Source organism: Salmo salar, chromosome ssa16 (assembly GCF_905237065.1).
Source record: "Salmo salar chromosome ssa16, Ssal_v3.1, whole genome shotgun sequence".
Lineage (NCBI taxonomy): Eukaryota > Metazoa > Chordata > Actinopteri > Salmoniformes > Salmonidae > Salmo > Salmo salar.
This window is the reverse complement of record NC_059457.1, coordinates 25,994,969-26,046,955: the sequence shown is the minus strand read 5'-3', so window position 1 is coordinate 26,046,955 and position 51,987 is coordinate 25,994,969. Positions and strand designations below refer to the sequence as shown.

Below are 51,987 nucleotides of genomic sequence, written 5' to 3'. Positions count from 1 at the left end.
GAAAAACGTACCCAATTTTAGAATATGCATATTATTAGTAGATATGGATAGAAAACACTCTGAAGTTTCTACAACTGTTTGAATGGTGGCTGTGAGTAGAACAGAACTGATATGGCAGGCAAAAACCTGAGAAAATTCCAAGCAGGAAGTGGAAAGTCAGAGAATCAAAAGAACTACAATTCTCAAATCGAAACTACAGTGTCTGTGGGGTGACGTTGCACTTCCTAAGGCTTCCATTGGCTGTCTAAAGCCTTCAGAAAGTGGTTTGAGCATTTTCCTGTCACTGGGCAGATAATAGGAGCTCCGTTACTGTGTGGTCTGCCTGGCAACAAAGGAATTGGATATGCTCGGTCCCGCGAGCGCGCCCCTCCTTCCTTTTCTTCTTGAATGAATATGCTATTGTCCGGTTGGAATATTATCGCAATTTTACGTTAAAAATACCATAAAGATTGATTTTAAACAGCGTTTGACATGCTTCCAAGTACGGTAATGGAACATTTTGACTTTGTCTCTCGTTCTGCGCTCGCGCGTTATGCCTTTGGATAAGTGATCTGTACGCACAAACAAAACGGAGGTATTTGTACATAAATGTGGATTATTTGGAACAAAAACAACATTTGTGGAAGTAGCAGTCCTGGGAGTGCATTCTGATGAAGATCAGCAAAGGTAAGAGAATATTTCTAATACTAATTCTGAGTTTAGGTTGCCCCGAACTTGGCGGGTGTCTGAATAGCTCGCCGTGATGGCTGAGCTATGTACTCAGAATATTGAAAAATGTGCTTTCTCCGTAAAGCTATTTTAAAATCTGACACAGCGGTTGCATCCAGGGGTAGTCCATCTATAATTCTTTAAATAATTGTTATATATTTTGTCACCGTTTATGATGAGTATTTTTGTAAATTGATGTGCACATTCACCGCCTGTTTTGGTGGGAATACATTTTCTGAAAATCACACGCCAATGTAAAATGCTGTTTTTGGATATAAATATGAACTTTATCGAACAAAACATACATGTATTGTGTAACATAATGTCCTAGGAGTGTCATCTGATGAAGATTGTCAAAGGCTAGTGCTTCATTTAGCTGTGTTTTGGGTTTTATTGACATGTCCTTGCTTGGAAAATGGCTGTGATTATTTTTGTCTATGTACTCTCCTAACATAATCTACTGTTTTGCTTTTGCTGTAAAGCCTTTTTGAAATCGGACAATGTGGTTACATCAAGGAGAAGTGTATTTTTAAAATGGTGTAAAATAGTTGTATGTTTGAGAAAGTTAAATTATGACATTTTGTTGTTTTTGAATTTGCCGCCCTGATATTTCACTGGCTGTGTCCCGCAGCGTCCCACCTAGCCCATAGAAGATAACCCTTTCCCTCTCCCTTTAACATCAGTATTATACGCACCTGGCATGGTACATCAGGTAAGCAGGAGCTCTAATTAAGGTTATACGACATACAGCTAGGTTGATAACAATGGGAAAGGGTAACCTAGGGTAAATACAATTAGTACAGTTTTCCACCATCTTCACTGGTCTGACAAAATGCAGGTGGACAAAAAAAATGATTAGGAAGAGATTGGGTTTTTAACTTTAATCTTGTCTTAGACTCTTTCCTCTGTACACCTTTGCAGATCTAATTGAGATACTAAGAAACAAATGAAATGAAAAACATTACAGGAGAAAGTACAGGAAAGAACATGACTGGTATGTGCGTTATTGAAAGGGGTGTGTGTGCGCGTGCACGTATGTACGTGTAAAAATAAAACAAATTGTGAAGATAAACACACAAATCACCTGTAATCTATAAGAGAACAACACGAGCATGTATTTTTTGCACAACTAAAAAGGGAATGTGTAGCCACAATACAGGTAAACACAAATTTCACCTTTAGTCCTGTAAAAGAACAAGCACATCTGAATTCTCCAGTGTGTGAGTTTCAATTCAGTATATTTTCATGCAATCTATGTACAACTAATAATGAATGCTATCCCAAGTATTGAGTAACGATTTAACAAGGACATGGTAAGCGGAATAAGGACAGTTGGAAAATCTCAGTTGCATTTCCTTTGATTCCTCGCGTCCTCTGTCCTCACCTCCCGCTGAAAACCCATTGGAGGAGAAGGTCAGCGTGAAGGAACCTGACATTCCCCCTCTCTGACCTTCTCCTCCAATGGGCTTTGAGAAGGTGGCGAGGAGAGAGGACGTGAGCAGTCAAGGAATTATGGTTTAGATTCTCCCATGGAGAGAGAGTAATACAGACAGTCAACCCACCCCCTCACCAGTCTGCCTGCCTTCTCCCCTTTATCTGCCTTGGCTCCATCCCTCTGGTTAGCCACCACCATTCATCACGACAGCCTCCTCAGGCAGAGGGAGATAAAAGGGCGGGGCATTGGACACATGAGGTGCCTCGAGGAGAAGAGCAGTGTGTGTTTGTCTCTGTAAATAAGAAAAGAATGTGTAGCCATAACACACAGTTCCAATACCCTGGTTTTCAGGTGGTTTTAAATGAAAGAAATCTATTCACCTTTAGACCAACAAGAGAATCTGTGAATTCTCTGGTGTGTGAGTTTCAATTCAGAAATCTATGTAACACTAATAATGAATTTGAACACAATTGACACGTGTGAAAGGAAAGGTACAATGAGGGAGGTCAAAACAACAACAACCAGACAACTCCTCTTCTTCCTGTCGTTCCTGTGAGCTGGTCGGCTAACTTGACTCCATCTCTGCTAGGGAAGAGAAAAACAACACATACACGCATTACATAATACCATAGAAGGTGAGATTTATGTTTACTAAATACTGCTTGTGTAGTTAGTGGCATAAATATTGTAACAGTGTGGTACAGTTGGTAATTCTTGCTGTGCACTCATGGGATTTGAGATCAAAAGATTAATATGACAGGCACATATTTTAGACAGCAAACTGTTGTTTCAGGGTATTTTTAAACACAACTATACATTTGACTCATATTAATCCTTTGATCTGAAATACCAATTAGCGTACATGAGTATACAAAAATGACCCCACTTTACTTCACTGTCACAATACTTGACACTACCTGTGTTGTGGATAAAAAAAAAAACTAAAAAAAACGTACCATTGAACTTGAATCTTAAGCTTGACTGCTGCTTTTCTTTGCCGAGGCAGCCTCTTCAGGGTTAGAACCAGCCCAAAAGGGTCTCTTCCTCCTCCTTCCTGTGAGCATCAGGTTGGGCTGCTTTCCTCTGAGTGGATCTGGGGGCTGGTACCTCCAATGACGCCTGGTGTGATGTTGTTCCTCTTCGTTTCTCTCCTCGTTTATCTCCACGGCTTTATCTCACCTGGTCCAGAGGTGCTTCCTCCATTCCAGTATCTTCCATGGCTGCACCGGCGATGGTCATACTTGTAGATGACGTAGACGTCGTAGAGGGTCTAGCTGCACCGGTGGTGGACATACTTATAGATGACATAGAGTGTCTAGCTGCACCGGTGGAGGACATACTTGTAGATGACGTAGAGTGTCTAGCTGCACCGGTGGAGGACATACTTGTAGATGACGTAGAGTGTTTAGCGGCACCGGTGGAGAACATACTTATAGATGACGTAGAGGGTCTAGCTGCACCGGTGGTGGTCGCACTTACGGATGACGTTGAGGGTCTGTCTGTAAAATGTCCACTTGTTGCCCTAGGCACGATAAACAGATCCGGAAAATAAAGAATGTAGCAGAAGTGCCTGAAGCTGCTGACCCACACCTCTTCTTCTCCGCCCCTCGCTCTGATACCTGTCCCTGAGTCCTCTCCATTCCCTCCTACAGTATTCTTCTACATAGACATGAGTACATAAGCCAAACCATCACCTAGCATAACTATAGTTATTAGATAGCGAACATGGACATGTCATCTACTGTATACACAGACACACTTATATGACCAAATGATCAGGGGAATTATCTACCATCATTTCTATTACTATTTCTCTCACACACACGGTTATTTGGCCAAATTACCAGGGGTAGTAACTAGCATAATTTATATGACTTTCTTTCTCACAAACACAGATTTCATTGGCTAGGTTAGCAAACTAGTTAACTTCTAGATGTGGCTAGTTAGCTTACTGCTAAACTTACCTGGAAATCCTACAGTCGTGGCCAAAGGTTTTGAGATTGACAAATATTAATTTCCACAAAGTTTGCTGCTTCAGTGTCTTTAGATATTTTTGTCAGATGTTACTATGGAATACTGAATTATAATTACAAGCATTTCATAAGTGTCAAAGGCTTTTATTGACAACTACATGAAGTTGATGCAAAGAGTCAATATTTGCAGTGTTGACCCTTCTTTTTCAGGACTTCTGCAATCCGCCCTGGCATGCTGTCAATTAACTTCTGGGCCACATCCTGACTGATGGCAGCCCATTCTTGCATAATCAATGCTTGGAGTTTGTCAGAATTTGTGGGTTGTTTGTTTGTCCACCCGCCTCTTGAGGATTGACCACAAGTTCTCAATGGGATTAAGGTCTGGGGAGTTTCCTGGCCATGGACCCAAAATAGATGTTTTGTTCCCCGAGCCACTTAGTTATCACCTTTGCCTTATGGCAAGGTGCTCCATCATGCTGGAAAAGGCATTGTTCGTCGCCAAACTCTTCCTGGATGGTTGGGAGAAGTTGCTCTCGGAGGATGTGTTGCTAGCATTCTTTATTCATGGCTGTGTTCTTAGGCAAAATTGTGAGTGAGCCCACTCCCTTGGCTGAGAAGCAACCCCACACATGAATGGTCTCAGGATGCTTTACTGTTGGCATGACACAGGACTGATGGTAGCGCTCACCTTGTCTTCTCCGGACAAGCTTTTTTCCGGATTCCCCAAACAATCGGAAAGGGGATTCATCAGAGAAAATGACTTTACCCTAGTCCTCAGCAGTCCAATCCCTGTCCCTTTCACAGAATATCAGTCTGTCCCGGATGTTTTTCCTGGAGAGAAGTGGCTTCTTTGCTGCCCTTCTTGACACCAGGCCATCCTCCAAAACTCTTTGCCTCACTGTGCGTGCAGATGCACTCACACCTGCCTGCTGCCATTCCTGAGCAAGCTCTGTACTGGTGTAGCCCCGATCCCGCAGATGAATTAACTTTAGGAGATGGTCCTGGCGCTTGCTGGACTTTCTTGGGCGCCCTGAAGCCTTCTTCACAACAATTGAACCGCTTTCCTTGAAGTTCTTGATGATCCGATAAATGGTTGATTTAGGTGCAATCTTACTGGCAGCAGTGTCCTTGCCCGTGAAGCCCTTTGTTTGCAAAGCAATGATGACGGCACATGTTTCCTTGCAGGTAACCATGGTTGAGAGAGGAAGAACAACTTTTCCAAGCACCACCATCCTTTTGAATCTTCCAGTCTGTTATTTGAACTCAGTCAGCATGACAGAGTGATCTCCACCCTTGTCCTCATCAACACTCACACCTGTGTTAACGAGAGAATCACTGACATGATGTCAGCTGGTCCTTTTGTGGCAGGGCTGAAATGCAGTGGAAAAGTTTTTTTTTGTGATTCAGTTCATTTGCATGGCAACGAGGGACTTTGCAATTAATTGCAATTCATCTGATCACTCGTCATAACATTCTGGAGTATATGCAAATTGCCATCATACAAACTGAGGCAGCAGACTTTGTGAAAATTAATATTTGTGTCACTCTCAAAACCTTTGGCCACGACTGCACTATCGTGGACACATCTCCAAGCAGCATATTTTGCATTTATGTCCCTGTAGCTGTCAGTAGTTGTGTAAAAAAAAAACATGGTTTTGATGATACTGTGAAAATTATTCTCTCCTCCATGTTTTCAACAACCGCATGCGACCGTCTGCAACACGTGTAGATACCGGGATTCAGTATAGTTGCGTAGCTGCTCAAAATGTTATGCAGCACTGACGCAATGACGCTGTCGGCGTGATCAAGGCTTTAGAGGGAACATTGCAGAGGAGTATGAAAATGTTAAATGATATTTAAAATTAGACGTTGGGTCTGCAGAAGAACAGAGGATTGTGTTAGGTCTTACCCAGATTTTCCATGTCAATTGTTTCTGACCAGATTTTCAGAGAAGCACATGAACCCAGCAAAGAACTCGTGCGCACGTACTTTCTAGTATCGTCGATAACAAACTCTGTCGACCTCACATCCAAAGTAAGACTGATTTAATGTCACTTTTATTCATACAAAAAAAAAACTATTATAGAAATCATTATAATTATAGAAAGAAAAGTCTCACACTTGGAAGGGGTTCTAGTATTGCTTCAAATAGCATTAGCTGGGGAAGTGGTATGTTGGAGATAAAAAAATAAAAAAGTAACCTGGGTGTTTTTTCACACAAACACTCATCCTGTCCTGCTCAGGTTCCACACATTGAGCTGTAAAAATAAACAGATGTCTCTCACACTCCCTACATGGGGCTAAAATACTACAAACAAACATAAATAACAACAGCACATAATTTGGCATTTTTACAAAACACAGCTTTAAGAGTCCATCCAGTGTCCGCTTTTCTATTCTGGGTTCTGAAAATGAAAACGACGACAACAATAACAGAAGGAGAACTTTCTGTGGCCGGAGAGAGGGGAGCAGACAGGAGAGAGGGAATGGAAACTGTGTGGGTTCTGTTTGTCCCTGCATCAGGCTTCCCAAGAAGACTGGCTGACTGTCCATGTGTAGCATGTTCCATGTTTTGTGTCCATGTTAAGTCTCCTCGCTGTCTGTGTGTTGAGTGGAGATGCTGATGTGAGTACTATAGCAGGCAGACAAAGCAGTCTGTAGTCTCTATAGGGGATTCTCTTTTCTGCAAAGTCTGTCAGTCTGTTGGTGAGAGAAGATGAGGTGGTTAAGTTTCCTTGGTCACTGCCTGTGGTGAGAGCTGTAGCAGACAGACAAAGATGTCTGTAGTACTGTTGGTATTTAGTAGGCAGACAAAAGGGTCTGTAGTCTTTCTCAACAGGGTCAGATAAATCAGAATCAGGAAGTGAAGTCCACCTCAGATGACATGTGCCATACACTCTGCACACTCTGCACAAACACACCTCTATGTACACAGTTGCCCTCTCCTTCTCTCTCAAACACACCACCCCCCACCCACCCCACCCCATGGGTCCCTAAGTGGTACGTTCCTCCCCATTAGCCTCCTGCTTGGTCCTCCTAAGATTGCTCTTCATCTTCACAAATTCAGGGGTGTTCTCCTGCTCCTCCTCATCCTTCTGCTGGTCCAACTCCAGCTAAACACAGACAGAGGTATGTTAGGTTAAATGTTAGTACAAGTACATTTTAGCTTGTAAACTCAACAAAAACAAGAAACTTCCCTTTTTCAGGACCCTGTCTTTCAAAGATCTTCATTGTAAAGGGTTTAAACACAGTTTCCCATGCTTGTTCAATGAACAATAAACAATTAATGAACATGCACCTGTGGAACAGTCGTTAAGACACTAACAGCTTACAGACGGTAGGAAAATAAGGTCATAGTTATGAAAACTTAGGACACTAAAGAGGCCTTTCTACTGACTCTGAAAAACACCAAAAAGAAGATGCCCAGGGTCCCTGCTCATCTGTGTGAATGTGCCTTAGGCATGCTGCAAGAAGGCATAAGGACTGCAGATGTGGCCAGGTCAATAAATTGTCCATACTGTTAGACGCCTAAGACAGAGCTACAGGGAGACAGGACGGACAGCTGATTGTCCTCGCAGTGGCAGACCACGTGTAACAACACCTACCACAGGATTGGTACAGCCGAACATCACACCTGCGGCACAGGTACAAGATGGCAACAACAACTGCCCGAGTTACACCAGGAATGCACAATCCCTCTATCAGTGCTCAGACTGTCCGCAATAGGCTGAGAGAGGCTGGACTGAGGGCTTGTAGGCCTGTTGTAAGGCAGGTCCTCACCAGACATCACCGGCAACAATGTCGCCTATGGGCACAAACCCACCATCGCTGGACCAGACAGGACTGGCAAAAAGTACTCTTCACTGTCGAGTCGCAGTTTTGTCTCACCAGGGGTGATGGTCGGATTCGCGTTTATCGTCGAAGGAATGAGAGTTAGAGGCCTGTACTCTGGAGCGGGATCGATTTGTAGGGTGCGTCATGGTCTGGGGCGGTGTGTCACAGCATCATCGGACTGATCCTGTTGTCATTGCAGGCAATCTCAACGCTGTGCGTTACAGGTAATACATCCTCCTCCCTCATGTGTTACCCTTCCTGCAGGCTCATCCTGACCACCAGCCATACTGCTCGTTCTGTAAATGATTTCCTGCAAGACAGGAATGTCGGTGTTCTACCATGGCCATCGAAGAGCCCGGATCTCAATCCCATTCTGGTGCAGTCCATGAGGAGATGCACTGCAGTACTTAATGCAGCTGGTGGGACCTGTTGGATCGGAGGGTGAGGGCTTGGGCCATTCCCTCCAGAAATGTCCGGGAACTTGCAGTTGCCTTGGTGGAAGAGTGGGGTAACATCTCACAGCAAGAACGGGCAATTCTGGTGCAGTCCATGAGGAGGAGATGCACTGCAGTACTTAATGCAGCTGGTGGCCACACCAGATACTGACTGTTACTTTTGACCCCCCCCCCCGGGACACATTATTCCATTTCTGTTACTCACATGTCTGTGGAACTTGTTAAGTTTACATCTCAGTTGTTGAATCTTATGTTCATACAAATATTTACACATGTTAAGTTTACTGAAACTTAACAGTTGACAGTGCGAGGACGTTTCTTTTTTTGCTGAGTTTAGGTGCGTGTGTGTGAGCTGCCAGTATTGTATCAGGGTGATCGGTGTGTGAGACTTGGGCTATGGTCATACCATTTTGTCAGCCGGTGTTTGTCAAGCAAATAACTGCCAATCTCACGGTAATTAACAAATACATTTATCATCGCCTGGCATCCATGCATAGCCTACAAGCCACTGATGCAGACCTTTGGAACAGGTACATTTAAAAAAGTCAAATAAATCCATGTAATATAGCATACAGAATAAATCTATTTATTTTAGATTGGTCTAAAGAAACATGATATGAAGAAAATGTAGTCTATTTCAGAAGAAAATAATAGCATACTCTGAGCTGTCCTTATGTTAGGCCCTGATCTGGTTATGCCATATGGCTATGTGCTACACTAGTTCATTTAGCAGACAAGATTTGCTTAGAATTCTGTGGCATTATTTTATGTAATTTTATAGTATTGATGGGTTCTGACTCCTAAACTTGAAACATTTTTAATTATCAGGTATCCTATGGAAATGAGGAGTGCTATAGTCTGGTTTCTACACCAGAAGTTAATGGTTATCTGTAGGAGGAATGTGTTTGGTGGAGGCAATTAAGCTTGGAATGTACTGAGTAAAGGAAAGGCAATCACATGGTTGCAGTCACTGATAAGGGTGGAGAGATGTTTATTGTCCACATCACTTAAATTCCTGCCTAGCAATAAAGATGTAATGTTTAGAGGGAAGGAGGATACATCACCCAAATTGGAGTATATATATACACTTGTGCTGGTGGAAACATGTCTTAGTCTTTCAGCTGTTTGACCCATTGGGTAAATAAACTTGGTTTGAGCTTTACTAGTCGTTGGTGAGTTTTTACTCTATTTAGAAACAAACAGTACCAAGAACACAATTGAACATAGCTGGAAAAAATAGAAAAGATATCTTCTCCATACGATTGAGGGAGTGCATACATTCGGCTACTCTGTGTTGAGCGGTTAACAAAGAAACATGTCCTCATATATGCTTAATTTAGAGTTATTAATGTAACTTTAGTTGTGATACAAATGTTGGGCTATATGTTTTGATTTGTACAAGGCTGCATGATGCAACTAATGCAACTTTTTTTTGCGCAGGCTGCACACACTTCATCAGTCTCTCATTCACAATTTGACAAGTACTTGGTAATGCCTCAAATTTCCCGGCAGCATCCCCTTGGTGTGGCCGTAATGCCTCCTAAAAAAGTCCATGCCTTCTGTGGCCAGTGGCCGTTGTGCTCTTGGGCTGAATATAATAATTATAAATCCTTTGTCCCGTCTGCGTGCTCCGAAGCACCTCTCACTCACATGGCTCACCCAGCAAAAACAGGGATTTAGACATTTTTGCAATAAATATGATTTCATTTTTTTATTATAAGTATTCAGGCCCTTTACTCAGTACTTTGTTAAAGCACCTTTGGCAGCGATTACAGCCTCGAGTCTTCTTGGGAATGACTCTACAAGCTTGGCACACCTATAATCTGAGGAGTTTCTCCCATTCTTCTGTGCAGATCCTCTTGAGCTCTGTCAGGTTGGATGGGGAGCGTCGCTGCACCCCTATTTTCAGGTCTCTCTAGAGATGTTCGATCGGGTTCAAGTCTGGGCTCTGGCTGGGCCACTCAAGAACACTTGTCCCGAAGCCAGTCCTACATTGTCTTGGCTGTGTGCTTAGGGTCGTTGTCTTGTTGGAAGGTGAACCGTCGTCCCAGTCTGAGGTCCTGAGCGCTTTGGAGCAGGTTTTCATCAAGGATATCTCTGTACTTTGCTCCGTTCATCTTTCCCTCGATCCTGACTAGTCTCCCAGTCCCTGCCGCTGAAAAACATCCCTACAGCATGATGCTGCCACCACCATGCTTCACTGTAGGGATGGTGGCAATTTTCCTGAAGCCTTGACGCTTGGCATTCAGGCCAAAGAGTTCAATCTTGGTTTCTTCAGACCAGAGAATCTTGTTTCTCATGGTCAGAGTCCTTTAGGTGCCTTTTGGTAAACTCCAAGGGGGCTGTCATGTGCCTTTTACTGAGGAGTGGCTCCCATCAGGCCACTACCATAAAGGCTTGATTGGTGGAGTGCTGCAGAGATCGTTGTCCTTCTGGAAGATTCCACAGAGGAACTCTGGAGCTCTCTCAGAGTGACCATCGGGTTCTTAGTTACCTCCCTGACCAAGGCCCTTCTCCCCTGATTGCTCAGTTTGGCTGGGCAGCCAGTTCTAGGAAGAGTCTTGGGGGTTCCAAACTTCTTCAATTTAAGAATGATTGAGGCCACTGTGTTCTTGGGGACCTTTAATGCTGCATACATTTTTTGGTACCCTTCCCCAGATCTGTGCCTCGACACAATCCTTTATCAGAGCTCTATGGATAATTCCTTCGACCCCATGGCTTGGTTTTTGCTATGACATGCACTGTCAACTGTGGGATCTTATATAGACAGTTGTGTGCCTTTCCAAATTATGTCCAATCAATTTAATTGACCATGTGGACTCCAAGTTGTAGAAACATCTTAAGGCTAATCAATGGAAACAGGATGTACCGGAGCTAAATTGCGAGTCTCATAGCAAAGGGTCTGTTTTTTATTAGTAATACATTTGCTTTGTCATTATGGTGTGTTATGTGTAGATTTATGAGGATTTGTTTTTATTTAATTTTAGATTAAGGCTGTAACATAACAAAATGTGGAAAAAGTCAGTCTGAATACACTGTATTCTCAATGTAGCTCATCCTAATATACCTACTACTGTACATACCATTTTATTTTCCAAACTATATACCGTCTATACGTACCACATATTTATGTTCTCTATTCTTACATGTTCACAAATATATCTACTTGGATTGTTATTTCTTGTTTAGATTTTTGTATTATTTGTATTGTATTTACGAGACATTCTACTGCACTGTTGGAGCTGTAACATACCCATTTTGCTTCACCTGCCATAACACCTGCAAATCTGTGTACGAGACCAATAAACTTTGATTTGATTTCTCACACTCCGTCATAAATTGTCTTCATAAGGCATTGGGCCACCATGAGTCAGAACAGCTTCAATACACCTTGGCATTAGGGTTAGGTGATAAAAAAAATCTGGATACCGTCTCTGTACCATACCGGCGTATAGGGTATTACTGAATGTGCACAAGGGTGCGCTCTTTCATTTTGGTTTTAGATTACACTTTTTTGATGGACAAAACTAGTTAGGCAACAGGGATCTTGATCGAGGAGGGGATTGAATGCATCTTCTGTAACCACTTAGCTAGTAAGTTAGCAAACCAAATGCATAGCTGGAGCCCTGACCTGGATATCATTTATTTGACATCTTAGATTTCTTATAGTTATACTTAATTTATAGTTTTAAGCAGTGGCGTATCATGCACCCCCAACCTCCCCAAAAATAAAATAATATATATTTGAACGGTATTGAAAATCATACCCTCGGTATTTCAAAATACCCCGGTATACAGTATATTGCCCAAGCCTAATAGGAATAGATTCTACAAGTGTCTGGAACTCTATTGGAGGGATTCAACACCATTCTTCCACAAGGAATTCTATAATTTTGTGTTTTATTGATGGTGGTGGAAAACGCTGTATCAGGCGCGGCTCCAGAAATCTCCAATAAGTGTACAATTAGGTTGAGATCTGGAGACTGAGACGACCCAGGTACATGGTTTACATGCTCAACAAACCATTTAGTGACCACTCGTGCCCTGTGGATGGGGGCATTGTCATACTATGGGGGCATAGCCATGACAGCCAAAATAATGGCCTGCCCAGTATTTTTATACATTACCCTAAGCCTGATGGGATTTTAATTGCACAGTGCAGGCAAATGTGATTTTACTGTTTTATATATATTTCCACACCATGAGGTTGGAATAATACTGTGAAAATTATGATAATGCCCTTTTAGTGTAAGAGCTGCTTGAAAAGACCACTTGAAATTTCAGCCTGTTTTGCTGGGATGGAGTTGCCTGCCTGGTGATGTCACCAGGCGGTAAATTAGTTAATAGACCAATAAGATAATTCCAAACCTCTCTGCCAATAATAGCTAGTTTTCCCTTTCCCACTCAGACCACTCCCAGACAGTGCTAACCAAAATCTTGCATGAGAAATTGCTCTTTGCTAAGAAGCTGTTATTTTCAATTAAAATGGTTAAATATATATTTTTTTAAATCACAGTATATTTGTTACCCAGATAAAAATGACTGCATTGGCCCTTTAATTAACTCAGGAATCACACCTTTGTGGAATAACCTGCTTTCAATATACGTTGTATCCCTCATTTACTCAAGTGTTTCCATTATGTTGGCAGTTACCTGTAGGTTTACAGTGTTGGGTGTGTGTAAGTATCACAGTGTGTGTGTGTGTGTGTGTGTGTGTGGAGGCATGTGTGTTTACCTGTTCTAGTTTCTGTTGTCTCTTCATTAATTCTATCTCCAGGTCGCTCATCTTGGTGTGGGCCTCCTGCTCCTCCCTCTGGGCCTTGAGAACCTGCTCCCTCTTCCTCAGCTCCAGAACCTTCTGGAGCTCTGGCTTGTTCTGGGGCGCCAGGCCCCTAGGAGAAACAACCAATCACAGGAGCTGTTAGTACAAACATCCTCTTTCATAATATAGCTCTCCCTTTCTTTTACACCAAATTCTGAGAAGTGACTTGAGCAGTCCCCTTACTGATAGACATGACACTGATGAAATAGGCATTTCCATTTTGTTGTTACACACCTGTGTTGAGTTGGGGGTTTTATGATTTCAAAATGTCTCTGCCTACTGCCATTACATAATCACAGACTCCAACCACCCCTGTAGTCAGCTAGTTATCTAATAAGTAACTGCTGCATAATAGTGTGTTTGTGTTACAGTTAGAACATAGGTAGTTAGGGAAGAGTAAGAGACTGAGGGGGATGATGTAGCATACTGGTTAAGAGTGTTGGGCCAGTAACCGAACAGTCGCTGGTTCAAATCCCTGAGCCGGCAATGTGTAATAATCTGCCGTTCTATCCGTGAGCAAGGCAGTTAACCCCCAAAAAGAACTACTCCCCAGGCTCTGATGACGTGGACGTCGATTAAGGCAGCTCCCCGCACCGCTCTGATTCAAAGGGGTTGGGTTAAATGCGGAAGACACATTTCAGTTGAATGCATTCAGTTGTGCAGCTGACTAGCTATCCCCCTTTCCCTAATCCTCTTTACATAACGTTCCTTACCATCCCTGGCTCATCATCATCATCATCATCACCACCACCACCACCATGACTAATCCACTTTAAACCAAAACACTTCTCTCCATCCTCCTCCTGTCTCCCAACTTTCCTCTAGATCCTCATCTCCACAGACAATACTAAAACCCAGTCAAAACATCTCTAGGCTTTAAGATCTAAATAAAGAGACGCTATACAGTACAAAAACCAACATTGAAAAACATCACCCTTTCCCTTCTGTCCTTTCTTCCCTCCCTTCATACTCCAGAGCTCTGTGTTCATGTCCATAATGCACCTGGTTCTGTGAAGCGTGCTAACAGGCCGGACACAGTGATGTAACAGCTGTCAACAGTACACACTATGTGTTTATATATAACATAGCAACAAGGCTTTGAGCATCTGTCCATTCAGAGTGAGAGGAAAAAATAAAAAAAATAACAATTTAAAAAAAAGACACCCTTTGAGCCTCAGCACTGATGCTGTGAATCAAAGCCACACACAAGCATGCATGCAAGCACACGAGCATAACCAGTGTGAATTGCAGCCACGGTCCATTCTGTAACTTACATTTTCCCAAGTGGCAACTCAAGGTATTACAAAACCATTCAGCCCAAAATATTTTTCTCAATTCACTAAGACGCATCCATTTATTTTACCCACCCACCCAGTGCAGAACTGTTCACTGGAAACATAAGTTATAGATTGTAAAAAAGATGGCTGTGTGATTGTACTGCTATAATAATATTGGGGCAGTAGGAACCTTTGCATGCAGTAAGTACAGGTTGTTATGTAATAATTCTGAGACAGTAGAAGGAACTCAAAGTTTTATATAATAACTCTTATTAAAAGTTTCATGCATTAAGGTTTACATAGCAGTACTGTTATGCATCTCCCACGGGGGTATCCCCAATACACACTGTCATAGCATAGCAACACGCTGCATTAGCACAGTCACACATTTCTAACAACAGATTCAGGATCAGCTGACTCAACCCTCACCAATAGATGGCAATCAACACAATCAAACAGTAGGCAAGGATAAACCTTTGATAGATCAATAAAGTGTGTGCAGCGTTGAACGCCAGGGTTATATACTGTTCATGTCAACCTCATGAATGGCTTGGATCTCATCCATCCACGGTCTGAGCCAGGATTTATTTCGACCACAACACAGTGATCTGCCCTGGGTGGGTCAGTCAAAGGAAGATGATTTATTTATTTCACCTTAATTTAACCAGGTAGGCTAGTTGAGAACAAGTTCTCATTTGCAACTGCGACCTGGCCAAGATAAAGCATAGCAATTCGACACATACAACACAGAGTTACACATGGAATAAACAAAACATACAGTCAATAATACAGTAGAACAAAAGAAAACAAAAAGTCTATATACAGTGAGTGCAAATTAGGTAAGTTAAGGCAATAAATAGGCCATGTGGTGAAGTAATTACAATGTAGCAATTAAACACGGGAACGGTAGATGTGCAGAAGATGAATTTGCAAGTCGAGATACTGGGGAGCAAAGGAGCAAGATAAATAAATAGATAAATAAATACAGTATGGGGATGAGGTAGGTAGATAGATAGATAGATGGGCCGCTTACAGATGGGCTTTGTACAGGTGCAGTGATCTGCTCTGACAGCTGGTGCTTAAAGCTAGTGAGGGAGATATGAGTCTCCAGCTTCAGAGATTTGTGCAGTTCGTTCCAGTCATTGGCAGCAGAGAACCGGAAGGAAAGACGACCAAAGGAGGAATTGGCTTTGGGGGTGACCAGTGAGATATACCTGCTGGAGCGCGTGCTACGAGTGGGTGCTGCTATGGTGACCAGTGAGCTGCGATAAGGCGGGGCTTTACCTAGCAGAGGCTTGTAGATAACCTGTAGCCAGTGGGTTTGGCGACGAGTATGAAGCGAGGGCCAACCAACGAGAGCGTACAGGTCGCAGTGGTGGGTAGTGTATGGGGCTTTGGTGACAAAACAGATTGCACTGATAGACTGCATCCAGTTTGTTGAGTAGAGTGTTGGAGGCTATTTTATAGATGACATCACCGAAGTTGAGGATTGGTAGGATGGTCAGTTTTACGAGGGTATGTTTGGCAGCATGAGTGAAGGATGCTTTGTTGCGATATAGGACGCCGATTATAGATTGAATTTTGGATTGGAGATGCTTAATGTGAGTCTGGAAGGAGAGTTTACAGTCTAACCAGACACCCAGGTATTTGTAGTTGTCCACGTATTCTAAGTCAGAGCCGTCCAGAGTAGTGATGCTGGACAGGCGAGCAGGTGCGGGCAGTGATCGATTGAATAGCATGCATTTAGTTTTACTTGCGTTTAAGAGCAGTTGGAGGCCACGGAAGGAGAGTTGTACGGCATTGAAGCTCGTCTGGAGGTTAGTTAACACAGTGTCCCAAGAGGGGCAAGAAGTATACAGAATGGTGTCGTCTGCGTAGAGCTGGATCAGAGAATCACCAGCAGCAAGAGCAACATCATTGATGTATACAGAGAAGAGAGTCGGCCTGAGAATTGAACCCTGTGGCACACCCATAAACTGGTGTTGTATGAATAGAAACGTTACAGTTTCCCCTCTCGATTAAGACGAGGATCAGGGTATAGACAACTGGGAAATAAAATGATGTAGAAACAGGAGAAGAAAGAGAAGTGTGTGTTGCCCCAGTGTTGTCCCCAGTCCCCTTACATCTTCTGGTTCATCATGAGTTCTCGATGGAGGTCCTGGTGGTTTCTGGAGCCCTTGACTGGGTTCAACAGCTTCTTGGGTTTGATCATCTCCTCACAGTCCCCCTCCAGATAGTCCGGCTCAGCCATCACACTCCTGCCCCGAGACAGAGACAGACCTGGGTCCACACACCGATCTGACGAGGGGAGAAGACAGGATTCAATATGTTATAGTCATTTATTATACATCTCAATTCATGGATTCATTTACACACTAATGGTCAACTATACCAGCTCTCTTTCACACAAACACTACCATGTCAAAATCAGGCTTCAGCTCTGCATGCTATCGAGACATCCATCTGTTTAATGCACCCAGACATTACGACCCCCACTAGTGAGAGTCTGGAGTTACATAATCATTCCATTCCACTAGAGGAATGTTCTATTCTCCAGAATGGGGCAAACATCTGTCTCAAGACTCTCACAGGCAGGGCTGGTTCCAAGCATAAGTGACATAAGCTGTTCCTTATTGCAGAATATCGACGGGGCAGATAGGGCACATGCCAAGGGGCCCTGACCCCCAGGGGGACCCCATTGACTTTGATAGTCATTCTCATGCAGATATATTATTATCATGGCATAAGTCATTAGAAAATGTGTAGAATTAAAGAAAATATGCTTTAAAACAAAAATGATTCACTCCTGTCAAAAAGGGGGCCACTAAAATGTTGTGCCACAAGGTGAGGGGCCCCCCAACCAAATCTAGCTTAGGTCCCCCAAAAGGCTAGAGCTGGCGCTGCTCACAGGTCTCACAGATACTGCTGGCAACAACAAGCCTATATTCATCAAAATATCACCTTTATATGGATATACTACATTTAAAATACCATCCAGAGATGGAATTACTTCATTACAGACATACAATACAGTCCCTAAGCTAATCAGATATCAACTCAAATAGGGAGTACTCCCATTACATATTCTAATTTCTCACAAAATGATTTGAATATCCAAATATAAGCTTACACATTTCCATTAGTCCTACATAGATTTGATCATCTATATAGATCTGAGTACAATTTCCTGCAGCCACCAAATCAATGTAAAATGTATGGATAATATATACAGCATGTTTATTGAAGACCATTTCTCCCTGGAGACAATTCCACATTATCATACCAAATCTTCTTATTGTACTTCGCATGATAACCATATAAAAAGAGTTATCACGACAGTCTGAATAACAATAACAAAACACACACTGCATATGCAAAAATCCCACCCCTTGTCCTTCATTATAAAAAGGAACACTTTAACCGGTAACACATTTAAGCATAATAAGACTGGTTAAAATGCGTCAAATTATCTAGACAAACAACGGTAAATCTAACAAACGTTCTCCAATTTACTCTGCAGTAGGTGAGGGAAGACTGGTATTCTACGCATAGTAGCCATCTCAACTGTTGATTTAAATTCAGAATAAGCTAACAGACTTCCCACTTAAATAGCTTAATTTGAACAGTAGACAGGGGAGGAGAGATGCACTACTGCTGTGTTCCCTGTGCGAGCAGCTGTCCTACTGAGGTTAGAGCGAAGCGGCTGGTTGGAATGAACTTTGATGAAATGCGCTATTACCTAAGAGCAGCCCACAACATACTGTACACGGCGTCCCCTCACGCACACACAGTTCATATTTTAACTATTGACCTGGAAACTGTTTACAATGGTAAATAACTTTAATGACAAAGCTAGTCTCTTTCTCAGAGTTTAAAGGTCAGCCAGGAGTGTAATTACCACATTCCAAGAATAGGTGCATTTATGAATGGCTTTTGTAAGGAAGCCAAAAACACCAAAATTGGATTTTATAACTGTGTGTAGATTACTTAGGTAGTGGTAAGATTTCATAGCCTATGACATAAGAAGTATTCTCATGATTTCATCATCATCGTGCAGCATAGGCTACAGGGCCCAAAACATGTCATCTGAGACATAGGCCTGCTAGACTACATACTTTATTAAACTTTATTAATTGCATTTTTAGTCTGCATGTAGACCTATGTGTTGAAGATACAACAACGAGAGAGTCTTAACATCAACACTGGGAAACAGCGAGCATGGAGCTGGTTCTCAACTTACTGTTGACAGTTAGAATAGTAGAATACACAAGGTGTGATTTAGAACTGTGGTTGTGCATCAGTAGTTTCTCTCGTTGTCAGTCACTCAATTAGCAATGTCAGCTAACAATTTTTAGATTGGTAAGTTAGTCTAACGGCCAGCTAACTTACCAGCCATCTAAACTTATTGATTATGATAGTCATTCTCACTCACTAGGGGCGGTTGGTGAAGGAGGCCACTGAGGAGAGCTGTAATGTTTGTATCTCAACATTAGAGGTCGCCGCTGCCTCATATCCCAGAGACGAACAAAGAGCCAGTTACATAACAAAGAGGTGGATAAAAAAAAAAATGTCTCCCACATGTTTTGAGTGATCTTTTTCTCCGATGAGGGCCAGATGTACTGCACATTTGCATGTTTTCAGAGAGGAACAGTAGATAATGGAAAACATGAAGACGTAATTTAGATCTCATTATGGGAGACATAAAACATCTATTGTGATTTACACCCTGTGGGGGTAAAAATGTTTGGTAGTCATAAATCAAACATTACCCCTATGTATTTCACATGAAGGCAATATGCAGTGAGTGTCTGTGTTCAAGTTTTCGGTCACATGCACAGTGAAATGCTTAACTTGCAAGCCCTACTCAACAGTGTAGTATTCAATATAAAAAAAAGTACAACTAATAAAAAAACACGAGAAATAAGAGAGGAAGCTATATACATGGTCAGTGCCAGTACCAAATGTACACTGTGCAGGAATACAGGAGTATTGGGGTAGATATCTACATGTAGGCAGGGATTAGGAGAAAGTGACTGAAAGCATGATAAATAACAATAATAATTAGATGTCGACCAATTAAATGGGAATGGCCAATTAATTAGGGCCGATTTCAAGTTTTCATAACAATCGGTATTTTTGGACACCGATCATGGCTGACATTTTTGTAATTTTTTTTTTACACCTTTATTTAACTAGGCAAGTCAGTTAAGAACACATTCTTATTTTCAATGACGGCCTAGGAACTGCCTTGTTCAGGGGCAGAACGACAGATTTTTACCTTGTCAGCTCGGGGATTCGTTTTTGCAACCTTACGGTTACTAGTCCAACGCTCTAACCACCTGCCTTACATTGCACTCCACGAGGAGCCTGTGTGGCAGGCTGACTACCTGTTACGCGAGGGCAGCAAGAAGCCAAGGTAAGTTGCTAGCTAGCATTAAACTTATCTTATAAAAAAACAATCAATCTTAACATAATCACTAGTTAACGATATTACTAGTTTATCTAGCGTGTCCTGCGTTACATATAATCGATGCGGTGCCTGTTAATTTCTCATCGAATCACAGCCTACTTCGCCAAAACGGGTGATGATTTAAGAAGCGCATTCGCAAAAAAAAGCACTGTCGTTGCACCTGTGTACCTAACCATAAACATCAATGACTTTCTTTAAAATCAATACACAAGTATATATTTTTAAACCTGCATATTTAGTTAATATTGCCTGCTAACATGAATTTCTTATAACTAGGGAAACTGTGTCACTTCTCTTGCGTTCCGTGCAAGCAGTCAGGGTATATGCAGCAGTTTGTGCCGCCTGGCTCGTTGCGAACTGTGTGAAGTCCATTTATTCCTAACAAAGACCGTAATTAATTTGCCAGAATTGTACATAATTATGACATAACATTGAAGGTTGTACAATGTAACAGCAATATTTAGACTTAGGGTTCGATAAAATACGAAACGGTTCCGTATTTGACTGAAAGAATAAACGTTTTGTTTTCTAAATGAGTTTCCGGAGTCGACCATATTAATGACCAAAGCTCGTATTTCTGTGTGTTAATATGTTATAATTAAGTCTATGATTTGATATAGCAGACTGACTACGATCGGTAGGCAGCAGCAGGCTCGTAAGCATTCATTCAAACAGCACTTTCGGGCGTTTGCCAGCAGCTCTCCGCTGTGCTTCAAGCATTGAGCTGTTTATGACTTCAAGCCTATCAACTCCCAAGATTAGGCTGGTGTAACCGATGTGAAATGGTTAGCTAGTTAGCGGGGTGTGCGCTAATAGCGTTTCAATCGGTGACGTCACTTGCTCTGAGACCTTGAAGTAGTTGTTCCCCTTGCTCTGCAAGGGTCGCAGCTTTTGTGAAGCGATGGGCAACGATGCTTCGAGGGTGGCTGTTGTCGATGTGTTCCTGGTTCGAGCCCAGTTAGGGGCGAGGAGAGAGACGGAAGCTATACTGTTACACTGGCAATACTAAAGTGCCTATAAGAACATCCAATAGTCAAAGGTATATGAAATACAAATGGTATAGAGAGAAATAGTCCTATAAGTCCTATAACTACAACCTAAAACTTCTTACCTGGGAATATTGAAGACTCATGTTAAAAGGAACCACCAGCTTTCATATGTTCTCATGTTCTGAGCAAGGAACTTAAACGTTAGCTTTTTTACATGGCACATATTGCACTTTTACTTTCTTCTCCAACACTTTGACCCCTAATAATAATAGTAAACAGTATGGCAGCAGCATAAGTGGTGGGTGTGTCTATGTAAGTGTGAGTGTGTGGGTGTGAATGCGCGCAAGAGTGTTAGTGTAGGCGTGATAGGCGGATATACAGTACATGTAAACAGGGCACACTGTGTGTGTGTGTGTGCATGCATGCATGCACGTCTGTACTGTGTGTGTATATGCTTTGTATGCGTGTTGCTGCTGAGTATATCAAAAGCAATACCCTTTAGTGTGAGCAGCAGGGGGTAGTCGAGCAACCAGGCTGGGGGTATTGAGAAAGCATCCGTTCGCTTAACACACCTGGTGCCACTTCCTCTCTGCCCCAGGGGAAGAGGAAGTGACATAGGGAGTTGAAAGGGCCCAGGCTAGTCCCAGACGGGCTGTATCTCATATTCTAAAGTGGCTTCCTCACCCCATCTCCTTTTCTTCATGAGCAATCATCTGGCATGACCTGCCTGATGAAAACATAGTGCTGGAAATCTACCTGTGTTTTTAGAGAGGATACAAGGGAAGGAAGCCATTTTACAGTGTGGAGACATGTGCTCTCCCTTCTTGCCTGGGACAGACCGCTAAGCGCAAACTTGAAAGTTGTGAAAATTCAGTGCAACTTCCAGGGCGCTTTTATTGTGAACACTGAGGCTGTACTCGCTTTAAGTTATAGTTTTAACAGTGGCCAAGTAGGCTACTGTTGCTATTTGATCATAATGTAGGCCTACCAGAGTGGCCTACCATCAAAAACAATGGAGAAAATGCATCCCATAACACATGGAAATAGCTGTTCTATCATTCAGCCTACAGTAGCAGCCAATGTGTGGTGTTCAATGTAGGCCTACATTCCATGAGACTTTAGAAGAAGAAAGAATATGCAGGGCTTGACATTAACCTGTTTATCCACTTGTCCTTCAGACAAGGAGGTGACTGAACATGTTTGATGCAAGAAACCACAAAGTAAATTACATTATTACTCCCATACTATTATTATTTAGGCTAAAAGAAATAAACAGCTTTCAGCAGTGTGAGTGTGTGTGTAGAAGACGTTTTAGAAGTGCACTTCCTGCTATTCCAGGCATCCCCATTAAAGCAGCTCTTTCATGTTTATAGGTGTAGGAACCAGATGGCAAGTGTGTGATTCTCCAGTTAGCCCTTACGACCTCACTACAGAGGAACTAATACTCTACAAAAACACTGCTACATGGTCAGATGACACTGCCATACACAGAGAGAAGGGGAATAAAACCTTGGTATGCATCTTCTGGTTTACTCGTTCCATGTTGCACCCTCCCACAACCTCTATGTTATGCTGTGTGTAAGGGACACTGGGAAACCAGGGGGCGGGAGAGAGGGGTGAAAGGTCAAAATTAACAGAGAAGAGACATTGAGAGAAAGAGAGCGGAACTAGCCCATTCATTACAATCAGAGGCTGTCAACATCTCAAAGCAATGCTAGTGAGTGAACTAATGGGTGAGTACTTCCTCAAGGGTGTTCCCTTGTGTTTGCATTTATAAGGAGTAAGAGAGAGAGGGAGGAAGGGATGGAGTGACTGTGTGAGCGTGTATAAAGTAGGTGTGTGTGTGTGTGTGTGTGTGTGTGTGTGTGTGTGTGAGAGAGAGTCACTGAGTCTACACTAGCAGGCTGCATTAGAGTTAATTGAATGACAGTCTTGGCACTGCACAGGGCTACTGCATCAGAACGGATTGTCCTTCACTGGGACTGCATGAACTAACAGCTAAACGCACGCACACATCCACTTCCTGTTGTTGGCCTTGTGTCTATGATGGTGTGAGTGATGACTGGTCTCCATGGTGATGGAGAAAAGAAAAATGACAGTTGAGAAGAAGTTGAGATGATTCGGACCAAAAGACTCAAAGAATGAGGGGAGGGGACACTTGCTTCGTGCGAGGTCATAGGTTGAAAGAAAGTAAGATTATAAAACCCTTCCTCTTCGTCCATGTGGTGCTGATGTCCTCATTAGAGAGAGACCAGCTGGCGGCCTGCTTTACCATATAACCCCCTGCCCCCCCCCACACACACACACACACTTAGCCATGAAGAAAACCCTGATTAAAAAAACTGAGATATACAGCCTTCTAACTGACAGAGGCGGATGGAGGGATGAGGAGGTGGTGGAGAAAGAGATAAGTGGACTAGTGATGTTGAGCAGCACAGATGTTGTTTCTCACTCAGCACATCCACCTAGAATGAGTTTCGGGGCACTGCGGACTGGTTTGTATTTCCTGTCCTAGAGCGGGAATAGCAGAGAATTCTAGGGTCTCAGCCCTGAATGATTGCTGGGAAACACCCCTCAGTTTCAAAGTAGGGTGGGGGCCTATACACAAGCAGACGTTTCTCAGGATACACACCCACATAGAGCAGCGGGAGTCATGACAGCGGGAGTCGTGTGAGTCATGATCTGTGTCAGAGTCCTCTAACATTAGAAATACTGAAACACCCAAAATGGAACGTTTGTGAACTCTATTCAGCCAGGATATCATTCCACAGGGAATAGTGAAAAAGTACAACACGCATCCTATCAGTGTCAGCCTAATGCTGAGAGATTATTACAGCTACCAGCCAGGAGACACACAACAACAATCATGTCTACGGCACAGAGAATGTCTGTGTTCTCAAACACACAGTTCTTGTCACCTGCAGCATGTGCAAACTTTCCTGGGAAGAAAACTGCAGCAACAGGATTTCCCAACCATGACCTAAGCACATAACTCACTACATGGTACACACGGGCAGTGTACAGCATTTGATAGTATACTTGCTCATAAAATGGATTCAATATTAGCCTACTCATAAGAGGGCTGAATCAGTTACGAGCGTATTGAGTTAGCTTTGTACAGAAACCAATCTGCAGAGAGATGTTCTCTCCCTCTCGGTGCCACACCCAGACCTCTTCCTGTGCGGCAATCTGCACACTGTACAGAGAGATGGCTCCACTTTCTGTGTGCTCTTTCACAATTTCCTGTTGATAGGAGCGTTGTCTCATACTAAGTAACTAACCAGTCTAACTAACGAACTCGCCGGTCCCAGTTCTACATTAAAACCAAAATGTCTCTCTGAAGCCTCGGAAGACAAACCGTCTGTTCTTAGTTAAATTTAGATTTTCTGAGGCACCGAGTGTGGTATTTAGCCACGAGCAGTAGCCTCTCCAAGTTGGACACAAAATAGATATACTGGGAGGAAAAAAAGTGAAGTCATGTTCCTGCCTCTTTGTTAAGAGTTGTCTTTAAAGCAGAGGCTTGTGTTATCACACACACACACGTTGTGACAGGCAGGGTGATAGGCAGATTATGGAGTGAATGGAGCTCATTGAAAAGGCAGAGACATCAGTTTGAGTCATGCCATAGGAATGTGATGAACTATACAGAATTATTCTAATACTGGAGCATGCCTGTAGCCACACACCTCAGAACAGAGGATGGTAGAGGAGTGAGACACAGATGGCTGGGTAACCGAACACCTGTCCTCCAGACAAGTGAAAATCTAAGCACATATATACACACACACACACACACACACACACACACACACACACACACACACACACCCCTGGACACCTGCCCCACAAAATAAAGTGATGGGGTTGGGGTAGAGGGGGCAGTTTGGGGAGACAACTGTCCCGCTCTCCTGTCCCCCTGACACAATGGCTGCTCTATGAGCCAGATATACACGCTCACAGTTGGCACCAACACATGCTAACATAGGAATGCTCAAGGTATGTCTGACCAACCATATATCTCTTCACTGTATTTCAGACGCCACTGCCGGGAGGAATGACTTTACTTCAACAGTCACACACAAACATCGTTAGAACAGTCAGACACTTGCATCGCTCTCATTGGCTGAGGGCAGTGGTGAGCTAAGACGGTAGGGTGGATTAGGTGTCTTTTGTTTACATACTGCTGGATTTTTTTTTTTTTTTTTTTACTGTTACCGTTAGCAACATGACAGACTACCGTTACAGATAAAGACAGACATACCACACTGGTAATAAAACACGGTAATGACACACATACATTAATTGAACACATGGGTCACCAAACAACCAGGTGACCCAAAAACACTAATAATTATCATCATAGTCTTTGTTCTCTTTTGTATTGTGTTGTCTAAATTGCAGCACAAATCAGGAGCTGTAACATAGCAACACACAATACACAGACAAAAATGTTTTTCCTATGCTTTTGTCAACAAGCTATTTATCAATTATGGCACTGGAACTCTTCCCCATTATAATAAGTATGGACAGTTAGTTGGCCTACTCTGACTTTAGTTTGACTGACCTCAGACTACAGTAATGCAGTAATGTACCTTCTGAACAGAGACTGTCTGTGTGTGTTACTAATAAGACAGGATCATGTCAAGATTCAGCCTTGGAGGTTTTAATCCAATTCATGTAGCTCAGTCTCCCCATCTCCTGTATACTTTAACCCAACAAGCTCTCTTACTGCAGGGAGGGGTGCTTTTAGTCTCTCTCTCTGTGTGTGTGTGTGTGTGTGTGTGTGTGTGTGTGTGTGTGTGTGTGTGTGTAAAATCAATTTGTGAAATACAGAGTGGCCTGTACAGTAATGGTACTTTATTCTGATTGAGGCTCCTGGCCCTATGAAGGGAAATCAATGCCGAGCCATAGAGAAGCTCTGTGTTCGTTCCTTGCCATAAAATATTTTCAGAGAGGTAGTGTATTAATATGTAACATTAAAAAACTGCGATTAAAGGGATACTTCAGGATTTTGGCAGAGGCCCTTTATCTATTTCCCCAGAGTCAGATGAACTCGTGACCATTTTTATGTCTCTGTGTGCAGTTTGAAGGAAGTTGCTGACTAGCACAATTGCTAACTAACGTTAGCACAATGACTGGAAGTCAATGGGTATAGCAGGCTAGCAGATTGATACCCATAAGACTTCCAGTCATTGCACTGACGCTAGTTAGCATTGGCTCGCAAAACTACCACTAACTTAGTTCCTACTGGACACAGACATAAAAATGGTATCTACAAGTTCATCTGACTCTGGGGAAGTAGATAAAGGGCCTCATTCTATGGTCCCATCTTTTGTTCTATGGGTGTTATTGAACACCATTTGTAGGGGAGAAAGAGAGAAAACATGTTCCACGTGTGTCACCGCCTCCAGCCCTCAGCTCTATGATCAGGTGATTAGGGAAGGGGAGAGACCATGCCCCCTAAAACCTCAATACCGCAGCAATAATGTGTATCGGTGCCAGCTTGGCATAAACAACTCCTTTGTGTTCTATCATTTCATCAATGCTGGAGATATTACATCATGGCTTATAGGTTATGTAGCTGGCCAATTAGCACTGACAGTCTAACTCCTACGTATACACACAAACTCTGCAAGCAATGTCAGCACAAGAACTGTTCGGCGGGAGCTTCATGAAATGGGTTTCCATGGACAAGCAGCCGCACACAAGCCTAAGATCAACATGCGTAATGCCAAGCATCGGCTGGAGTGGTGTAAAGCTCTCCGGCAGTGGAAACACGTTCTCTGGAGAGAAGAATCACGCTTCATCCTCTGGCAGTCCGACAGACGAATCTGGGTTGGTGGATGCCAGGAGAACACTACCTTCCCAAATGCATAGTGCCAACTAAAGTTTGGTGGAGGAGGAATAATGGTATGGGGCTGTTTTTCATGTTTTGGGCTAGCCCCTTAGTTCCAGTGAAGGGAAATCTTAACGCTACTGCATACAATGACATTCTAGATGATCCTGTGCTTCCAACTTTGTGGCAATAGTTTGGTGAAGGCCCTTTCCTGTTTCAGCCTGACAATGCCCCCGTGCACAAAGCGAGGGCCATACAGAAATGGTTTGTCGAGATCGATGTAGAAGAACTTGACTGGCCTGCACAGAGCCCTGATATCAACCCCATCAACACCTTTGGGATGAATTGGAACACCGACTGCGAGCCAGGCCGAATCGCCCAACATCAGTGCCCGACCTCAATAATGCTCTTGTGGCTGAATGGAAGCAAATCCCTGCAGCAATGTTCTACCATCTAGTGGAAAGCTTTCCCAGAAAAGTGGAGGCTGTTATAGCAGCAAAGGGGGACCAACTCCATATTAATGCCCATGATTTTCAAATTAGATGTTCGTCAAGCACGTGTCCACATAGTGTATTTCTCCCTCATTGCACATGCAGAGTTTATAACGTCAAAATAGATTTACAGTGTAGCCTGTGGTTTTTACAGTGTTATAGTGTACGTATTCATGTAAATTCATTGGTTTAAACTTTCTGTCTGTATATTCTGTGTAGCGTCTGCCGGTATATTACTCATATCCACAAAGCGTCTCAGAGTAGGAGTGCTGATCTAGGATCAGGTTCCTACCTGTACATATAATTGTATTCATTATGATCTAAAAGGAGAAACTAATCCTAGATCAGCACTCCTACTCAGAGAGTCTACACAAACACAGAGGAAGACAGAGAAGCAACACGGTAGACTTTCCTGCTCATAAATACAAATCATTTGGATTGTCCCTCTAACCACACTGACATCAATGCAATCGAAAATCACATCAAACAGAAGGACACTGGAAATTAAATAAGAGAGAGCGAGAGAGAGACATGGAGGTAAGTGTGCAGCATGGGCAGTATGTCTGGGGCTCAGAACAGTCTGCTGCCTAGTGAACATGGTTGTCCTACTCCTACTGCACAGAGATATTACACAATGACTGATGTATATAGAGGACCCTAAACACACACGTGCATTTTAGGGATATATCAGATTACGTCCAAAAGGAAAAAGGCACCTGTAACTGCCAGAGTCCATTCACAATACCTGAGACATGGACACATTCCTGAGACATGAACACACTCCATTTCAGCATACCTGAGAGCAAAACTTCTTTGTGGGGTACTCCTGCATGCTGCAGTTGGTAATGTAGAGTACATCCTCGATAATCACTGGGGATGATGATATGGAGAACCCCCTACCAGTGTGTGTGTGTTTTTTTTTTTGGGGGGGGGGATGATGAACAGAGAAAGAGCAGGGCCAGGAGATGGAGAGAGTGAGATAGAGAAAGGGAAGGGCAGTTCAAAGATCAGAAAACAGATGTAAAGCGTTTAGTAAACTCCCTTCTAAATGACTACCATGTGTTGGGCCTTTCCCCTCATCCCCACTCACTCTCTCAACTCTGTGCAATTTACATATTCATATTCTGCATTTCTTATTTACATGTACTGTAGCTCTCTTTCACTCAGCTTTCATCTCCCTCTCTCTTCCACCCCTCTCTGGTAGTTGATTGCTGAAAGTGAAGTTCTGAGAAATTACTCAAGACAATGATTTCCTCTCTGACCCAATCAATAACTTACACAAACTTTTGGCATTGCAAGCAAGATTTAGTTCTGAGTTCCGAATTTATGTATACTCCAACTACTATCTGTAGAATATAATACTTTACGGCCTTCCAAGATGGAATCTCTCTCCTGTACCCACTGGGCTATGCTACAGTTCTGTCTAGTACATATGAGATGTCTGGGTTGAGTGTGGTTAAAGTTTGACAAAGGTAGCTATCAGTCGTTAGAACACGTGGCTATAACTGACCACAGGGACAAGTCTGATTGCATAAAAGATCAATGTCACAAGACATAGGGTACACACACACCAGGAGTGTCATGCCTCTCTGGTTGACAGGGAAAGGTCAGTGTGTCAGAAGACTAGGACCATGTGCTCCAGACCGGCAGAACAGAGTGATCCATCACGGCCTGTCTATGCTGTACACACTGATACAATCTCATACCCAATTGTTTACTCAGACTTCAGCTATCCAACTCAAAACTAAAAAAAAAGGCAACTAAGATGTAGGTAGCCCACTTCAGTGACAATGTGTATAGCCTATAAACCAATCTGTATATTATGTATAATAGTTTAAAAATATATCACACACATGGATTCATACGAATTAAATAAGTCTAGGGCATCTTACTTTCTCCAACAGGTTCCATACACTCCTTGGTTAAAGTCCTAAAGTTGACAACGACTGGATTGATTGGAGGTAGACAGATTGGCGAAACAACGGTCTTATTCTGAATCTATTCTGCTTCTTTCTTCACTGTCCCGTTAGCGAAACAACACGCGCAATTAAAGCAACAATGAGTCCCGAGTTTCTGTTTCGCAATATCTCCGTTTCTATAGCCTCAAATGGAACACTTCTTATCAGCGCGGCGTAGTTTCAAGAAAATCAAACAAAACTAGATGGTTAAATCGGGCACTACACGCGGCCGGATGGATAAGCTATAGCCAAAGAACACACGCTGCTTTGTGTGTGCGCTCATGAAACAGATACAACTGAAAGACAGACAGACAAAACGAAAACATACCTACCTAAAATCGATCCAGACGTTACTTCTCCAAGTCGACTTGTTAAATAATTAAAAGGGCAATGTGGTTTTGAGCCTTATCAGTGCTTCTCCAGATCACTTCTCCGTTTAGGTGTGTCTGCGAATCTGCTTTTGTGCTTCTATGAAACTGTTCAACTGCACACACATACATACACATTCGGCCCATAGAACATTTAAATGAATGCCGGATGGGCGGGCCAATATGATGTCATGCTCCTCCTCTCTTTCTCTTTCTGCCCCGAGCTCTTAACGGGGTGTGGCAGGGTAGCGAGCGGCTGTGGCTGGGTCTAGGAGACGTACAGAGAGACACACACACACAACACACACACACACACACACATACATAGATATCCGATACATACATGTACCAACCGATACCCATCCACATCAACTAGCTGCAGAGGAGAGGTTCAAAAGCTACAAGTTCCTCGATGTGTACATCACTGAGGAAATAAAATGGTTGCTTCACACTGACAGAGTGGTGAAGAAGGTGCAACTGGGCCTCTTCAACCTCAGAAGGCTGGAGAAATTTGTCTTGTCCTCTAAGACTCTCACAAACGTCTACAGATGCACCATCGAGAGCATTCTATCAGGCTGTATCACCCGGTGTCACAGGAAGGCCAAGAAGATCATCAAGGACCTCAGCCGCCCGAGCCACGGCCTGTTCACCCTGCTACCATCTAGAAGGCGGAGAGAGAACAGGTGCATCAAAACTGGGACAGAGAGACTGATAAAGAGCTTCTATCTCCAGTTCATGATCAGGCTCTTATATAGTCATCACTAGCCGGCCTCTGCCCAGTACCGTGCCCTGAACCTTAGACACTGTCACTTACCGGCTAACCTAATATAGCCAGGCATAAAAGAAACACCTGAAACTAGATTCTGGTCTTGATAAGAATTTAAAAAAAGGAGTGTCGCCTTTTTAACGTCCAAAAGCAGAAGTTGAGTCCCAGGCTCTCTCTTCCATTTCCCCTGAAAACCAGAACTTCCGCCAACTCTGCTAAGACTACTAGCCGGCGACATGAAATCATGCCTGCCCTGTATTCTACCCTGCACCTTAGAGACTACTGCCCTATGTACATACTCAGTCAACACTGGTCACTTTAATAATGTTTACATACTGTTTTACCCATTTTATGCAGTGCCTTGAAAAATTCATCGCCGTGGCGTTTTTCCTATTTTGTTGCATTACAAGCTGTAATTTAAATTGATGTTTATTTGGATTTCATGTAATCGACATACACAAAATAGTACAAATTGGTGAAGTGAAATGAAAAATATAACTTGTTTTAAAAAATGTTTAAAATTGTTTTACTGAAAAGTGGTGCGTGCATATGTATTCACCCCCTTTGCTATGATGCCCCTAAATAAGATCTGGTGCAACCAATTACCTTCAGAAGTCACATTAGTCAGTTAAATAAAGTCCACCTGTGTGCAATCTAAGTGTCACATGATCTGTCACATGATCTCAGTATATATACACAGGTTCTGAAAGGCCCCAGAGTCTGCAACACCACCAAGCAAGCAGCACCATGAAGAAGGAGCTCTCCAAACAGGTCAGGGACAAAGTTGTGGAGAAGTACAGATCAGGGTTGGGTTATAAAAAAATATCCCAAACTTTGAACATCCCATGGAGCACCATTAAATCCATTATTAAAACATTGGAAGAATATGGCACCACAACAAACCTGCCAAGAGAGGGCCGCCCACCAAAACTCACAGACCAGGCAAGGAGGGCATTAATCAGAGAGGTAACAAAGAGACCAAAGATAACCCTGAAGGAGCTGCAAAGCTGCACAGCGGAAATTGGAGAATCTGTCCATGGAACCACTTTAAGCCGTACACGCCACAGAGCTGAGCTTTATGGAAGAGTGGCCAGAAAAAAGCCATTGCTTAAGAAAAAAATAAGCAAACACGTTTGGTGTTCGCCAAATGACATGTGGGAGACTCCCCAAACATATGGAAGAAGGTACTCTGGTCAGATGAGACTGAAATTGAGCTTTTTGGCCATCAAGGAAAACACTATGTCTGGCACAAACCCAAGACCTCTCATCACCCCGAGAGCAACATCCCACAGTGAAGCACGGTGGTGGCAGCATCATGCTGTGGGGATGTTTTTCACCAGCAGGGACTGGGAAACTGGTCAGAATTGAAGGAATGATGGATGGCGCTAAATACAGGTAAATTCTTGAAGGAAACCTGTTTCAGTCTTCCAGAGATTTGAGACTGGGATGGAGGTTCACCTTCCAGCAGGACAATGACCCTAAGCATACTGCAAAAGCAACACTTGAGTGGTTTAAGGGGAAACATTTAAATGTCTTAGAATGGCTTAGTCAAAGCCCAGACCTCAATCCAATTGAGAATCTGTGGTATGACTGAAATATTACTGTACACCAGCGGAACCCATCCAACTTGAAGGAGCTGGAGCAGTTTTGCCTTGAAGAATGGGCAAAAATCCCAGTGGCTGGATGTGCCATACCGCAAGAGACTTGCAGCTGTAGTTGCTGCAAAAGGTGGCTCAACAAACTATTGAGTTGGGGGGTGAATAGTTATGCACGCTCAAGTTTTCAGTTTTTTTTTGTCTTATTTCTTGTTTGTTTCACAATAAAAAAAGATTTAGCATCTTCAAAGTGGTAGGCATGTAAATCCAATGATACAAACCCTCCAAAAATCTATTTTAATTCCAGGTTGTAAGGCAACAAAATAGGGAAAATGCCAAGGGGGTGAATACTTTCGCAAGCCACTGTATGTATATACTGTATTCCAGTCATGGCTCATCCTAAATAACTACTGCTGTACACACCTTTTCTAATAATATACTGTCCATACTGTCTATAACATCATTCACATACATACAGTATGTGAACCCACGAGTGTGTGTGCGTGCGGACGTGTGTGTGTATGTACAGTACAATGGGTCAAGACAGGGGTCACCACTGACAGAGACGACACTCCCACCAGAGACCACTGTTACTGCAGCTTCCCATCATACAGGAAACAGATGGAGACAGATAGACTGAGTAACATCATAGGAATTAAACACTGCTTTTACAATGTAAGTCAATAGTTATGAATATGATTAATCATGAGAGCAAGTAGAACTATGACTAATCATTGAGAGCAAGTATTCATTGATATTTTATTGCAAACAAGCATATCTTCTGGCTAAAGTGTTTGCATTCTTTGTACTGTAACAGATTTGTTTGCGTGATGAGTAAGCTTACCTGAAACCTGAAGACATGCATTAGCTCCCAATACTAATGCCTAGACTTTAGCACAGTGGGCTAAATCTATATTATGTTGCACAGACAACCAAGAATACAATTCAGTCAGTTTGGTCTACATACAGTAGTCTTGCCATGTAGTCATTGTTAATTCCTCACAAACCTGGTTAAAGAAAGGTTAAATTAAAAGACTTGCAAACTTTATTTTCAGTTGTGGATTGTCATGGAAACGGGTATGTGTAGGAAAGTAAGCATGCCACTGATCAAAGGCCTTATCACACACATCTGTTAACTGCTTCCGTTCAGGGGTAAGGCTCGGTGGTTAACGGGAAGTTTGGGGGACTTTTTTATGTGGGTTCAATGGCAGTTGGTCGAAATGACAATGGTTAGCACTATATATGATGATTCTGAAATGACCTGGTATTTACCTATTATTTATTAATAGATATACAGTATATCAATGGGTACCTCATACTTATTCAAATCATTTATCAACATTGAAGAGTTTGTTTCCAAAATGCTATATCCACACATTTTTCACATTTGAGTTTTTTCATCAGAAACGATTGCCTATGGGTACCTTCATGAGTATGGCAAATATTACTGTTCTCAGATTTTTTATTCATAGATTTTAAATGTGTATGACAATGCTATATGTCCATTGTTCAGATGGAATGGTATGTTTGTATCTTGTATATTTGACTGTGCTCTGTGGTTGTCTCACCAAGTTATCTTACAGTTTTGTTTAATCGCTTTGGTACTATTTTCACAAGTATGTGGTAGAATTTCACAACTCTTAGTACAAATCTCAAAATAGATCATCAAAAAGGCTGTACATCACACAGTAACTTTTTCAAATCAAGTTGTATTTGTCACATGCGCCGAATACAACAGGTGTAGACCTTACAGTGAAATGCTTACTTATAAGCCCTTAACCAACAATGCAGTTTTAAGAAAATCCCTAAAAAAGTAAGAGATAAGAATAACAAATAACTAAAGAGCAGCAGTAAATAAATCTGCTTGGGGGGGGTTAATGCAAATAGCCTGGGTAGCCATTTGATTAGCTGTTCAGGAGTCAGGAGTCTTATGGCTTGGGGGTAGAAGCTGTTTAGAAGCCTCTTGGACCTAGACTTGGCGCTCCCGTACCACTTGCCGTGCGGTAGCAGAGAGAACAGTCTATGACTAGGGTGGCTGGAGTCTTTGACAATTTTTAGGGCCTTCCTCTGACACCGCCTGGTATAGAGGTCCTGGAGGGCAGGAAGCTTGGCAACGGTGATGTACTGGGCCGTATGCACTATCCTCTCTAGTGCCTTGCGGCCGGAGTTCGAGCAGTTGCCATACCAGGCAGTGATGCAACCCGTCAGGATGCTCTCGATGGTGCAGCTGTAAAACCTTTTGAGGATCTGAGGACCCATGCCAAATCTTTTCAGTCTCCTGAGGGGGAATAGGTTTTGTCACTCTTCACTACATTTTAGTCATTGAGCAGACGCTCTTATCCAGAGCGACTTACAGTAGTGAATGCATACATTTCATACATTTTTTCCCCCCGTACTAGTCCCCCGTGGGAATCGAACCCACAACCCTGGCATTGCAAACACCATGCTCTACCAACTGAACCACACGGGACCGTCTTGGTGTGCTTGGACCATGTTAGTTTGTTGGTGATGTGGACGCCAAGGAACTTGAAGCTCTCAACCTGCTCTTCTACAGCCCCGTCGATGAGAATGGGGGCGTGCTCGGGCCTACTTTTCCTGTAGTCCACAATCATCTTCTTTGTCTTGATCATGTTGAGGGAGAGGTTGTTGTCCTTGCACCACACGGTCAGGTCTCTGACCTCCTCCTTATAGTCTGTCTCATCGTTGTCAGTGATCAGGCCCACTGTACCACTGTTGTGTCATCAGCAAACTTAATGATGGTGTTGGAGTCGTTTGGCGGTGTTGGAGTTGTTCACCAAACCTAATCAGTGTTTCATCTACAAATACCTTTCATATAAAGTAATTGCCTTACAGTGCAATACTCACAATACTTCTCATTTGTTTAAATATATTTGACAATCACTTAATCCAACTGAGCTTAATGTTAATCACTTAACTGCTTGGTAAACCAATAGATTTTAAACTGGTTGGTCTACTATATATGGATTTTGAGAAGTACAGAAATAAAATTACATGCATGATACATGATAATCATACAAAATGACTACTTGTTATTCCTAATTGATTTCACATAGTGGTACGCACAATTGGTCACCATATAAAAGATGGTGTGTGAACACTTGCAATTTCTTTCAACATGGTGCAGGATACACAGCAAGGGAGAGGAATAAATCAAAGAGCTCCTATACAAGGGCCCGTCAGAGAGGTGGGCATGGGCCCCATCAAAGAGGTCAAAGAGGCAAGGGCATGGGCTCCGTCAGAGGTCAAAGAGGTGGGCATAGGCTCCGTCAAAGAGGTGGACATCAGAGAGAGGGAGGCAGATGGCAGGGAACTGTTGTGTCTAAGGAAGTCCGGTCCATCGTCGTTGACCATGTGGTAAAAAGAGGCCTTACCATGGCAGAGGCTGCCTGATTAGTTTACCCCAATCTGAAAATATCAACTGTCAATTCGATCATGAGAACATTTCATCAAGAAAACCGTTAAGTCTGTAGGATATGCACTATGCTTTAACATTACATTTACAGTTAATGACATATTGTAATGCATGTTGATTCACAAAACATGTTACAGTATTCTTACAGTATGATCTATTGACAGTATACTCTCCTCTACCCTCAGAATTGTCAGAAGACCCTATGGTGGTAGCTGTGGCTGTGTTTTTAGAGGGTGATGGTGCTTGATGCTGCTGTGAACCATAACAAGCATATCTTTATTGGTGAAGCCGGCTTCAACCTGGGTGGAACCACATTGGCCAACAGGTGACCGTCCAAGTGCCTAGACAACGTGGGGAAACATCTCCATGTGACCAGCTATCTCTGAAGACAGTGTGGTAGGATGTAAGCCATTACTTGGATCCTACATCGATGCATATCTCATTGTGGTTCTCAATAAAATTGCGCAGGCCTGTCAAGGTGAAGGGGTCACCATAATCACCCGACCTCAACCCAATTGAGATGGTTTGGGATGAGTTGGACCGCAGAGTGAAGGAAAAGCAGCCAACAAGTGCTCAGCCTATGTAGGAACTCCTTCAGGGCTGTTGGAAAAGCTTTCCACATGAATCTGGATGAGAAAATGCCAAGCGTGTGCAAAGCTGTCATCAAGGCAAAGGGTGGCTACTTTGAAGAATCTAAAATATTAACTACATTTTGATTTGTTTAACACTTTTTTTAATTTTACTAGGCAAATCAGTTAAGAACAAATTCTTATTTTCAAAGACAGCCTAGGAACAATGGGTTAACTGCCTTGTTCTGGGGCAGAAGGACTAGATCTTGCCACCTTCAGGGGATTCGATCTTGTCACCTTTCAGCTACTAGTCCAACGGTCCAACCACTAGGCTACCTGCCGTTACTACCAGGGTTGGTGTAAGGGATTATAAAAATCCGATAACTGTAATCCGTTACATTACCAACAAGAATATTGTAATCAGATTCCAGATACTTTTGAAAAACTAGACAATTGCTTTGAGGATTACTTTTAAATTCTTTGACACTTCTTTGTTTACTCATGACATTCAACTCAGCGTTGAAAAAAGGTTTAAGTTTGTTCCACCTGAGCAAGTCTGACCACAAGTCAGAGACCACTACGATGGCACACCAAATGTGTTTGATGGATAGCGGGAAAAGAGCAGGAATAGGCTTTTGTAGGCTACAGTCCAAGCTATGTCTTCCAAAGGTGCGACTGCTGTTGGCATCCAAAGATTATTCTATTTGAATAAATGCTTGGATGTAAGGATGACAACAGTGGTGTAGTCTACATATTATTGATATCTACATAGCGCATTGATGTGAATCACACTGCTGCTATCTCATTTTGCTATTTATGCCTTACGGATTGTAGTTGTTGTAGATGTTATGGATGGTCAGTCCTTGCATCTATATCTCTGTCTATCAATCTGAGAGTGGTTACATTTCTCTAGGCCCATCCCTCAGCTTTTTACCAAAACAGAGGCGGGGCGGCCATTTTGTTATTGTTTCATCTGTGGATATGCCCTTTTAACAGCTGCATATTATCAAGATATCAAAGTGTCACCAACAAAAAGGTAAACAATAGTCCTATAGCAAATGCAGCATATGGCATTCATTTTTCACATGTAAATAGCACTTTTCAGTAGTGCTCAAAGCATGCCATTCCATGAGCGCAGCATTTATTTTTCAACTCGAATCAAGGAGCCCAATCAGTCCTCCATTACAACAAAATCATAAACAACAGAGTAGGGTTGGCTAATAAGTCCTTTGTTTTGGGGTCATGCTCAGGTAAAACAATTTGACTAATCTATACTTCCATATATCCAAGTCCTATTCTTGAAAATCAAGGGGATTAACATTTATTGGAATGACTGGAATTCTGATAGACTTTTTTGGTTTTTAATGTAAAGATATAATTGAATCATATTATTATATGTAATAGAAAGTGATAGGTTAGAAGAGGCTTATATAACCAACCCAAAGTACAATTTAACATCAATATATGGCCAGCTATGTAAACTTTAACATTGATTTATCCTGCAATAGATGTCGTTCAGTTTCTAACATACATTTTTGTCTTCTTCTAATGCCTCTTAAAGGGAAAGTCATCTAAAAGTAACATAATATAATCAGATTACGTAACTGAGTTTGGATAACCCAAAAGTTACGTTACTGATTACAGTTTTGGATGTACAATGTAGAACTTAGTAAAAATAAAGAAAAACCTTTGAATGAGTAGGTGTGTCCACACTTTGATGGTGACTGTATATACAGTTGAAGTCGGAAGTTTACATACACTTAGGTTGGAATCATTAAAACTAGTTTTTCAACCACTCCACAAATTTCTTGTTAGCGAACTATAGTTTTGGCAAGTCGGTTAGGACTTACTTTGTGCAAAACACAAGTCATTTTTCAAACAATTGTTTACATACAGATTATTTCACTTATAACTCACTGAATCACAATTCCAGTGGGTCAGAAGTTTACATACACTAAGTTGACTGTGCCTCTAAACAGCTTGGAAAATTCCAGAAAACGATGTCATAGTTTTAGAAGCTTCTGAAAGGCTAATTGACATAATTTGAGTCAATTGGAGGTGTACCTGTGGATGTATTTCAAGGTCTACCTTCAAACTCAGTGCCTCTTTGCTTGACACCATGGGAAAATCAAAAGAAATCAGCCAAGACCTCAGAAAAAAATTGCAGACTTCCACAAGTCTGTTTCATCCTTGGGAGCAATTTCCAAACGCCTGAAGGTACCACGTTCATCTGTACAAACAATAGTATGCAAGTATAAACACCATGGGACCACGCAGCCGTCATACCGCACAGGAAGGAGACGCGTTCTGTCTCCTAGAGATGAACGTATTTTGGTGCGAAAAGTGAAAAATCTATCCCAGAACAACACCAAAGGACCATGTGAAGATGCCTGAGGAAACAGGTACAAAAGTATCTATATCCACAGTTAAACGAGTCCTATTGTAAGTGGTGCGTAACTGGTGGCAGAGAAGTGAGACGCAGGAGAGCAGAACTGGGTAATAACCAGAGCAGTTTAATTATCAAAACCAACGGCATCCAGAATACAAAATATGGGTACAAAACCCGTCGTGCACCAGTCAAAATGTGCACAAGCACTTACAACAAACAATCTCACACACAGACATGGGGGGAAGAGAGGGTTAAATACACGACAAGTAATGAGGGAAATGTAAACCAGGTGTGTGGGAAAACAAGACAAAACAAATGGAAAATTAAAGGTGGATCGGCGATGGCTAGAAGACCGGTGACGTCGACCGCCGAACGCCGCCCGCTCGGGGTCAACCCAGAGGGCGAGGTGCAGGGCGATCCGGACGGAGACGGTGGAACTCCCACAGCATTGAAGGGTCTAACACATCCTCCACCGGAAGCCAGCATCTCTCCTCCAGACCGTACCACTCCCACTCCACGAGGTACTGAAGGCCCCTCACCCGACGCCTCGATTCCAGTACGGAGCGGACGGAATACGCCGGGGCCCCCTCGATGTCCTGAGGGGGTGGAGGAACCTCCCGCTCCTCAGACTCCTGGAGCGGGCCAGCCACCTGAGGAGAGACAGATGGAACGAGGGGTTAATGCGGTAATCGGGGGGAGTTGTAACCTGTAACTAACCTCGTTCAGTCTCCTCAGGACTTTAAATGGCCCCACAAACCGCGGCCCCAGCTTCCGGCAGGGCAGGCGGAGGGGCAGGTTTTGGGTCAGTGAGGCCCCGGTGCGAACACCGGCCTCACTGCATTGACGGTCTGTGCTGGTTTTCTGGCGCAGCACGGCCCACTGAAGGTGAACATGAGCGGCGTCCCATGTCTCCTCCACGCGCCTGAACCAGTCATCCACCACAGGAGCCTTGATCTGACTCTGATGCCAAGGCGCCAGAACCGGCTGGTACCCCAGTACGCACTGGAAGGGGAAGAGGTTAGTGGAGGAGTGGCGGAGCGAGTCCTGGGCCATCTCTGCCCAGGGCACGAATGCCGCCCACTCCCCGGCTGGTCCTGGCAGTAAGACCTCAGAAACCTACCCACATCCTAGTTAACTCTCTCCACCTGGCCATTACTCTCGGGGTGGAAACCCGAGGTAAGGCTGATCGAGACCTCCAAACGTTCCATGAACGCCCTCCAGACCCTCGACGTGAACTGGGGACCCCGATCAGACACTATATCCTCAGGTACCCCGTAGTGCCGGAAGACGTGCGTAAACAAGGCCTCCACAGTCTGTAGGGCCGTAGGGAGACCGGCCAGAGGAAGGAGACGGCAGGACTTAGAGAAACGATCCACAACAACCAGGATCGTGGTGTTTCCCTGTTATGGGGGGAGATCGGTCAGGAAATCGATCAACAGGTGCAACCATGGCCGTTGTGAGATTCTGTAAGGGGAGCGTAACTGGTGGCAGGGAAGTGGTGGCATGTCGACCGCCGAACGTCGCCCGAACAAGGAGAGGAACCGACTTCGGCGGAAGTTGTGACACCTATATTGACATAACCTGAAAGGCTGCTCAGCAAGGAAGAAGCCACTGCTCCAAAACCGCCATAAAAAAGCCAGACTATGGTTTGCAACTGCACATGGGGACAAAGATCGTACTTCTTGGAGAAATGTCCTCTGGTCTGATGAAACAAAAATAGAACTGTTTGGCCATAATGACCATCGTTATGTTTGGAGGAAAAAGGGGGAGGCTTGCAAAGCGAAGAACACCATCTCAACTGTGAAGCACGGGGGTGGCTGCATCATGTTGTGGGGGTGCTTTGCTGCAGGAGGGACTGGTGCACTTCACAAAATAGATGGCATCATGAGGTAGGAAAATTATGTGGATATATTGAAGCAACATCTCAAGACATCAGTCAGGAAGTTAAAGCTTGGTCGCAAATGGGTCTTCCAAATGGACAATGACTCCAAGCATACTTCCAAAGTTGTGGCAAATGGCTTAAGGACAACAAAGTCAAGGTATTGGAGTGGCCATCACAAAGCCCTGACCTCAATCCTAAAGAAAATTAGTGGGAAGAACTGAAAAAGTGTGTGCGAGCAAAAAGGCCTACAACCTGACTCAGTTACACCAGCTCTGTCAGGAGGAATGGGCCAAAATTCACCCAACTTATTGTAGGAAGCTTGTGGAAGGCTACCCAAAATGTTTTACCCAAGTTAAACAATTTAAAGGCAATGCTACCAAATAATAATTGAGTGTATGTGAACTTCTGACCCACTGGGAATGTGATGAAAGAAATAAAAGCTGAAATAAATCATTCTCTCTGCTATTATTCTGACATTTCACATTCTTAAAATAAAGTGCTGATCCTATCTGACCTAAATCAGGGAATTAAATGTCAGAAATGGTGAAAAACGGATATTAAATGTATTTTGCACCAAAATACATTCATCCCGTGTGGCTCAGTTGGTAGAGCATGGTGTTTGCAACATCAGGGTTGTGGGTTCGATTCCCACGGGGGACCAGTACGGGGGAACAAAAAATGTGATGCAGTCGCTCTGGATGAGAGTGTCTGCTAAATGACTAAAAATGTGAAATGTAAATCTCTAGGAGACAGAACGCGTCTCCTTCCTGTGCGGTATGACGGCTGCGTGGTCCCATGGTGTTTATACTTGCATACTATTGTTTGTACAGATGAATGTGGTACCGTTTGGAAATTGCTCCCAAGGATGAAACAGACTTGTGGAGGTCTGCAATTTTTTTCTGAGGTCTTGGCTGATTTCTTTTGATTTTCCCATGGTGTCAAGCAAAGAGGCACTGAGTTTGAAGGTAGACCTTGAAATACATCCACAGGTACACCTCCAATTGACTCAAATGATGTCAGTTAGCCTTTCAGAAGCTTCTAAAACTATGACATCGTTTTCTGGAATTTTCCAAGCTGTTTAGAGGCACAGTCAACTTAGTGTATGTAAACTTCTGACCCACTGGAATTGTGATTCAGTGAGTTATAAGTGAAATAATCTGTATGTAAACAATTGTTTGAAAAATGACTTGTGTTTTGCACAAAGTAAGTCTTAACCGACTTGCCAAAACTATAGTTCGCTAACAAGAAATTTGTGGAGTGGTTGAAAAATTAGTTTTAATGACTCCAACCTAAGTGTATGTAAACTTCCGACTTCAACTGTATTTCCATGAATGATTGTAGAGGATGTGTTCATTGATCACACCTTCGATTACACATTGGATAGATTTCATGGAAATTATAGATTTGTGTGCCTAATGTGAAAACTGTTTAATCTACTGTAATGGACAGTACTGTAGCATATTACTTTCAGCACTTGTAAGGGGGATTTGAAACACATATCTTGGATTGTTTGCTATTGGATCAACTGGTAGTTAAAATGACTCAATTGAAAGATATCATTATGTTGTGTTTTGGTGATTAAACCAATGTACTCATTCTATTTCACAATAAATGTATAATTTGAATCAATGACTGTGTAGTAAGTGATGGTTTCAATCCAAATGAATGCAAAATGACGGGTTTTGAAAGAAAGACTGGCTGTGTTACAAGTGTGGCCAGTTTGGAGTATTGTACTTGTGAAAATGTACCACATACTTGTGAAAATAGTACCAAAGCGATAAAAAAAACTGTAAGATGAATGCACTTCCTGTAAGTCTCTTTGGATAAAATGTCTAAAATGTCAAATGTAAATGTTTTACATACAGATCTCGTACTCCTATATGAAATTATTTTAGTAAACTCTTTTTAATATTGATGTCACAAATGTATAATTTGTACATTTCTTTATAAACATTTTAGTTTTTACATTTGACTGTGTAAAACCTAGCAGTACTACTTATTTCTCTGAGAGTGAGGTGAAATTATAGCATTTTGCTAAACAAGTATTTGTCTCTGAAATGAAATCATTCATTAATAGGCTAGATTTTAAACAAATACATGTCTGTCATTGAACAATCCCATGCCATGATTAGATAAAGAATAAACACAATAATCTCTTTCATAATTAATTTCAGAATATGTATATAGCGTTTCGGAATTAAACTCTTCAATTGGTAACTCTGCAAAACATTGTTGATACCATTGCCCATACAATCAAGCCATTTAAGTGTCCATGGTGACAGTTATTTAAGTAGTAGCCTCTCCTGACCTTTACAGTAATGTCTACTGTAAAGATGCAGTATAGTGAATCTGTCTGATGTATTTGTTCCTGGCCGTAAATACTGTTCCATTCTCACTGGGGTAATCTGCTGTTGCCTGGCAGGCTGTGCTTCCAATGTGTGTCTTGGCCCCTTCTGTGTGTCAGTGGAGGCTGCTGAGGGGAGGACGGCTCACAATAATGGCTGGAATGGAGCAAATGGAATAGTATCATAAACACATCAAAGACGTGGTTTCCAAGTGGTTGATATCACTCCACTGACTCCATTCCAGCCATGGTTTCAGCTCGAACTGTTGCTCCTCTCTCTGCTCCTCTCAGATTATAGTACTGTTCAGTTGATAGAAGGTCAAAACCATATGTTTGTCATGACATATTGCTTTTTGTCCTTAATATGAAGCTATTGGCAAGTGAAGTGAAAACGTTGCCTAAAAACGTACAGTGCCTTCAGAAAGTATTCACACCTCTTGCATTTTTCCTAATTTTGTTGTGTTACAGCCTGAATGTAAATGAAATGTTTTTGATTTAGATTAAATGTAGATTTATTTTCACTGGCCTGCACACAATACCCCATAGTGTCAAAGTGGAACTATGTTTTTCAAAATATTTAAACATTTATTAAATATAAAAGGCAAAAATGTATTGTGTCAATAAGTATTCAACCCCTTTGTTATAACAAGCCTAAATAAGTTCAGGAGTAAAAATGTGCTTAACAAGTCACATAATACGTTGTATGGACTCACTCTGTGTGTCATAATAGTGTTTAACATGATGTTTAAATGACTACTTCATCTATGTACCCCACACAAACAATTGTAAGGTCCTTCATTTGAGCAGTGACTTTCAAACAGATTCAACCACAAAGACCAGGGAGGTTTTATAATGTCTCGCAAAGAAGGGCACCTATTGGTAGATGGTTAAAAAGAAATCAGACATTGAATATCCCTTTGAGCATGGTGAAGTTATTAATTACACTTTGGATGGTGTGTCAATACACCCAGTCACTACAAAGATACAAGAGTCCTTCCTAACTCAGTTGCCGGAGAGGAAGGGAACCAAGGGCAACGGAAACCGAGGCCAATGGTGACTTTAAAAGTTACAGAGTTTAGTGGCTGTCATAGGAGAAAACTGAGGATGGATCAACAACAATGTAGTTACTCCACAATACTAACCTAATTGACAGAGTAAAAAGTAGGAAGCCTGTACAGAATAACAATATTCCAAAACATCCATCTTGTTTGCAAGAAGGCACTAAAGTAATACTGCCAAAAAAATATGCCAAAGCAATTACATTTTTGTCCTGAATACAAAGTGTTATGTTTGGGGCAAATCCAATGCAACACATTACTGAGTACCACTCTCCATATTTTCAAGAATAGTGGTGTCTGGATCATGTTATGAGTATGCTTGTAATCGTTAAGGACTGGGGTGTTTTTCAGGATAAAAAATAAATGTAAAGGACCTAAGCACAGGAAAAATTCTAGGGCAGACACTGGGAGATGAAATTGCTGTACAGCAGGACAATAGCCTAAAACACAATGCAAAATCTACTCTGGAGTTGCTTACCAAGAAGACAGTGAATGTTCCTGAGCCGAGTTACAGTTTTCACTTAAAACTACTTAAAAAATAATGTCAAGACCTGAAAATGGTTATCTAGCCATGTTCAACAACCGATTTGACAGATCTTGAAGTAATTTGAAAAGAGTAATGGGCAAATGTTGCACAATCCAAGTGTGGAAAGCTCTTAGACTTACCCAGGAAGACTCTGTAATCTGTAATTGCTGCCAAATGTGTTTCTACAAAGTATTGACTCAAGGGTAAGAATACTTATGTAAATGAGGTATTTCTGTATTTAATTTTCGGTACATTTTCAAAAAAATTCTAAATCTTGTTTTCACTTTGTCATTGTAGATGGGTGAGAAAGCAAATCAATTTAATAAATGATATTTGTCACATTCGCCAAATACAACAGGTGTAGACTTTACCGTGAAATAACTACTTACACCAGGCTTTTCCCAACAATGCAGAGTTAAAATGTAGGAAATATTTGCAAAAAATAAACAAGGAAATAGTAACTGTCACGGATCCTTAAGGGCAGGAGGAAGGGGTAGAGTCAAACGCAGGAGACTTACGTCCAGTAGTGCCAAAGTTTATTTACACCGAACACTCGGTGGTCAAAAAGGCACAAGGACCCCGATCAGATCCGATGTCCTCGGGTACCCTGCTTCGGAGGAGCGCCCGAACGCTGCGACAGCACTGCTCCTACCCCAGCCTCGGACGCGTCCACCTCCACTATAAATGGCAAAGAGGGATTCGGATGCGCCAGCACCGGAGCGTCGGTAAACAGAACCTTCAGACGACGGAAGGCTCTGTTCGCCTCTGCCGACCACCGCAGTCGCACCGGACCCCCTTCATCAGTGAGGTAATGGGAGCTGCCACCTGACCAAAACCCCGGATAAACCTCCGGTAATAATTGGCGAACCCCAAGAACCGCTGCACCTCCTTCACCGTGGTAGCGGTCGGGCCAATTACGCACAGCCGTAACGCGGTCACATTCCATCACCACCCCTGTGGTGGAAATGCGATATCCCAGAAAAGAGACGGCTCGTTTGGAGAACTCACATTTCTCAGCCTTGACGTATAGGTTATGCTCCAGCAGCCACCCAAGCACTTTGCGCACCAGAACCACATGTGCGGCACGTCGATGTCATCGATGTACACCACCACACCCTGTCCGAGCATGTCTCTGAGAGCCTCGTCCACAAAGGATTGGAAGACAGCGGGAGCATTTTTTAACCCATACGGCATGACGAAGTACTCATAATGGCCAGATGTGGTACTAAATGTGGTTTTCCACTCGTCTCCATCTCGGATACGCACCAGATTATACGCGCTCCTGAGATCTAGTTTGGTGAAGAAGCGCGCCCCGTGAAATGACTCCACTGCGAAAGCAATGAGAGGTAGTGGGTAACTGAACCCCACTGTGATAGAATTTAGACCTCTATAGTCAATGCACGGGCGCAGGCCTCCCTCCTTCTTCTTCACAAAAAAGAAGCTCGTGGAGACGGGTGATTTAGATGGCCGAATGTATCCCTGTCTCAAGGACTCAGTGACGTATGTCTCCATAGCCACTGTCTCCTCCTGAGACAGAGGATACACGTGACTTTTAGGAAGGGCCGCGCCAGCCTGGAGGTTTATCGCACAATCCCCCTGTCGATGGGGTGGTAATTGAGTCGCCTTCGTTTTACTGAAGGCGATAGCCAAATCGGCATATTCAGAGGGAATGTGCACGGTAGAGACTTGGTCTGGACTCTCCACCGTGGTTGCACCGATGGAAACTCCTATACACCTACCTGAGCACTCCCTCCCCTTAAGAGCCCTCTGCCTCCACGAAATCTGAGGGTTGTGAGTGGCTAGCCAGTGGATTCCCAGTATCACCGGAAACGCCAGGGAGTCAATGAGGAATAGGCTGATACGTTCCACATGACCCCCCCACGTCGCCATAACCAGTGGCACAGTAACCTCCCCCACTTGGCCGGACCCTAGCGGTCGACTATCTAGGGCGTGCACAGGGAAGGGGTGGTCCAGCTGAACCAGGGGAATCCCTAACCTATTAGCGACCCCACGGTCCATAAAACTCCCAGCTGCACCTGAATCGACTAGTGCCTTATACTGGAAGTGAGGGGGAAAATCAGGGAAAACAAACTGAAGTGTACATGTGGTCGACAGGGGGCTCTGGGTGTGGCTGGTGCTGACTCACCTGGGGGGTCGATGTAGTGCTCTGCCTGCCATCCGAACTCCCGGGTGGACCCCTCCAGCACCGGTCCTCCTCGAAGCAGCTCCTCCAATCTCCATGGGCAGTGGAGCAGGAGGGCTGGGAGGTGGAACGAACAGGCCCCGACTAGCACATCCCCGGGTAGCGGACCATCCCAGAGACGAGGACGCTCACTTTTTCTTCGTTGGAGGGAGAGGGGCGGACGGTCGCCAGGTACAGTTCAATCTGGAGCAAAAACCCCTTACACCCTGCGGCCGTCCCATCAAATTCCCTCGGCGGCGTAATCCGGATCCCGCTCGAGCCCGCTTCAGGGGGTGTCGGTAGGGGCGCCAGCTGAGGAACCGGAGCTGGTCCGGTGGGGGAAGCACCTCTCTCCCAGCTCTCTAATCGGGCCAGCACCTGGTCCATCGCTGAGCCCAGGTGGTGGAGGAGGCTGGCGTGCTGTGACACCTGCTCCGCTACTGACGGTGCTTCTGCTCCTGCTGACTGCATATAAATTTGGTGCGGGATTCTGTCACGGATCCTTAAGGGCAGGAGGAAGGGGCAGAGTCAAACGCAGGAGACTTATGTCCAGTAGTGCCCAAGTTTATTTACACCGAACACTCGGTGGTCAAAAAGGCACAATACCCAAAAGGGAAAAACAGGTAATCCACGAAAGAAAAATACGCACGGGGCGCAGCCCGGCAATAATAATAATCAACGTGTTCCGCTACTGGGAACACACAACAACAGGGTACACAAACACTGCCCGCTGACATACAATTAATCCCGCACAAAAAACGAACCCAAAGGACCAAACTAAATACCCCCCCACTAATGACAGACAAGAAACAGGTGCGGACCTAGACAGACAAAAACCAAAGAACACAGAAACATAGATCGGTGGCAGCTAGTAGACCGGCGACAATGACCACCGAGCGCCGCCCGACCGAGGAGGGGCGCCATCTTCTGTGGATACTGTGACAGTAACACAATAAATTACAGTTTTTTTACAATCACTTTGGCACTAATTTCGGAACCTTGATGTCATTTTTCAAAAGTCTAGACACAAAACTCACAACCAATGATCAAAATGCACATTTTTCAAAACTAACACTTTTTCCAATTGTTTGGATACAATACACATAAAGCTAAGATCATTTGTTCATTGAACTAAAATCACCTGTTTAAAATGACACAACTTAACATCAAAGTATTACCATTTCAAAATGCAATTCACACATTACATCTGAGATGACTGTCTATTCATTTCATTACAGTGATCTAACTATCAATTGATACAACTGCTCAAAATGATAAGTAACTGTTGCATTAATGCATAGTTTTATGGAAACTGACAAACAATATTCCATGTTTATGTCACGTTCTGACCAGTAAAGGGGTTATTTGTTATTGTAGTTTGGTCAGGACGTGGCAGGGGGTGTTTGTTTTATGTGGTTCGGGGTTTGTTGGGTTATGTTATTATGTAAGAGGGGTGTGTTTGTTTAGAGTGTTTTGGGGTTTGTTGGGCTATGTGTTATGTAGAGGGGTGTTTGTTTAGAGTGTTCCGGGGTTCTTGGGTTATGTTCTAGGTTAGTGTATTTCTATGTTAGATCTAGGTTGTTAAGTTCTATGTTTAGTTAATTGAGATAGGCCTTCAATTGGAGGCAGCTGTTCCTCGTTGCCTCTGATTGAAGGTCCTATGTATAGGGGTGTGTTTGTAATGGGAATTGTGGGTAGTTGTCTCCTTGTTTAGTGTCTGAGCACATGGCAGGACTGTTAGTGGCGGTCGTTGTGTTTGTATACGTGTTTTGTTTGTTTTTCCTTCTTTTAACCAATTAAAGAAGATGAGTATACACGTTCCCGCTGCACCTTGGTCCAATCATTACGAAACACGTTACAGTTTAGATCATGAAAGTTTCAATATAACGAGATCAATTGACACCAATTACCATGGAACATTGGACTACATTATCTATGGATGTAATATTTCATCATCATTCTTTATCAGAAACTGTTTCTATGGTCCCTGTTCCACTTTTTCAGATTTGACATTGCTGTACACTCACTGGCCACTTTGTTAGGTACACCTATCAAGTACTAGGTAGCACCCCATTTTGCCTCCATAACAGCCTGAATTATTCACGGTGTTGTACGTTAAGAGATGCCGTTCTGCACACCACTGTTTTAAACAGCTGCTATTTGAGCATTTGTGGCCATTTGTAACGGCGTTGGTAGTCGTGGTTTAGGAATGAGGCGCAGGAAGCAACGAGCACAGGGAGTGTTGTTTTTTAATAACACTTTGAGAAACAAAAACAAAGTTCCCAAACACAGGGGAATAAATAAGGTGTGACAATGCCAAGCCGAACATGAACAAGACAGTCGGAAACAACAATTAATCCCGCACGAAAAGGAGCGGGCCAGCTAACCTAAATAGCCCCTCTAATGGCTAATTGACCACAGGTGTCTAAAATAAAAAAAAGGGAAAAGCAAAGGGAATCGGTGGCAGCTAATAGGCCGGTGACGACGAGCGCCGAGCGCCACCCGAGCAGGAGGGGGCGCCACCGTCGGTGGGAATCGTAACAGTACCCCCCTCCTGACGCGCGGCTCCTGCAGCGCGCCGACACCGGCTTCGAGGTCGACCCGGAGGGCGAGGCGCAGGGCGATCCGGACGGAGGTGGTGGAAATCCCTCAACATAGATGGGTCCAGGACGTCCTCCGCCGGCACCCAGCACCTCTCCTCTGGGCCGTACCCCTCCCAGTCCACGAGGTACTGCAGGCCCCTCGCCCGGTGTCTCGAGTCCAGAATGGCCCGTATGCTGTACGCCGGGGACCCCCCAATGTCCAGAGGGGGCGGAGGGACCTCTGGCACCTCATCTTCGTGAAGGGGACCAGCTACCACCGGCCTGAGGAGAGACACATGAAACGAGGGGTTAATACGGTAATAGGAAGGGAGTTGCAACCGATAACACACCTCGTTTATCCTCCTCAGGACTTTGAAGGGCCCCACACACTGCGGCCCCAGCTTCCGGCAGGGCACGCGGAGGGGCAGGTTCCGGGTCGAGAGCCAGACCCTGTCTCCCGGTGCGAACACGGGCGCCTCACTGCGGTGGCGGTCAGCACTCCTCTTCTGCCGCGCACTGGCCTCCTTTAGTGAGTCCTGAACGGCTCTCCAGGTCTCCTTGGAGTGCTGAACCCAGTCCTCCACCGCAGGAGCCTCGGTCTGGCTCCGGTGCCATGGTGCCAGGACCGGCTGGTAACCTAACACACACTGAAAGGGTGATATGTTAGTCGAGTAGTGGCGAAGTGAGTTCTGGGCTAATTCAGCCCAGGGAATATACCTCGCCCACTCCCCTGGCCGGTCCTGGCAATACGACCTCAGGAACCTGCCCACCTCCTGGTTCACCCTCTCCGCCTGCCCATTGCTCTCGGGGTGATAACCGGAGGTCAAACTGACCGAGACCCCCAGCCGCTCCATAAACGCTTTCCAGACCCTGGATGTGAACTGGGAACCTCGATCAGAGACAATGTCCTCCGGCACCCCGTAGTGCCGGAAGACGTGGGTAAATAGGGCCTCCGCAGTCTGCAGGCCGTAGGGAGACCGGGCAATGGGAGGAGACGGCAGGACTTAGAGAACCGATCCACAACCACCAGAATCGCCGTGTTCCCCTGAGAGGGGGGAAGATCTGTTAAGAAGTCGATGGACAGGTGCGACCATGGTCATTGTGGAACGGAGAGGGGCTGTAACTTCCCTCTCGGTAGATGCCTAGGAGCCTTACTCTGGGCACACACCGAACAGGAAGAGACATAGGACTTCACGTCCTTAGCCAAGGTGGGCCACCAGTACTTCCCCCTTAGACTCCGCACTGTCCTTGCCTCACCAGGATGACCCGCAGTAGGTAGCGTGTGCGCCCACCGAATCAAACGATCACGAACACCGAGCGGCACATACATGTGCCCCACGGGCACCTGCGCAGGCGCAGGTTCCAACACCAATACCCGCTCGATGTCCGCGTCCACCTCCCACACCACTGGTGCCACCAGCCTAGATGCTGGAATGATGGGAGTTGGATTGATGGGCCGGTCCTCTGTGTCATAGAGACGGGACAGCGCGTCGGCCTTAGTATTCAGGGAACCCGGTCTATAGGAGATGGTAAACCTAAACCGGGCGAAGAACATGGCCCACCTCGCCTGACGTGGATTCAGTCTCCTCGCTGCCCGGATGTACTCCAGGTTTCGGTGGTCGGTCCAGATGAGAAAGGGGTGTTTAGCCCCCTCAAGCCATTGCCGCCACACCCTCAGAGCTTTGACCACCGCTAGCAACTCCCTGTCCCCCACATCGGAGTTACGCTCCGCCGAACTGAGCTTCTTCGAAAAGAAAGCGCAGGGGCAGAGTTTCGATGGCGTACCCGAGTGCTGTGATAGCACGGCACCCACCCCAGCCTCGGATGCGTCCACCTCCACTACGAACGCTAAAGACGGGTCCGGGTGCGCCAACACGGGTGCGTCGGTGAACAGCGTCTTCAACTTCTTGAAGGCTCCGTCCGCCTCCGTCGACCATCGCAAACGCACCGGCCCCCCCTTCAGCAGTGAGGTAATGGGAGCCGCTACCTGGCCAAAACCCCTGATAAACCTCCGGTAGTAATTGGCAAAGCCTAAGAACCGCTGCACCTCCTTCACCGTGGTTGGAGTCGGCCAATTACGCACGGCCTTAACGCGGTCACACTCCATCACCACCCCCGTGGTGGAAATGCGATAACCCAGAAAGGAGATGGCTCGTTTGGAAAACTCACACTTCTCAGCCTTAACGTATAGGTCATGCTCCAGCAGCCTACCAAGCACCTTGCGCATCAGGGACACATGCGCGGAGCGGGTGGCGGAATATATCAGAATGTCATCGATATAGACAATCACGCCCTGCCCGTGCAGGTCCCTGAGAATTTCGTCAACAAAGGATTGAAAGACGGCTGGAGCATTTTTCAACCCATATGGCATGACGAGGTACTCATAATGGCCTGATGTGGTACTAAAGGCGGTTTTCCACTCGTCTCCCTTCTTGATACGCACCAGATTATACGCGCTCCTGAGATCCAATTTTGTGAAGAACTGTGCTCCGTGAAATGATTCCACCGCCGTAGCGATGAGAGGTAGTGGGTAACTAAATCCCACCGTGATAGCGTTTAGACGTCGGTAATCAATGCACGGACGAAGACCTCCCTCCTTTTTCTTCACAAAAAAGAAACTCGAGGAAGCGGGTGAGATGGAGGGCCGAATGTACCCCTGTCCTAGGGATTTCGTGACATATGTCTCCATAGCCGCCGTCTCCTCCTGTGACAAGGGATACACGTGACTCCTGGGAAGCGCAGCGTTTACCTGTAGATCTATCGCACAATCCCCCTGTCGATGAGGTGGTAATTTAGTCGCCCTCTTTTTACAAAAGGCGATCGCCAAATCGGGGCATTCAGGGGGAATGCGCACGGTGGACACCTGGTATGGACTCTCCACCGACGTGGCACCTATGGAAACTCCTAGACACCTCCCTGAACACTCCTCTGACTACCCCTGGAGAACCCCCTGTTTCCACGAAATACGGGGATTGTGACCAGCCAGCCAGGGGACCCCCAGCACCACTGGAAACACAGGCGAATCAATAAGGAAAAAACTAATGC

At 44.0% G+C, this 51,987-nt stretch overlaps 1 protein-coding gene across 3 annotated transcripts; it reads right to left on the bottom strand.

The window, feature by feature from the left end:
• Window positions 1–6,146: 6,146 nt before the first annotated feature.
• Window positions 6,147–29,874, bottom strand: LOC106573457 (protein FAM107B). Of its 3 annotated transcripts, none has more exons than XM_014148519.2 (4): window positions 29,581–29,874; window positions 16,628–16,802; window positions 13,141–13,297; window positions 6,147–7,229 (listed from the first exon to the last, which is right to left on the bottom strand). In XM_014148519.2, the coding sequence occupies exons 2-4, from the start codon at window positions 16,753–16,755 to the stop codon at window positions 7,110–7,112; spliced, it is 405 nt and encodes a 134-aa protein (XP_014003994.1). In that variant the 5' UTR covers window positions 16,756–16,802; window positions 29,581–29,874; the 3' UTR covers window positions 6,147–7,109. The 3 variants fall into 3 exon arrangements, with proteins under 3 accessions (XP_014003994.1, XP_014003996.1, XP_014003993.1); XM_014148521.2 differs by having other exon boundaries at window positions 29,577–29,769; XM_014148518.2 differs by lacking the exon at window positions 29,581–29,874 and adding an exon at window positions 29,183–29,476.
• Window positions 29,875–51,987: the final 22,113 nt, after the last annotated feature.

What these genes read in the sequence shown, in the direction of transcription:
- LOC106573457 (XM_014148518.2), bottom strand. An exon ending in CTCATGATGAACCAGAAGAT is followed by an intron (nt 13,298 to 16,627) that starts GTAAGGGGACTG and finishes TGTTTCTCCTAG; the next exon opens with GGGCCTGGCGCCCCAGAACA. An exon ending in GACAACAGAAACTAGAACAG is followed by an intron (nt 7,230 to 13,140) that starts GTAAACACACAT and finishes GTCTGTGTTTAG; the next exon opens with CTGGAGTTGGACCAGCAGAA.